The sequence below is a fragment of the Pseudopodoces humilis genome, chromosome 2, assembly GCF_049639895.1.
Source record: "Pseudopodoces humilis isolate 2021_Gansu_Grassland_sample_001 chromosome 2, ASM4963989v1, whole genome shotgun sequence".
NCBI classification, from domain to species: domain Eukaryota; kingdom Metazoa; phylum Chordata; class Aves; order Passeriformes; family Paridae; genus Pseudopodoces; species Pseudopodoces humilis.
The window spans coordinates 63,039,574-63,108,310 of NC_142201.1; the positions used below are offsets into that span (position 1 = coordinate 63,039,574).

At 41.4% G+C, this 68,737-nt stretch overlaps 1 protein-coding gene across 6 annotated transcripts; it reads right to left on the reverse strand.

The window, feature by feature from the left end:
* Window positions 1-23,799: 23,799 nt before the first annotated feature.
* ATP7B (ATPase copper transporting beta) lies at window positions 23,800-60,541 on the reverse strand. 6 transcript variants are annotated; one of them, XR_001331466.2, is made up of 22 exons: window positions 54,505-54,968; window positions 46,147-47,368; window positions 44,403-44,639; window positions 43,140-43,303; window positions 42,585-42,746; window positions 41,054-41,130; window positions 40,529-40,703; window positions 39,729-39,962; window positions 39,456-39,547; window positions 39,210-39,337; window positions 37,981-38,135; window positions 37,670-37,804; window positions 36,608-36,802; window positions 34,913-35,095; window positions 33,174-33,372; window positions 31,860-32,006; window positions 30,628-30,770; window positions 28,629-28,832; window positions 28,402-28,519; window positions 27,498-27,600; window positions 24,444-25,609; window positions 23,800-24,374 (listed from the first exon to the last, which is right to left on the reverse strand). XR_001331466.2 is itself a non-coding variant. In XM_088050999.1 (21 exons), exons 2-21 carry the CDS (start codon window positions 47,318-47,320, stop codon window positions 25,345-25,347), a joined length of 4,290 nt encoding a protein of 1,429 aa, XP_087907125.1. In that variant the 5' UTR covers window positions 47,321-47,368; window positions 60,383-60,541; the 3' UTR covers window positions 23,800-25,344. The 6 variants fall into 6 exon arrangements, 4 of the variants coding, with proteins under 4 accessions (XP_087907125.1, XP_087907127.1, XP_014107982.2 ...); XM_088050999.1 differs by lacking the exon at window positions 54,505-54,968 and adding an exon at window positions 60,383-60,541 and having other exon boundaries at window positions 23,800-25,609; XM_088051001.1 differs by lacking the exon at window positions 54,505-54,968 and adding an exon at window positions 57,522-57,635 and having other exon boundaries at window positions 23,800-25,609.
* Window positions 60,542-68,737: the final 8,196 nt, after the last annotated feature.

Here is a 68,737-nt window from a genome sequence, read left to right on the forward strand (position 1 = left end):
AGGGGTGATTGAGGGCACCTCAGACAGTTCTAGAACCCTGTATTTACCTGAACAGTTCCTGCACTGGCTCCATCTGCACTGTGATGTGGGGCTGCAGCGTGTGGAGATGCCCATACTGCTGACAGCCTCATTTAGTTATCTGCAGTACTGATTCTAAAGTCATCCCTGTGATCTGTGTGGGCAGGAAAGACAGGAATTGGTTACATTTGTGTTTCTTTCTTCTGTAGGGTTGTGTTGGGGGTGGGAGGTGGGGTGTGCTGTCCCTAACACAAGGGAGAAACAACCCGCCCCTCTATGCATCTGGACACGTGTATATTTAGGTAATGCATTAAAATCCCTACTTTGAAAGGTAAAATCCTGCTTTATGTAGCCTCTCCAGGTCCCATAAACTAGGAATTACCCCCTTGATTCCTGATCATCATTGCCTGCCCACAAGGCCTGGTGTCAGGCTGCAGCTGAGAGCCCAAGGTGGGTGTTTGTGCTCAGGGGATGCTTTGTGAGATAGATGTTTTGGTGGCTGCCAGGGCCATGGCTTCTCACAGCCGTGTGTTGCCATGCACAGAATGTCTCATGACTCGACCAGAGGGCTTCTGGAGCAGGCCCTAAACTTTGTAAAGAAGTCACATTATTCAAGAATGACATTTCCCTCCATGCCAGTTTCTATCTGGGCAAGAGCCAAAAGGGGTTCCCTGGGGACCCCAAAACCTTCCTCAGCAAGGGAATCCTTTGTGAGAGCAGTTCTCCAGGCAGCTGATACAGTGTTACAAATCCAATGGCATGTGAAATCCAATGTTTTGGGGTCCCTTTGGGTCTGTTCAAGGACTCTTCATATCCTGGGCTTCAGGTTCCAAAGGATTCAATTTCAGGCCTAGCTGCAGTGGATAAAGGCTGGATTAGGAGTCAGCTCAGTTTGGCACGACAGTGAATCCAGTCTCTGGCTGATACCTGAGCAAGAAGACTGGTACAAATGAGCTACTTCTAGTGAAATTCCAGGCCTATTGTTGCTTCTCCTGATGAAATTATGTCTCAGAGGTGTGCTGGCATTTAGGCTCAGGTTTAGGTTTCCCCATCCAAAGGGGCTTGTGAGTGAAGAGGTGAGGCTTGTTTGGGCTGCAGCCACATCTCACCAGATGGCATTGTGCTCACAGGCTCAGGACAGAACTGGGGTGGACAAGTGTCCAAGCAGGAGATATGGAGGTGCTCATGTGCTGTGTAGATACACCAGCAAGTTCCCAGACCAGGCTGGGGGGCTGCAGCTCCTGCTCCACAACCTTAGCATGCCTCAAACCAGGCTCCACCCAGAAGTGGGGACAACATTGGAACCAAGTTATGTTCTCTTGCTTGTTGGGTGGGCTCCGAGTGCCTCCAGCACAGCCCTTGGGGGAAACAGGGAAGCAACGTGTCCCATGCACTGAGCACACCAGATGGAAACACCATTCACAAGGTGTCTGTTGTTTTCATCCTTGGGGCAGCACTTCCCCAAGTCCTCTTTGACTGGAATGAGCGGTAAGAATCACAGAGGCAGCATGAGGAGCAGTGGATTAGTGCTGCCAGAGCAGAGCTTGCCACAGAGCTTTCCTCACAGCTGTGTCCCATGGACTGCTCTGTGCTCTCTTCAGAGTCTACTTGGCTCAAATCCCGCCTCTGTGTAACAGGTACCTGCTGTTATGCCTCAGCATAAAACACAGAATAAATTATGTTCATTTTTGGGTGTTTTTTTTGGTTTTTTTTGTTTTTTGTTTGTTTGTTTGTTTTTTTAATCTTACAATTCTGTGTGTTCGGTTTGAGGTGTTAAGAGCCAAACCACTGCTTTGGAACACTTCCACAGAAACAATCCCTTCTGATTGAATTTTTGATTGAATTTGATTCTGAATTTTACTGATCTCTTCCCTCTGTTCACTGATTGCTTCAGGTTACTTACAGCCTAAGACTTACTACTTAATTTACAGGAAAGCTTGCCCATGCTTTACCTGACCTGGCAGATCTACCATTCAAGCTATGTGTATATATATATATATATATATATATATATATATATATATATATATATACTATATCAGATCCACATGAATCATAATAAATATTCAGCTTTTCCTTAATGCACCTAAGGCTCTGCTGCTCAGTCTTGCATGAGCACATATTGGTCATTTGGTAGCTGTGAAAGGCACTTTTTATCTGATCTTTGGTTTTAAACTGTGAAACAAAGGTGATGATGCACTTTATCCCCTCTGTTGAATTTCTGTTTTGGCTAAATTCTCCAGCACGATCACTGTCCTTTTTTGTACAAACAGCATGAAGCCTTAGTGCCAAGGCTGGTGGGATCCCCTGTGGATTAATTTAATGAGTAATAACAAAAAGAAAAAATATGGTGAGTCATTTTAATTTACACCAATGACTTTAATGTAACTAGTATTAGGAAAATTCCAATATTTATATTTGCTAAAAATGTTAATGTGTTTTGAAGAAAGAAAGAAAGAATTATAAAAGAGAGGCATGGTGAATCTGTTTTTTCAGCTCAATGTACAATGTTCAGCTAGCTAGGCTACTAAGAGAAAGGCTAAGGGCATAAACCTAATCTACGTAACTATACCAAGGACAAATAATTGCTTATGCAAAATAATAATCAAAAAAAGACTTAGATCAAGTGAGTAGAAATGGGCCATTAAACAGAATCTGATTTCTAAACTCTCACAGCAGCAAGGGTAGGAAACAACTTCTCATGGCCTATAGAAAGTGTCTTTTGTTAGGCTGAGAAAACTACCAGGTGCCCAAATTCTTTATTTGAACAGGAACAAACTGGTCTGAAACTTCAGATCATCTACAGTTGCTCTAAGTTTAAATTCATCAAATGAACCAACTGAAGGTCTTACTTTGGGGCTTGTGTTTTTGCTTGTTTTGTTGTTTGTTTGTTGAGGGTTTTTTTGCTGGCATTAGATGATTTCTCATTAACTCTGGAGCTGTGAGGCCACACAGTGTGGAGAGGGTTGTGTGCAGGGGTCAGAAGGCTGCCATGGAAAGGCCTCTCTGCATTACATTACTGCTTTTGTAGGGTGATGATGTGATGGAGCAACTGTTAAAGAAGGACATGGAACCTGAGAACTGAATTTTTTTCCTAAAGCTGAGTCTTAAAAAAATGGAGTTGTAACCAAAACTTGGCTTGACTCACCACTGGAAGGTGCCTGAAGTTCCTTCTACAAAACATATGGCATATATGGCATATACAGAGCTTTGCCTAAAATCAGTGAAGGTATTTTGGGATTCTGTAACTCCTGCCATCTCTTTTTCTCTCTAAAAATACCTGCTTCCCAAATCCAAAGATACCTGAGCACTTGCAGCAACAGCAGATGGCCCCTCCTGTGCACAGTAACTTTTCCAAGAACACAGATGCTGCCTTGAACCATTTAACTCCACATGGGCAGAAATTAAAGCCTTTGGACAGGTGAGGAAAATTCTTTCAGACAGCTCCATATGTTGGTCAGAAAGTGATCACTGCTATTTTAGGGATGGATGAAGGACCACTGAGGCAGAGCAGTCACCTACCCACTTTGAGGTCGCTGTCCCTTGGTAGGCAGTGGAAGTGGCAGTGCCACACACTAGGTGTCATCTCATGCCCTCGGTACGACATGCATCTGTGTCCACTGCTACTGGCCTCCTGTCTGGGAATCAGATCCAAACTGCAGACACTGGAATGTTGCTGTTGGGATGTCCCAGCTGCCATTAAGGCCAGTGGAGAGCTGCTCTGTAGAGAGCCAGTGTGGTCTGCTGTGGGATTCAAGAGGTGAAAAGGGTCCTAGAAACACTCTATGCACAGAATCCATCCAAATATCCAAGTTCCAGTTATACTTTCCTCAAAAAAGGTGTTGAGAGCTTTCCACTCCTTATCCTTGAAAGGAAAAGAAGTTTTTTACTGATGTGCCAGAGAGCAAAGTTTTATCCATCTAGTCCCTCCCAGGAAGGATGTTATTGGTAGCAGTGATGTTGAAAGCACTTTGGAGTGAAATTCATCTCCATATATTACCAGGAAATTTGTGTTGAAATGGCAAAGGATGAGGAGTTGAAAGCTGAAAGAACCTCTTTGTCCTTTTTGGTAACAGAATTTACTTTGTGAGGAGAAAAGAAGAAAAACAGAAGAGAAAGAAATAATATATCCTGCTGCTGCAACTTCACAAATTTATGGCAGGAGCTCAAATGTCAAAACTTTGCACCCAAAGGTTTCATTTACCAGGTCACCCCTGCAGATGGTGTTTATTGTGCTGTTTGCTGCACTTGCACCACAAAACCTCTTGCCTAGAAAAACAGTATTTTGCATTTTTTTTAATTTAAAAATTCAGAAGGTATTTGACTAAATAATATTCTTTCCACCACCAGTCTTTCCCAGCTATAGCATCAAACAGGGAGCTGTAGTGGGTACACAAAAAAGTTCTGGAAAGAAGAAACAGCTCCTGGAGGCAGAGATAAGGCAAACTGAGAGAAGAAGGAAAAATCTTTCCATTAGCGTTTACAAAGAAGAAAATATCTCACCTGAGAAGATGACTGAGAGGGTGTCCCAGAGAGCAAGACTTCCTTAATGAACAGAATTGTGTCTATCTGAACTATTCCTATGTAACAAGCTGCTTTCTGACATTCAGACAAGGGAGTATTTTACTAGAAGCTGCTTCTAGCAGAAGTACTGAGATATTTGAAAAAAATCTTGAAACAGAAAAAGCTGGAACAGATTTCCAAGGGTTATCTCCTAGAAATCATGATGATTTTTAATCTTGGTTTCTCCTACAGTCCTCTTGAAACACCTCATTCTTCCTGCCTGTCTTCAGTTGCTGGCTGCATGGTTGATTTTGTCATCAAAGAATGATGACATTAGGTGAATTTGGCTCAAGGTGTCACAAAGTGGTCGCTGTGACTCGGTGAAACATTCTATAGCCAAACAGAATCTGAACACTCCTGTCGAAACTTGAAGACAATTTCAATAGGAAAATAGGGACAACTTCTGTCAGTGAAGTGTCTCTTTCATGTCCTGCAGGATCAGGGCCTGAGTTGCACTAAATGTATTTAAAATGTACATAATGAAAATATTGCATACTTTCACAGAGAAGGTGTTCATATGGCCAAAATTTCAAAAACTAGAAACATAAACCCAGGTTAAAATACCTACTCTAAAGACAGACCTGATTTTCTAATCCACTCATCCACCACTTCTTCCCAATGACTTTAGGGGAACCAACCCATTTAAAAGTCAGGTTACTCTCCTAAAGCAAGTTTTCAGGTAGATTTAGGATCACAGGTTTTCTTTTGAAGAACACCTGGTCTTGTCTGTATCCGTGCTCAGCTTTAGCTTGGTCACTTGTTTTAGTTCAAATAACACAAGATACAGTAGCACTTCCCTTGGCTGCCAAATTTAGTCATACAACCCTAGTGACACAATCTGAGAACGTGTCTGACATGCAGTGTGTGTGCTCTTTGTGTCTTCCAGACAGTTTTCCAAAGTAGGGGAGCTAGTGAATAAAACCCACAGATGGGTTTCACTATGCTCTTCAGAAGCAACCAGCATGAATATGGAGCAAAGTGCTTGTTTTGGCTCATAGCCTGCCAGGAGCCCAGAGACTCCTTCCAGCTCCACCCAGCATCACTGGACTTGAAGCCAATGGTTCCAAACTCTGAGAAATTCTGTCACTGTGGGTGAACAATGGGTCACAGACACCAGTGGGTATCAGAGACACAGCTGCTATTAGGACTGCACTTCTCTAAGTGCTGCGTGTCTCTGTTCTAGAGTTTTCAAAATGGTACTTTTTCCAGCAGCATGACACAATTCTTTGGGGCTTTATTTCTTTTGATGGTAAGAGATGATAACAGAGAGGAATAATAAGAGTTTCAACAAGTAAAGACATAATTTTTCTCAAATTAATTTTACATCTGTTCACATAAGGCCTCTCTCTAGTCAGAGAACAGATCTAAACTAGCATCAGACTAGTTAGCTGTTAGTTCTTAACTCTTAGATTTGTCCGCAGAAAATTATTTTGATAGCAACCAAAAGAGTATTTGCAGACTTGTGGAACAAAATTATATAATTTAGCCATATTCTGTGAGATAGTAATGATGTTTTAAATGAAAAATGTACTCTGATATAATTACCATACATCTTTATAAGCCTGCCTCAGGAGCACAGTAAAAGAACAAATGACAATATTTTTACTGTACCATGTGAGAAAAGGCTCTCAAAGTCTTATTTGTATAATTTCATGCATGTTCAGGTGATGGAAGTCTCATAAAAGCAAAATGATTTCCTGCTTTTCTCTGATCCAAAGCCACATGAATTAGAGGCAGACTCCAAGGTGGCACTCACTCATACACCTGGGTGCCCTGTGCCCAGTATGTGTTGGGATATCTCAGCTTCTACCTGTAGCTCCCAAAGGACATAGATCTCCTGTGTGTTATCTTCTATCAGACCACCTGTAAAGGGGTTCAGTATTAAAAATGTCACTGGATGCTTATGTTTAGACACGTGGATCGCTTCCTCCATGCCAGAGTTGAATTTGTTTCCCTAAGAAATTTTCCAGCTGAACCCTGAAGGGGCAGGAGGGAAGAAGAAACAATTTCTTGTTTCTCCCTGCCTTGGGTTGCTCCTCTGCCATTCTTTCAGGAGCAAGTCTTTTTTTGTGAAGAAAGCTGGCTGAAATTGCTACACAGGGCAGTTTTTTATTTATAATGCAGCCTACTGCCTCTGTGGAGCTGGAGGCACTGTGCAAAAAATCATAATAAATCTAATGAAACAGGATAAATAATTAAGCCCCTTGAATCCTAGCTGTAGAATTATGAGGTAGAATAGTGAACAGAAAATTAGATTTTTGTGGTCTTTTCATTGTTCAAAAGGATGCTGTAAATATCTTGGGGGAGTCTGTGAAGGGGCAGGAGACTGCCGAGGGTCAGAGGGACAAGAGTACCTCAAGTACCACAGGAAAAGGGCAGAGGTGTCTGTCCTTCAGATGGGGAACCTGCTGATCTGGAATGAGGGGAGCAAAAGGCTGGTGCACCCCTCTCCAAACCAGCAGCACCTGGAATCATGGTGGGAAATGACTTAGAGAAATCCCAGGATAAGAATTTCTGGAAAGATCATTGGGGAGTAATACAGAGACCATCTGGATGAGGACAGCATTCTATGGGAAGAAAAGGAAACTGTGGACAGATAAAACAACACTCCTGGAGAAGATAAGGAGACTTTTCTGGAGAAGATAAGGAGGCACTCCAGGAATATGAAATAGCCTTAAGGAGTATAAAATGTTGATCTGGGTGAAGGCCTTTGGTCCTGAGAGAGGGTATCTCCACAGGGAAAAAGCATGAATTCTTCTGCTAGGCTCAGAAACAGGTGGAAAGCTATGCATACTGAAACGGATACTTTATTTAAGCAGTGATGAATTTCAACCAGTTCTCTAAAATAACATCTGTCATCCTTGGTATAAATCAGAGGAGGGGTTTTAGTGTGGTTTTCTTTAAAGCCATTGCACTCAGGTTTTCAGGACATTATTCATTCTTTTGGGGTTTCGCAGCCTAAGGGATGGGGTACACCTCTGGTTTCCTAGCCTGTCAACAGGACATTTGTGGTGGGTAGGTAAAGCCACAAGAAGGTGGGAACTTTATAGCTGAGAGCATCTGGAACTCAGCACAGCTCACCTAACTCAGTGCAGTATATATCAACTAAATGAGACACTGATAAATGGTAGCAGTCAGATCCCCAGTATTTAAGGGTCACAGTTAACCCTTGAGTCTTAATGAGGCAGCTTGTGCTGTTCCACCAGGTTTGGTGGAACATTTAATTTCCCATTGCCCTTGGGAGCATGATGGGAACATTTACCCTCTTGGGTGAGCCATCCTCATCAGGCATCTGTCTGAGAGAAAGTTTTGGCATCAGCCTAGTTGCCATGGGCAGAGGGCAGGGAAGAAATGGGAAGGATGACAGGAATCAGCAGTATGTGGGAAAAGATGCAAGCTGGAGGGAAAGCTGGCAGCAAGACCCCCAGCAAGAGGGAAACAAATTTATCAGTTTGTGTATATTTGTGTGTGTGTGTAAGGGCAGGAGAGGCTGCACACAGCGATTATTATTCATCTGCTGGGCTCATATTGCCAGTGCAGATACAGGAGCCTCTGACAGAAAATCGTCAACAACTGCAACGCAACGTGTGGTCAATATATAGTGATATTTCATAGGATCATAGAATAGTTTGGGCTGGAAGGAACCTTTAAAGTTCACCTAGCCCAACCCTTCTGCAATGAGCAGATCTGTGCCCCACCTGACCTTGAATATTTTCAGAGTTGGGACAGCTACCACCCCTCTGGGCAGCCTGTTCCACTTCCCCACCACGGAGATTTAATGTGATGTGAGTACAGAACCAGAGCCTTCTGCCAAATTTTGGCACAGCAACTGCAGCATTTATTTCTTCTTGAGAAACCAAACTCAGATGTTTTATGTTTTCAAAAGTTGAGCTGTGAAGGCTGTTCTAGAGACAAGTCTCTATTTGACCTCTGTACATCCAGAAGGAGCATGGGGGACAAAAGCAACAGTGGAAAGTACCAGGTATTGAATTTTTCTCTGGAATGGTAGCATTAGTAGCTCATTCTCCTTCTATGCAGGATTTTAGCACTGAATAGACTCGAGGACACAATGTAAGAAGCCTTTACAATTGCTGTTAAAGAATCTGATACTTCTGTGACTGTCAGGCATTCTTAAGCTGTCACTCAAGGCTGTCACTCAAGTTCAGTCCTTTGTGATCTACTGGGGATAAGGCTGCCTGTCCTGTTTCATTTTGCTCAAGTTAAATTATGCACTATGTCTTTCCTGTCAAATCCATGAATATTTATTGTTCAATGAATAACCAGTCCATAAAAAAAGCCAGAGGATTCGGCTAGGGTAGGAATGTTTTGCAACCTTGGTTATTATTATTCTATTATTGCCATATAAGGCAGAGATGAAAATTACCTATTAGACCATTCAGTGCAACTTCCTACAAATTCAGGACTCTTACGTGTTAGAGCTTTATTATTAGGTGCTATAGAGAAAAAGAACCTTTCAGAAAATAACAGTATTCAAAAAGAGCTTGTCACTTAATAAATTTTAATGTCAAAAAGCCAAGAATTTATCTCAGTCATTCAAATGCACATGTCAAATTAACATCCATTTAAAGTAAAATTAGGCATGCTCTCCCTGGCAAAGAGCTTGAAGCACATGAAATGCTCTTAGGAGAGCTGCTGGTCGCTCCTGTCATGGCAGAGCAGAGCGAAGTTTCTCTGGCGCTGTTGGTGACGATACGGCTGGTGTGAAGTTTAAGGCACGACACAGTGCAGCACAGAAGAGCCAGAAGTTCAGCCAGAGAAAAGCATAAACCTCCATGGTTTAAGACTGCTGGTGGCTCCCCTCAAAATACTGCATTCACCTGAGTGGCCTTTGCTTGGGTGGCATTGCTGGAGAGAGACTGCATGCAAAAGGCTTTCCAGGGCTGGGTACTTGAAGTGGGAAGTTAGAGGGAACCTGCTCTCAGTCCAGCAGCTCTGGCTGAGGATGAATTTCCTGTCATGAAGGAGATCTCTGCTAACTCTCTGGAGTGGTGAAGTAATGAGAGGAACAAGTAAAATAACCCCCATATAAAAAAGAAAAGAAAAAAGCACTGTTACATTAATAACCTCTGCAATATGCACAGGGAGGCTGTCAAAATGTGACATTCAGAGTGAAAAAATACATCTCTCTTGGAAGAGCAAATCGGCTGATCTGGCACAGGTTGGCTAGAGGGACCAGGAAAAAATTGTAGATGTCTGAAAAACAGAAGATGATTGAAGGAAGAACTCACCTAGAGTGGAAGGATCTAAAGAAGCTGCCAAGCCCACCTGTGCCTTAAAAGCAGCTGTACCTGTAGTGCTCTGTGTAATAACTTTCTCTAAGCTGTTTTTCTTATTTCATTCCCAGCACTGGTGTTTCACAACCATCACTTTACCTCTAGGATTTTATTTACATTAATGTAATTTTGTTTTTCTTTCAAAGGTTCTGCTCAAGCAGTTCACAACAGGATATTTTCTGCTCCAGGCCACAACTAAAGTGGAAATTATGGACTGCAGCTTTGTTACTCTAAAACCACAGAACATCCCAAAGCCCAAAGTGTCTGACAGAGGGATGTCAACTCCTGCAGAAAGCAATAAAGAGATTGAGTCAGTAGTGACAGATCAGCTTAAATATTTGAATGAGAGGAAGAAATAGCTACTGAGCTCACCTGCACAATCTTGAAATGCAGCAGTGTCATCAGAAAGCATAACTCGTGGGAGAGACAGAACATGCAAAATGGCAAGAAGTCATTTAAGTCAACTGACACATCTAGATGTGTCACCAACCGGAATGGTAAGAGTGACAGAAGAAAATTAAATTTATTCTGTATATGTATGTGTATATTTAGCTGTAATTATCAACTCCATGTGTCAGTCATTGCATAGGAGGAATGTCAAAAACCAGTAAGGCAGTCCTGTGAATCATGGGAAATTTGGGCTATGGAGCCCATCCAGCCACATATAGAAACTCTGCTGCTGTTCTTCCAGTAAATCTGACTGAATTGTTAAAAGTGCAGAAAGTTTCCATGAAAATTAAAGGAAAAGAAAGAATACTGTGACTGAAAACACCAGATAAGAAAAAATAACCACACTTGAATCCTTCAGAAATTAACATCTAATGTGGGTTAAAGAAGAGAAGAACCATGAGGAAACTGTATTTTAAAAACAATTCTGTAATGCTGCTAATATCTCTATTTATCATTTTCTCTCTTTGTTTCTCCCCTTTTTTCTGCTTTTTAAAATATTTTGTTTATTGATTGAACTAAGAGCATGATCTTCAGAGAGAAAGGGAATTCCAGACTCTTGATGTCTGGGGATTTTTGGAAAGGGTTTTCGTCCTGATCCGGTGATTCACTCAATCTACACAGTCCCTCAGAGGATCCAAAATCCCATATAAATCCATATTCACAATTGAAACTGGGACTCTGCTATTGCTATTTCACAGGGGGTATGAGAATCAGGCAAGGGGAGCACTCAGAGGAAGTAGTGAATTCGAGCACCTCCCCTTGATGATGTGAGCTTTTTTTTTTAAAAAAAAAAAAAAAAGACAATACAGATTTGAACCCAGGAGCTTAAAAAAACCACCATGGCATCCCTAGAGTTGTACAGACAAGCAGAGGTTGTATCTTGGTTCTTCAGGTTTGCAATACGTGACAGAGAACCACCCAGCAAACAACCAGTTTCCCTGGGGTGCGAATTGTCCTCTTCTTCTTTGTGAGGGTGGTGTGTGCACCACTGAGTGTGTGTGCACAGCCACAAACACAAAGCAAGAGAGAAAAAGTGCCCAGGAACCGGTCAGTGTGTGCAGTGCAGGCAAAGTCACCTCCCTGCCATCAGAGGTGCTGTAAGGGTACCCTCTTAATGGGTAAGAGCAGGAGCTGCGCAGCCACGGATTTAGCAAATCTCAGCTTTAAGGCTGTGGAAGCAGGTAACCTCAGCATGTGACAACACACCTTCCCTGCTGTCACCACCTTCATCAGCATCCTGTGCCTCACCACACTTCGCAAGAACGGTGAAAAAATTAGTTAGGAATGGTAATTTTTTGGTGTGAATGGAAACACGACTGCTCACCCTCCACATTTTTAATGTGAGTTACAGCATCATGATTTTGCTACCCTGCAGTACAGCTCTCTGAGTGTTCTGGCGTGGGAGCTTTTCAAGAAGAATTACTGTTATTAGTCTTCATCTTCATGTGGATGTTACCTTTCCAGAGCTCTGCTAAGCTAGCCTGAGAACACCTAAATGGAAATTGGGTTGAAAAGCTGTTACTTAGCTGCTTGACCTGACAGTAAATTTTCAGTTCATGTATGGGTTTTCTTTCCTGTTCCTCAAGATTTGTAGCTTGACTGCTGTACTTCAGGAGGGAAGAAAAATTGTGAACCAAGGTGAAGTCTCTGGGAACCCAGTGAGTGCCTCTTTTGTGAACGTGCTCTCTCTCTGCTGACTTAACAAGAAAACCAGCTCTCCCTGCACACTACATTGCAATTTCAAGCTGCAGCCCAAACACACCAAATCTACTGAAGAAAGAGCTATAGATCCCCTAGTTGCTTCATATCTGAATATGCATATATACACCAAATGTGTGTATGAAGTGACCTACATTGGCTTTACATCACACCAAGATAAAAAGTATTTTCTTCTCTGTGGCACTCAGATTTGCATCTATGCAATTAACAGCAATGTTTAATTTAAAAAGCCAGCCAAGCAGCAGCCTGATGAAAAAGCTTTAGTGCTGTGAAATCGAGAGATCAAAGAATGGTGTGTGACATGAGTTTTTGCACTGCTCACTCAGGAGCAGCACTTCCCTGAGAGCAGAGGCAACCGAGGGCTGGTAGAGGTGGAACTGATTAACAGGGCACTTATCACTTGAAGCACCCACCCTTTCCGAAGATGGGGAGAGGAAATTTATGTTAGCTGATCTTCCTTCTAATGAAGGCATAAACAGCAAAGCCTGCAAGGATCCCCCCACAGGGAGCCATCAGCCCTGCTTCAGCCTGCTGGAAAGCAGCAGCAGCAGCACAGCAGGGTGTTTTCTGCCTATATGGTACTTACACAGTATACTTATCTAGAATCAGAGTTTGGAAGAGACCTCTAAGATCATTGAGTCCAACCATTAACCTAAAAATGCCCTTTTCACCACTAACCCCTGTCCCCAGGCATTGCATTCTGGTATGGCACATGGTATTTTCCATTCCCAGATCTCACAGGGTGACACATGTCAGTGCCAGTACCCTGTTGTTCTCTGGAGAGCTGTGCAGAGAACTCTGTTGCCATTTTAAAGAACAGAACACAAAAAAGGAGCTGAGAGGTTAAGGATAGAAAATGATTTTGTGGCAGATCTCTGCTCCATCCATGGCACCAGTACTTGCATTTTGGGTACAGATGCCGGTCTCCTCGGTTTAATGCTGGCATGTGAAATTATCAGTTTGCAGTCTCAAGCACAGAGACAATAACTGCTGCTGCACGCATTGCCACTGCTGTGTATTTTTAGACTCTTGTAGGCGTTTGTAGTCATTTAAAAGTGCCTTGATGATTTTTTTCACATGTTTTCCAGCAGGAATGAAGATGGTTGCCTGAGCTAGCTGGATTTAATGACCAGTGTAGAAAAAAAAAAGGACAAGTGATACTGTTTTTATTTCAAGTCCAGAGCAATTCTGAGGCTGCACAGGCATTTCCTTTTGCTCTCCATGTTAAAGACTTTGTGATGGCAGCTAGAAGAAATATTTTTCATGACTCTGCCCATTTTACCATGCCCCCTAGCAGGGACGTGCTGCTCAGGGGTTGCAGGATGATTTCACTCATAGGTACTTAGGATGGGGCTGGTTTTCTCCCTTGGGCTCCCTGAAGACATACTGTCCTTAGGACAGTGACAATTGCACCCAGTTGCCTTAATTTCATTATAAAAGAAAACCTGTGAAAATTAGATTTTAGAGGGTTCACAGTTCCTATGGGATCAGTGCTGAGTTGTTCAAGAAATAATGTCATTTTTCCACAATGAGAGCCTGGAAGGGCTGAGCTGAGCCCTGCAGGGAGCTTGGGCCAAGGAGCCACAGGAGAGAGCTGGAGGGCAGCACTTGGCTCCTTTCAAGTCACCCATTGCAAGGATGGATAAGTGGGGCCAGGAAGTGGGGGAAAGCCCCAGCCAGGACAAAGGGGAGTCACAGAAAAGGGGTGGGCAGAGCAGGAGTGATCAATCCAACCAGCCAGGGAACAGTAAATGTGGGACAGGTCCTGTACAGCTCAATCTGAAAAAGAGGTGAGCAGGGACACAATTAAAAAAGGTCTGAAAAGTCCTGAGGGGCACAGATGAAGCTGCTAGTCTCCACTACTACAAAATTCAGGAGGCATCAAAAGAAGCTAGCTGCATTCTCATGAACAGCATTCCCTCATTTCCAGAAATTTAGCTTTAAATGCTAGTCCTTTCCAAGTCTTCAGAGGTTTGGAGTACATTGCCCTAAACATAATGTTGAAATGTTTAAACCAGAGGAAATCTTAATTCCCTTTTAACCAAGGTCTTTTGCAGGGTTTTGTGCTGAATGTCAGTCAGCCAGCCATTTCCAAGGGACTAGAAGTATTTTAGTACCTGCAAATCCACCAAAGAAGTCCTGCACGATTTTTAGGTCAGGTCACATTTCCCTGAAAAATCCTCCCATGCTAAAGGATGATTTCTACAAGGGACACCAACAGCACAACCAGCTCCAAGGTATATCCACAAAAAGAAAAAGACGGGGCAAAGTAGGTGAGGAAGGGCACATCCATGCAGCCTCATGCTCCTGTTGTGCACTGCTGTGTCCCTGCTCCAAAGGGCTCTTTCTGACCTTTCCACACCAGTTCCAGGGCTGGAATGAAGCACAGCTGCACAGCGACAGTGAACACAAGAAATACAAGAAATTCTAAACAGCAGCCTGCTGGTGTTTGCCCCAGGGCCTTCCTGGGCAGCCTAGGTATGCAGCAGTCCCAGTTTCTCACTGCTACCCTGCTAGACGAGCTTTTATTAGAGTCTTGCAGGAGCCTCAGCAAAAGCATTCTCACTCTCAGCAATACCAAACCAAATTTATGGCTTCATATGGAAGAAACAGACTGACACCAGTAAATTCTCATCATTTGGTTTATTATATGTTCTAAACAACCTATACAGTGCCAGTATTTCTTGTGTTAGATGCCATCAGTAATTCTGTCCTCCTCGTTTATTAATTAATGTTTGTAATGAAAATGTGCCCAGCCAGTTTAACTCACTGAGCAACTCTGCTGTGGTCGTAATCATGCCCTCTTAATGCCCAGCACTGCAACTGCAATCAGTGGTAGAGATCAGAGGGGTAGAGGCTGTCCTCTCATTCTCCAGAAACAGCCAGAAGAAAACAGCAGTGAGAGACAAAATAACTCTCTTGTTGCTTTTAAACATCAGCTGCAGCCTACAAGGAGCTGGAGAAAAGGATCTCTCTTATTAAACTCTAATCAGCGTTGTCTCTTTTTTTAAATTATTATTATTAACTGAGTTTGACAAAATACCTGGAGAATCACAGCTAAGCTCCAGGACCACAAAGATTTCAGGAAGCAGTGTCTCTGCTAGAAGAGAGCCCTCAGAGTGTGCTGGAAAGACCTGGGATCACCAAGTCTGTGTCACCAACCTGACTCTGCAAAGGGTTAACCTGGGTGATGGGGCAGAGTGCACCTTCACGAGTTTGCTGATGACAATCAGGCAGAGGTGGCTGATACATCAGAGGGTTGTGCTGGCATCCAGAGAGAACACAACAGGCAGGGGAAATGGGCTGGAAGGCACACCATAAAGTTCAACGGAAAGTGCAATTTCCACACTTGGAGAAGAACAATCTGAGGCACCAGTTTGTGCTGAGGGCTATCCATCTGGGAAGGAGCTTGGCAGAAAAGCACCTGGGGGTCCTGGTGGACACCAAGTTGATCATGACCCAACAAAGTGCACTTAGGGCAAAGAAATTGAATGGTGTCCTGGGCTGCATTAGGAGATGTGTTGCCAACAAATTGAGGGAGGGGATCCTTCTCTCTGCTCAGCTCTGGTGAGGCCACTCCTGGAGTGCTGGGTCCAGTCCTGGACTCCCAAGTACAAGAGAGACTCCAACAACGGGCCATGAAAGTGATGAAGGTTGTGGAGCACCTCTCCTATAAGGAAATGCTCAGAGAGCTGTGACTGCTCAGCCTGAGGAAGAGAAGGCTCAGAGGGATCTCATCAATGTGTATAAATACCTGAAGGGAGGGTGAAAAGAGGACACAGCCAGGCTCTTTCCTCTGGTGCCCAGCGTGAGGACCAGGGGCCATGGGCACAAACACATCAGTTTTCCCCTGCACATCAGGAAGCTGCCACTGTGGGTGGGGGGTCACCAAGCACTGACATAGGTTGCCGGTTTTCCAAAGCTGTCTGGAAATGGTCCTGGGCAACTGGGTCTAGATGGCCCTGCTTGAGCATGGGAGGTTGGCCCAGATGAAATCCTGAGGTCCCTCTCAACCTCAACAATTCTGTAGCTCTGTGAAACCCACCAATGTGTGCTCTCAGCACATTGCTCTCTCACATCAAAATTTCCTTCACAATGAAGTGACATGGAGAAAAGGTGACCTCTTTCCAATTCTCAGCTTCTGGAGGCAGGGACACGCAGTGCCTTCCCATACAGTGACAGGAAATGAATACTCCTAACATGGTGCCATGTGGTCCTTGGAACAGGACCAGCGATGGTGGGAACAGCATATCCAATGTGGGCAGAAGGACAGGATGCCCAGGGTGGGCTTTTGTGGCTGAAATGCATCCCCCAGCTTTCTGAAGCCATGAGAAATTCTGATTCCTGGCTCTCCCTGTAGGCAAACCAGTCTGAGTGGAAAAGCCATCTCCCAGCTCCCTGGTAATTGCTTTTGTGGTAAGTAAAGTTGGAGATAAATAATGCTAAAAATAAAAGATATATTTTCTGCAATTAATTATTTTCAAAAGGAACCGGGATTCAGCCAAATTAAGCCAGGGGAAAATGGGAGCTGGGCCATTCCTGAAGCAATGAAAAAGCCTTACCAGCAGTTTAAGAGCTGTATCATTTTATTCAGAAAACCAGACAGATACTGCCCTTTGCAGTCACTCTTCACACGTGAATTTTCCATTCATTCTGCAAACAGTATCACTTAAATCCTTCACTAGTATTTTAATAGTAAGATTAAAGACTTCCATACAGAGGGAAAGTCCAAAATAGAACTTGAAAATATTAATGAAGTGAATGAAAAATGGGGTTTTTGAAAAAAAAGTTTTAAATAACTCGTTCAGTGTGGAAAATAGAATGGGAAGAAAAGCAAAATGAAGAGAAACTGCTGCAAGAGGGACTGACTAATATTTTTCAAGCCCAGGTAGAAAAAGAGATCTAAGTGCACAGGGGCATGCAGGCCTGTAAATTGTGCTGTCATGGCTGGTCACAGAATCAATAAATGAGAGGGTCTAATGGGTTTGGCACTACAACCACCTGCAAGAGCAGCAATAAACTAAGGCTGGGAGAACTGCTTGGCCACAGGGAGCTACCAGGGTACAGATGGCAGGTTGAGTGGTAGACAAAAGGTTTGGAGTCTAATGGCTTGCTCTGTGTTCCAGCATCTGTCTGAACAACTAACCAGATCAAAATAAAGTTTAAAAAGCCATTTCTTTCTCTGGCTCTTTTGGTTCTTGTGTGTTAAAAGTTCTTTTTTGCTGAAGCCGGTGCATGCATTGCAAAAACGCTGTGGCCATTCACAGCGCCGGATGTGTGTGTACAGCACAGTAAATTAAACAGGGACAGTGTTAACGCTGGTGTAGGTGCTGTCATCCTCATCACATCCACTGCCACTCCTAAATGTGTCATTTGATTGATAAAGAAGTAAGCAGAAGGAGAGCAGGCAGAGGAAGAACTGTCATCAGTACAGATGGGTAAACATCATGCATAAATACACTCACCTTGGCAGAAGCCTAAATCTCCTCATTTCATTACTCTTCAGGTCTCTTGTTACAGGGGTTTCCAACAGATTTCTTTTCTGACTTACTCATACAAGATGTTGAAAATGACGGAAGAGCTGATGAGAATGGGGAGAGTGAAGAAGATTTTGGGAAAACAGTCATGTCTGAATCAGAGACCAATCACCTGTCTGCTGGCAAGTTATGTTTCTGTTCATTTGTTATTGTGAAGCTAGAAAATAGTTTTTCCAAAAGAATTTTTTATTTTATTGGTGGTTTTGACTTGTTTTTTTTACAAACAAGTCAGGCAATCAGGAGAACAAAGCAAGGTAATGATGAAGAGAGAGCTGAAATGCAAAACACTCTTGATCTGCTGGGTCACTTCACCTGTGCCTTATCTCAGCTTTGTGTGAGATGTAATCAAAGCTTTCTTTGTGGAAGTGGCTTGATGTTTTATTGCTGTAAAGCAATTTTATCTCAGGGCTTACAGTTAATAACTGCACAGGGAGTTATTTAATAACATTAACAAGAACAATGACAGCGTCATCAAATCAGTGATGTGTTTTCCATAGAATTCAACACTTCTCAGAGGCAGAAAATAGTGAGGTTGCTTTGGGCTCAGCCTCGTTTCCCACCTCCCATCCCCTGCCCTCTCTGGCCTAAGATATTGGAACCAAACCTTCCAAGCAGAGTTGCTTTTCTTGTTACTTTAAAGACATCTTGAGAGCAAACCTCCTTTTCTGCTTGTTTTTGTCCAACCTGCTTGTTGTTTAAGCAAGAGGACCTTTTCCTACAGCTTAGTGTGTTCAGAAGGGAGAACTTTATGCCAAGTTCTCATTTCCTTCCTTCCATTTAAGCTTGTAAAGTTGTTGGTGTAACCATTAATAACTGATTAACAGTTTCGTTGGGAAAAGGAGTCCTCATCTGTCATTTCTTTCAGTGCAGACGTGCTGTGTGAAACCTACCTTGGCAAGTTTTGGAGTGCTCCTGTCTCCATCTGTAGGCTGTGGTGGGTGCTGGTCAGACTTTGGCATCCCTCTGAATGACTGAGGCTCTCCACTCACTGAGATCTTCCAGTGAAGTGCCCTGGTGGGCTGAAAATTCAGGTGCCCCCTCTGTATAAAAGCAACCTTCATGTCCTAGTATGTCTCAGCCCAGCACCTGGGTCACAACAACCCCAGGCAGTGCTACAGGCTGGGGGCAGAGTGGCTGGAAGATGGCCCAGCAGAAAAACACCTGGGGGTTCTGGCTGACAGCAGCTGAACGTGAGCCAGCTGTGCCCAAGTGGCCAAAAAGGCCAATGGTATCCTGGCCTGTGTCAGCACTAGTGTGGCCAGCAGGAGCAGGGCAGGGATTGTCCTCCTGTACTCAGCACTGGTGAGGCCACACCTCAAATCCTGTGTTCAGTTCTGGGCCCCTCACTAAAAGGACACTGAGGTGCAGGAGTGTGTCCAGAGAAGAGCTTACACCTCATCTTACACACACTGACTTTCTCAGCCCACCTGTGGGTACCTGCACCAGCAGAGGCAGGTGAGTACAGGCATCTTCCACCCAAACCACCCTTCCAGCAGCTTCTTATGAGCTACTGGTTTAAACTTTCCCTTTGTAACACAGCCTTGGCAAGAGTAGTATTGGCCAGGTCCTCTTTACAGCCCAAACTTGCCTCCCCCACGGACACGAAGAAAGCAGCGCACCACCCAAAGCCTTGCCTACCTTTTGTTCATCCCTAAGATGATGATATACTTAAAAAGCTCCGTGGTCTGTAAAGAGAATGATCAAACAAAAGCTTCTAAGTAAGTTAGTTGTGGCACAAATATATTGGCAGATGTATGGGTTTTTTAAATCCTCCTGCCGTAGTGAGAGGATAAAATTCCCAACACAAATGGCAACTCTGCAGCAAGATTCTGGCATGATTATATGTAATTATATTGTCTCTGCACTCTCTCATAAATCAGTGACAGTATATATTTAATGAGCCCTTTCCCGTTCAGCAGGTTGCTCCCAACCGCTCCGATTTGCAACTGCAATGCAGAGGTATCTTAAAATAAAATTAACCCTTGGAAGCGAGGCCCCTTTCTGCGAGGATGCAGGAGAGTCTCTCACAGACTGGCACTGCACACCCTTCCCTGCACGGCTGGAACACACAGGCAGGCTTCAGAGCAAGGGCTGGTTTGCCTTGGTGAGTAAAATTCTGCCAGAATACGTGATTTCTGCTGGCAGCCTGCTCCTGGCTCACACGGGGCTCAGCCCTCCGGGGCCGATGTTGCAGAGTCTGATGCGGTGCCCTGTGGGAAAGCCAAGGGCTGCTGTGACTTCCCCTAAGCTCTACTTAAAACACAACTCCACCAAACAAGCAGTCCTGAACCCTCAGCTCCCTGGGGAGTTTAAGCTCACACCACAAGGTGCAGGTTTGTCCTGAGGACGCAGGCACCTCGCTTTGACTTCCTGCAGTGCAGCTTTTCTTCCTGAATCTCGGCTTGTCAGAAGAAAAAGAAAGCAATTTCAGCAGACACACCTGTGCAATTTAGGATTTTCTTAAGTATCAAATAATAAGAAGTACCAATTCAGAATTCGAGGCAAACAGACACTAGCCCAAAATCTATTCTTGGGCTATATATTTTCAGACCAAAATTTTAGATATGAATTAAACTATCCCTTTACATTTTTCCCTTTGCTGGTAGCCGGCAGTGAATGTACTGGATCTTCAGATGCTTTACAGATTAAGGGGTTTCTGTGGCTTGGGCTGGACCTGCAGTGACATCTCGTGGTCCCCCACGAGGTGAGGTGCTGGCTGCTGAGTGGCACAGCCCCCCGACCCCAACCTCACCCCGATGCCCCCGGAGCACAGAACTGCTCTGCGCTGAGCAGCACAAACCTCCCTGGGAACTCACCTCCACCGGGGCTGGCTGAATGCCCCGGGGGAAAACAACACACGCCTCCCCCTGCCACATCCCCTCACCTGCAGCACCAGGGGACACTTCGGAAATCATCATTTGAAGCATGAAGGTAAATCAGTCATGAAAATCAGATCATTGCACAAGAGAGCCCGTGGGCGGGCTGTACTTGCCTGCAAAGCCTTGGTGCTTTTAACTCGAGAAAAAGAGAGGAGTTAATGTGTCTCCTCCTGTGCTTATGTCTGTCTGAGACTCACATGTGAGCAGGATGTTTTGTGCTTCACCACTTCTTTTGTTGTGACTCTCAAACAATTTCCCACTGGCTTGCTATTGGCATCTTAGTAGGGGAAATTAAATCCAGCATTTCGGTGTTATCTGATTTCACATCCCTGCACACCATTGTCTAATTTCACCACCTACTCATTCTTTTTCTTCACACATAAGTGCATTTAGAGAAAATACAATCCTTGAACAAATACTTAGTCAGAGAAAGGTTGTAATCAGCTCAGATAGAAATCAGACAGCTTATTTGCTTGGAAAAAAGGGGGAAAGGAGGAGGAAATGAAATGGAATAATTTCTCTCCTGTGAACTTAGGGCACCAAAATTTGTATGACAAAACTATAACAAGAGAAGAAAAATAGTTGAAAAACTTAACAGGCAACAGTGTTCCTGAGCTATTGCACTAAAATTAACATGAAAATCAAAGATCTGATTCATTAGATGTCTTCTGTGTTCATTAAAAAAGAATTGAAAAGTTACAACAAAAGACTCACAAACTTTTCCCAGAGCAAAATAACTGGATGTCCCCTATAAATCATCAGATATATCAACACTCACCATCAGATAGGCAGCAACTGAGTTGTGCTGGGACAACATGTACAAGGCAGACACCTAAGATCAAAACTGGGGTTTGAAAAGTTGCTCCGTACTGTCTAATGCATCAAAATACTCAGTCCTAGGAAAGAGGACAAGCGTGACACACTACTGAGCACCTCAGGCACCGAGCTTAGGGAGTTCAGGAGTCCATCCTCTCAGGCACCTTCCTCCAGCTCTTCTGCTGTAGGGGCAGGACAGGCAGCAGTCCCAGGGCAGTACCTCACTCTGCTGGGGGCTGCAGGCAGGTGGGGCCGGTGGGGACAAGGGCAGTTCATAATTGCATTATGCAGAAATGCAAACGCTGAGCTCCACATCATACACCCCTCCAGTGAGACTGGATGTGCATCAGGAGCTCCAGTTTAACAAGAGCAATTGATCACAAGTGTCAGGACTACCAACTGTATTTCTTTTTCTTGACAATGTATAACTAGTCTAACTTTCTCATAGACATTTTTGCCTTGGGGGCGTTGGTTGATGAGAAGTTTGAAGTGACCCAGCAATGTGCACTCACAGCTCAGGAAGCCAATCGTATCCTGGGCTGCCTCCAACACAGAGTGGCCATCAGGGTGAGGAGGGGAATTCTGCCACTCTGCTCCACTCTGAGACCCCACCTGGAGTGCTGCATCCAGCTCTGGGCCCCCAGCATAAGAAGGACATGGACCTGCTGGAACAGCTACAGAGGAGGGCCATAAAGCTGCTCAGAGGGCTGGAGAACCTCTCCCATGAAGACAGGCTGGGAGAGCTGGGGTTGTTCAGCCTGGAGACAAGAAGGCTCCAAGGAGACATTAGAGCACCTTCCAGTGCCTAAAGGGAGCTATGAGAGAGCCGGAGAGGGACTTTTGACAAGGGCATGTAGTGATTAGGCAAGGGGGAATGGATTTAAACTGAAAGAGGGTAGGTTTACATTAAATATTAGGGAGAAATTCTTTACTGTGAGGGTGGTGAGGCACAGGTACAGGTTGCCCAAAGAAGTTGTGGGTGCCCCTTCCCTGGCAGTGCTCAAAGACCAGGTTGGTGGAGCTCTGAGCAACCCAGTCTAGTGGGTGTCCCTGCCCATGGCAGGGGAGTTGGACTAGGTGAATTCTAAGGATCCTTTCAACCCAAGCCATTCTGTGATTCTAAGATTTATGCAAGTTTCACAGCCATTTGAAGCCTAAGACATTATGCAAATATAATGAGCAAACCTTTTCCAGTTAATTTCAAATATGAAATAAGTCAAGCTTACTTCTGGTTCTTCGGCACTGCTTGCGAGCAGGATAGTGTGGTCAGTTCTCTACTCCAGTAATTTTTTTGTTCATATTACTTTCACAGAAATAGGAGAAACCCCATCTGGGGTGAAGGTCAGGAGATGGTGTAGGGCAGCTGCCTGCCCCAAGTCAGGATTCACCTCTGGCTAACATTTTATCACCAAATATGTGCCTGATTGCCATGTACATCTAAAGAGCCCCCACCTGCAACCTCTTCCAGTGCTCCACAGTATTTCCTGTTACACAGGACTAGTGACTAATCTAAATATTCTTTGGCTCAATAAGCCTATTATTTTCTTGTTCTAGTCACTGTGAACATAAAAGACATTGAAAAGATGAAAGGAATAAATTGTTCTCTTTGTGTTTTGAGACTTGTATTTCCTTATGGTATTCTGTAGGCAAACCTACTCAAATTCCTTCAATCTTCTTATATTTCTCATTCTCATACACCTACCTTCTCACGTTTTCTAGATTTCTGTTAAATCTCATTGCTCTTCTCTGAACTGTTTTTTCCTAACAAGCATGACATATACAACCTGCTACTTCATAGACCTGCTACTTCAGCTGGTGCCTCTCCAGAGCAGAACAGAATGAGGTATTTTGTCATATGGGTGATACAGTCTTTATACCTCTCTATGTTTCTCTTCATTTTGCAGCATCACTGAGTTGTTAAACCAGGTCACAAAACGAATGCCAGACAACTACCTGACCTTTTTCAGCTGCACTGACCTTTAATTCCTCTGTGCTCTGTTTGCAAAGTTTCCTGGTTCTGTCCAATTTCCCAGGATGATTTTGAATCCTATTTCCACCCTTTAAAATGCTTGCAACCTCACCTATCTCAACATGAAGCAACACTGTCTTTTTTTCCCTCCTATACATCCTGCCTGAAACAGATCACAAAACAGACACCAAACCTTGTGCTATGCACCCTGCAATCCAACAATCTCTGTTTATGCTCTTTTTATTCTGAACCCCTCAATAAAAAAAGAAAAAGACACACAATTATTTGTTTGATTTTTTTTTTTTAAAAACAACATATTTTTACTGTAAGGACTGGTAAGAAAACACAGAATAGCAAAACTTCAGACCCTCTTTCCCACAGGGACATGCACCTATGGCATGCACCTTTGAAAAGTGTGTGGAAAGTGTGTGTGTGAACTGTGTGAAAAACTGTGAAAGTAATCTCTACTTATATAGAGTTTTAAAACTGATTTGTAATTCTATTTAAGACAGTGCTGAGAAAATAAGAGGACCCATCCAATTCTTTAAGAACAATTCTTTTCCTCTCCAACTTGTTTTTCATTTTTACATTAGGAGAAGCAGGATTTGAACCCATCTTAGAAACAGCTCTGTATTTCAGTCAATGAAAATAAGTAGTTATTTCATGTTGTTTAGCAATGTATTTCCTCTTCTTTCAGTTTCTAAACTAGACTATAAAACTCTGCTTACCTCAGAGTCCGCAGCTGGACAACACAGCACTCTGGGACTGGATCCAGTGCACCAAAGCAGTTGATTACTGCCATCCTGACTCTAAAAAGTGTTAAGGGGTGAATCTGACATCCACAGGGATGAAGTTAATGCAAGATTTGGTAAAGATGTTACAGAAAAAAAATGGTTATCCAGCACTTTGATTTCTCATTGAAATAAAGAGGGGAGATAAAAACAATACAAAACATAAATACAAATTTAAATTACAAATTTTCTTAGTTCAGGTCCTGTCATTTATTCATATTATGGCAAATAGAAGCCCACTTTAAGGCCATTTTTCCACCTTTTTAATTTAAACTTAGCTGCATTTTAAGCAACCAGCCAGCTGGGGTTAAGTTGTGCAATAAGCTCACTCTGTTCAGCTACGCTGGAGTCACACCAGTGCTAGTTCTGCTCAGTCATTCCAAGGTAAATACCACCTTTGCTCACACTGGCACAAATCCTTCACTCTGTCAGAGGAAAAAGACAGACAACTGGCCAACTCTAAGGAGCTTCCCCAGGGTCCAGCAAGGTATCTTGGATAACTGGGACCAGGAACCAGTTCTGCCTTTATGGACTTCAATAGGAATGGACCGGTTCCTGGTGACTTAAAGGAGTTTGTCCCAAACAGAAGTATCTGTAAACATAATGATAACTCATAGATCTCCTGTGCAAGAAAAAGGGGAAAAGGGCTTATATGGAGAAAAAGGGAAAATCAAAGAGAGTAAAGAAACGTGCATCAAAAGAATGCAATACTTCAAAGCAAGTGAAAATCTTTGAAAAAGACCTTTCAGAGAGTTATAGCAGGTGAAACAACAAAGCATTTTTGGCCCCAGGAGATGCCATGGATCCTAAATACAAAGTGATCTCACAGTGACATGACTAGTTAGGATTCTGTGTAAAAATTCAACTTCTGACCACAGAATTCCTTTTGCCATTGCTAACTTCATTTAGATACAAATCAATATTTGGCAGCTCTGAAAATACTTTTACTTCATGTGGTCTTGAAGTAATAAAGTTTTAAAGAGTGAAAAGTATGAAATTTGGTTCCTAGCAAAGAGTCAAAGAGAAACTCTTTTAGACTGAAAATTACAATTTTACATTATTTCACTAAATTCCGTGTGCAAACAAGCCAGTTCATTATAGTGCCACAGATTATTTCCATGACCAGAAATAACTGGTGACCTGAAAAAAATCCACAATCCATACAACCCAACACTGAGCTGAGTTGCAATCTTCTCGTGAGCTGAAGGAACACTTCACTTACAACACTGAAGCTGTTGATGAAATAAGTCAGACCCTCCCCTGACTGGGGAGGAGGAACATTTCCCTCTGTACCAAGAGTCCAGTGCTTCAGATGTACTGCTCTTCATCTGCTCCGTTTATGAGCAACGACCACTTGCCACCTTCCTCCTCAATGAAACCATTGCGTCTCGGCAGCCTGTTGGAAGCCAAGGAAGAGAGGGACACTTGGCTAGTCTGATCCCAAGAAGATGGTTTGGAAGAATCCCTCCTCCTGTCGTCCATTCCAATGTGAACACTGATTTGTGAAGGAGTGAGTGGCTTCATGCGGCCTTGAGCTTGTGCCTCGTAACTTTCTGTGTCTGGCTTTTTGTAACTAAGAAGAGAAAGAGAAAATATATTAACAACAAGAGGTCAACATGTAGAAGCATCTGGCACTAGAACAAATCAGAAACTTCTGCTACCTAAATGTATTGAAAGTGTTTATATGGAAAAAATAACTTTATAGATGAATTACACATGTTTAAATTAAGTTTCCTATCTAATAGCTCACAAACAATTAATTAGTGTGGTTTCAAGAGTATAAGGGTCTCAAAAAACAGTTACAAAACAATGATTTTTATTACTACTTGAATTTTGAGCCTGACAATTCTCTCAAAACAAAACAAGAACAGAAGGATAAGGGAAGATGATGGAGAAATGCAGAACACTCCTCAAGATGTTTCTGATCTGAGTTTTCAGTCATTCAAGACAACATACCACTGATTGAGGACTCTTCTGGTGCATTTAGGGACTTGGTTTAGTGGTGGACTTGGTGGTGCCAGGTTAATGGCTTGTTTCAATGATCTGAAAGATCTTTTCCAATCCAGATGGTTCCATGATTCTATGCACTTCAGGCACAGTGTCAAATAGCTAAGAGTACTTGTCATACAGCATTAAGACATTTCAATAGTAAAAGAGGGACTTTCAAAGTGAGGTTCTTTAATAAAAATTATGAGTTTGGTGGATTATTAGAAGGTTCATAGAAGACAATTGCTAGTTGAATGGACTCAATGACACAAAAAATTGCTTTCTGATTCAATGTATACTAAGTCAAATCCCAGCAATGGCAAGTGTGCGTGCTCCTCTTCACATATATATGCACTGTTGTGTTCTTTGGAACCTGAAGTTCTATTCACCTGATCTGAAGCTTCAAGAAAGATTATTATCCTAAAGTGTACACATTTAATACAGCTTCCATAAGTCTGAAGCCAAATATTTTTTAGGGGGTTCTCAGTATCTATCCAAAATGGCATGTGACACTTAATGCAATCAGCACAAGGTCAAAAGAAATGGAGGATTAAGGAATCCCTTTATAGAAATTTCTCATCTTTTGGATAACTATACACTGAAACCTTTTAGGATGAAAATCCTGTAGTGGTAGGGCTGATTTTGCAAACAGACATGTGTATGTATGTCTTTCGTATTTATTTATAAAGATTTATATGTATATCTCATTGAGCATTTGCAGGATTAGAAACATGATGTAGTAACAGATTTCCTATATTAGTTTATACTGTACTGTACTGTACTGGAACACACAGAAGACCCCAGCTACAGTAAAAATATGCGAAGGTTTGGACCAATTTCAGACCATAAAAAGTCTTATTCTTGAAAGGTGTTTGCTTTCTATGCTGTTAAGAATAGGTCCATTGTAACTGCCAAAAAGGGCACCCAAAAATGTAACATTAAAATGAATAGAACTCGAAAAATCTTGTTGTAGATCAGAAATTGGTTTGCTTCCAAAAGAATAAAGAAAGATGCTTTATCTGCAGCCAGGTGCAAAAGACTAAATACACTGCTTCCCTGTTTCTCTCTGGCTAATTTAGATAGACAAAAATAAAAACTAAACAAGTACAAATATTTTTTTCAAAAATCTACTGTTACATTATGGAGAATTATCTTTCAAACTAACTGCTCATTTGATGAACAGCAAAACCTCCTGATCATTACTTGGTATTAAACTAGATCTCCACCACATGGGCCCAGGTGACATCCAGTCACACTTTTAGCTGCTAGTTAAAGCATAATGCATACTGTCTTAGTCCAGGTAAATTCATAATAGTGACACATGTCTCTTTTGAAGCCAAGGATTAGACAGAACAACCCCAAGCTAATGGACTTTCAGGTACTTTTAGGTGTAGAAAGCCCAAAATAGTGGATCACTTGAGTCCCAGCCTCAGTACTGCCACAGCTCCCCAGTGGATAAACACAGGACAACTTGCCATTTCAGCTGCAGGGAAGACAGCAGGACAGACACAGAAGAAGCTGCCATTGCAGCTGATCCCATCCAAGGCTGAAGCACGAGGCCAACAGGCATGAACACACCTAGCAAAAAAAACACATATGGACATGAGCCAGAGCTGCACATCCCAGCGCTCCAGGGCATTTCCACCCCTGCATAACATAAAACAGATCAGCAGTTCTACAACACAACCTGCTGAGACCTCCATAAACACAACTAGATCAATATATGTATTTACTCACTTATTTCTAAACATGTCCCTTCCATTGCAAGGGATGACCTTTGCACCAATACAGATACAAGACTGCAGCCACAGGGTAAGGGACTATTTGTCCCTTCCAGATATTCTGCACATATGGAACACAGCAAAGGCAACAGAAAGACAAGGCAATAGTATGGGAAAAGGAGGGAGAAGTTACTCATAAACAAAACAAGGAACACTTGAAGTAAGTTTTAAGTAGGAATTTAGATCATGAGAAAATGTCTGACAAAGGCATAAAGAATACAAGCAGTAAGAGAGAAAATGTGTGATTCAGGGCAGATAAAAGAGGAAGTACTCAAAAGTAGGATGGTACATCTAATCAGAGCTGGGTTTGGATATACAGAAACTAATCCCCAAGTACTGCTATACAAAATAAGAGCATAGTTTTGATTTCATATAGAAGTATATATTCCTAAGCAAAGCAAAGAGAAGAGAAAAAAGCAAAGACAAAAAAAAAATATGCAGTAAAAAAAGGTATCTATTTTGCCCTCCTTCTACCATGTTTTAAATAATCTAGGAATCTGTCTTTGGTTCCTTCAGCAGGGAATCAGTCCTACAGGAGGCACCACAGAGATCAACTGTGCTGCTGTTTTTGACAAGCTGAGCTCTGGTAGTCACATACCTGCTGCTATGGGTATTCCAAGCATATTATAAATTAAGGCAAGAATCAGATTTATTCGTATTCTTCGAACTGTTCTCTTGGATAAGTGAATACTGGCAACTACATCCAGCAAATCATTCTGCAAGAGAGAAGAGCACGGAAAGTTTTCCACATGCAATCTTCAGAAAACTAAACCAAAATCAAGAGTGTCAGTGATAAAAGAGGACAGCCAAAACTGTAGTGCTCACTCGGATAAGGACAACATCTGCAGCTTCAATAGCAACATCGGTGCCTGTTCCAATTGCTATTCCAACATCGGCCTTGGCTAGTGCAGGGGAATCGTTGACTCCATCACCAACCATTGCAACCTTCTTCTTTCCATTTTGGAGTTCCTGGACCTTTGCAACCTTGTGAGAAGGAAGAACCTCCGCAAAAACTTTTTTGATCCCAACCTACATATACAAAGAAAGACACCCCATTGGTGACATGCTCCATGCTGGAAGGAAGAGCCATTTGCTGTTCTAGGTGAAGGGCAAACAGGAATATCAACCAAAGTGATTTCAAACAGAAAACTGAAGAGCAACAAGCCTTTGGCATAAGAACAGGATTGATAACAGCACCCTCCTACTAGAGATGCTGGCAAACCATACTCTGCCCTTAGCATGATGCCCTGCATGGCTTCTGGAGCTCCAGTGCCATAGCAATAAAGATTTGTCCTTTAAATACCTTCAAGGGTGGTGACTCCACCACTTCCCTACTTCTGCTGGCCACACCATTGCTGACACAGGCCAGGATACCATTGGCCTTCTTGGCCACCTGGGCACAGCTGGCTCATGTTCAGCTGCTGTCAAGCAGCACCCCTGGTCCTTTTCTGCTGAGCAGCTTTCCAGCCACTCTGCCCCCAGCCTGTAGCCCTGCCTGGGGTTGTCGTGGCCAAAGTGCAGGACCTGGCACTTCACTTTTTTGAACCTCACACAACTGGCCTCAGCCCATCAATCCAGCCTGTCCAGATCCCTCTGCAGAGCTTTCAAGCAGATAATGCAACACACAGACCATGTGTGATCAAGCAGTTACAGCAGGGGAACCACACAGACAACAAGTCTCAGGGAGATTATAAAAATAAAGCAGATGGCTAAATGCTTCTACCCATCCTCATCATAACTTATGTGGAGTTACTAACAATGGCTCTAGTGTTGTAGTTGAAGAACAGATGAGTGTATTAAATAGTGCTGGGATAACGCCCTTTGTTTGGCTGCCTCACCAGGCAGAAGCTTTTCACCACATAAGACAGAGCTCTCTTTTAACCTGTTAAGTAACATTTTATAACATTTTTAAAACTGCTTACCATTTCTTTCCATTGGAAAGTACGTTCCAAAAATTAAATGAAAATGTAGGTTGACACAAACTAAGCTTGTTTAAAACATTCATCTGTGTTCCTGGAACCATAAATTCAAGCTTGTTGCTGAAAGACTTTTTTCCCTCGACAAAGAAAGTTGAGTGGGAAAGCACTTTACCATAACAGAAAACAAAAGTGAAAGTATGAAACCCAATAGGAGGAGGATTAAAGCATCACACGGAGAAACAAAACAGACCTCACAGCACAGAAGAACGTGCATACCACAGTGCTGGCTGAGTCAGCTGTGTGGTGGGATACCTGAGGAAAGCAAAGTGGCACATGGTAAGATTAGAAGTAGACCAATGCAAAGGGAAAGAGGGAAGTGAAGACTGAGAGGATGGAAACATAGTAATGTAGAGTGAGAATCTGACTTTTCAGTTTGAGATGGGGGAAATCTCATATAAACTCAACCTTCTTTAGACTGCTATGCTTCTTAACAATAATTCAAATTTTGATGTTACCCTTTAAGATAAGGACAAATCCACACTGTGGATCCCCTAACTGTGACCAGGACTAGACCTTCAAGGAACTTTCCTTCATCACTAACCCAACAGGTCTGCCTTTCAGTGAAGGGAAACAGGAGGCATTCAGCAACCAATTACTGCAAGAAGCTCCATTACTCTGGAGAAGTATTAACTGCATGTCTTCAGCGGGATTTTAATGCAGCCACTGGCCTCTACTATGTCATATTGACCTGATTTTCAATGCAGTTCAAGAAAAATTTGGCTTCCTTTAATGTATCCAGGGAAACTGCAGTTCCAGGGAAACTGAAGCTCCTGTTTCAAATTCACTGGGGCAAACAGGAGTCTTAGAACCTCATCATGCAGCTTTTTGAAACACAGAGCGGATACCTGAGTAGCAATGGCTTTTGCAGTTTTCCTGTTGTCCCCTGTTATGAGCACCACGTCTATCCCCATGCTCTGCAGCGTGTGCACAGCAAGGGCTGCCTCCTGCTTGACAGTGTCTGCTATTGCGATCATTCCGCACAACACACCTGCATGAGTAAAAACCCCCTGTCAGAGAGAGCTGTGGGACCAGGCAAAGTGGCAGCAAGAGAACTGAGCTCCCCCTCCATCACACAGTGGCAGCTTGTGAAATAACACATTCCTAGCAACACTGACACTCATGTCTGCAGCTTTCTCACTTATGGTCTCTTCTTTTTATCATTTGGCTGTTTCAGATAAAACAATAAACACCTTTGATATTTAGGGATCAGGAAGATGAGGAGGAGAGTAGTTTTTAAACAAGCCTGACTTCTATGTTTTATGGTATGGACAAATATGATAGTGGGTCAGAGAAAGTGTTGGTATTTGTGCCCAGGTCAGATGTTGAAGTCACTCCTCCCAGAGGAAGCATATAGGGTTGGGTTTTATGTCCCCTAGTCTTTCAGGGTTGGATATCTAGTACAATTACTTTCATTGAGAAGTCTTGCATCTGCCTTCCAGTACATTGGCTCAAATGTGCATCAACACTTCCTTACCAAGCAAATTCTTTCCAAAATTGCTCTCTAGGAGCACCAAGAATATTTGCTCAGTAAATTAATCACTGGCATCATTTCAAGTTCACAGGTGCTCTGGCAATCTATCACCATTGAAATAATTTCTCATATCTAGGGATCTGGGATCTCTTTCTGCATGGCATGGAACAGAACCCTCCTGGCAAAATTCATTTAAGTCTAATCCATTATACTTGACTGATCTAATGAATCACCATGTTTATTCACTGCATTTTTTGAAACCAGTGATGTGATAGGTTGGTCCATGATCCTTAACTGATGTAAATTAAGGATTGAACATGGCACTGTATTGGCACTGTTTGTTTGAACAATGATCCTAGACAACAGGGGGTTCAGAAATTAATTCTTGAATTAAAAACTACACAACAAAACCTTATAAACACTGTTCTGTGGTGAAAGCTTCTTTTAAGAACACCTTGATACTTCACAGTTCAGAAGCAGTTCTGAACTAAAAGATTAGTAGTTTCTTGACACTAAGCCAGTGATCAATTGCTTCAGATTGTTTTCATTCGTTCTGCAGTAGGATTGACTCATATTTGTTAAGTCACTCTAAGGAAGAGCAGTTACCATCTATAGCCACTAGTATGGCAGTCTGTCCTTTCATTTCATGGTTTGTCATTGCATCATTTACATCACTTGTAATATTCAAGCCATTGCGTCGCATCCACTCACGATTTCCGATCAACACCGAGTATTTCTGAGAAGCTGACGGACCTTTGTGCACAGACAAAAAGAAAAATGAGCATCTCAAAAGCTGTGTACACAAGCAGAGATGTTTGAGGAAGACAAGTTAGCTGGAGGCACTGCCTGAAGACAGCCTCATAAAAGTTTTCTCTTTCAGGACTCAATTTGTGCCTGTTTACACAGAGAACTGCATCATGAACTTATTGGAAGTACTTGTTCATGTTTGTCTTTGTCAGCTGGCATTGTTTCTCTGAGTAAGTGCGGTATACGCATTTAGTAAATGACATCCTGCTTTGTTCTCACAACTAATGACTTTCAAATATAAAGGCTATTTCTGACAAGAAAAAAGTAGTGTAGTTCTAACAAACAATGCACCTCATTACGAATTCAATCCAACTTCACAAGAATCATATAAGCAGGTGAGAAAATATTACATTAGCACCATTCAAAAATGGCACAGTTCTGATGATTGAAGTTCTCCTTCTATTTAATTCTTCTAATAGCTTTCTCAGAAAGGTCAAGAGCACCACAGCCTTCTGAAGAGAACTGATGAGCTCCTTAAGGAAGGCTTTAAATACCTTTTCTTTCTCTCCTACACTACCAAATAGCAAAGTGGCTTCCAGAGAGTCTGAAACAAATCTGAATGTATTGCCTAATCAAAAAAAACAGGCACTAAAATCAGTTTGTAGATACAGGACACTTTGTTTTGCATCTGTTGAATAGTTTTGGGTTTGGGGTTTGTTTTTTTCTAATTAAGTGCCTTGAGAGATATATGAACAGGAAACAAAAGGTCCAAGTTAATATGGAACTAAAGGGTAGCATATGAAAAGTCGCAGTAAGATAATATGCGTTAAAGGTAACTGCTCTAAATAGGAAGATAAAGGCAAACTTTGCTGTCTGCTGGACCATCCTTCTGTCCAAAGGGAGCACCACTGGGTATGCCTTATTGTCTGTGTATTGTATGGAATTTTTAAGTACCCATCACTGTACCTAATTTAAGTTTCTGAGTTGCAGAGAGAGATCAAGAGTTGAGAAGAGAGCTTCAGTTTTTGTTAAGGCACATCTTTGTCCCTCCTGTTCTCTGCCTTCTTGTGCCCCATATCCACCTTTCTCTTGTACAGAGCCTGGTAGGTGGTTGGTGCTGTTGATTCATTCTCCCTCATGTTGCAGCTGGCACAGGAGCAGATAATCACTTACCTGGTGATTCCAAGAGTGTGATCACTGCATTATCTCCCCGAGGAGCACTGCTTTCCCCACTCCTGTTAGCATCCAGCTTGTTGGGACCTTCCTCAGCTGTGCCAAGGATGGCCTCAACTCCTCCGACCTTGCAGCTGATACCACAGCCTGGGACTGCCTGGAAGTCAATGCAGTATCCCAGGCTCTCAGTGCCAAGCTCCTGAAGATGTAACCAGAGGCCACCATCAATCTGTGCTGCCCGTGTGGGGTACAAATATTAGATAACTCTTACCAAAAAGAGCTCATTGCTCCTCTTGACTGACTAACCAACTGAAAACTAGCCTGGACTATCAGTAGCACTGAACTAAAAATAAGGATGCTCTGGGTGTGCTGTGGCTTAGACTTCTAGAAAGGGGCAGCCATAGAGATTACAGCCAGGTCTCATCCCTAGCACCAGCAAACCATAAGGAACAGCTTTTTCTAGTAATCTGAGGATAAAAAAATGAGATTGGTGGTTCATGACTTCAGCCAAAACTAGGAACAAAAGAGAAATATTTCAACATTAAGCCATTCAGCTTCTAAAAGATGCAATTTCTAATTAACCTCACAGACAATTGTCTGTGGCGTATCAGACCTTTTGTATATATGTAAGAGTACAGTGAAAAACTGTATCTAATTCCTGGAGGGATCTGTCTGGATGTTAGGGAAACTGGGTTTTTCTGTTGAGTTAGGGAGAGAAGTCAGTAAGTACCTTCAAGATGAGATAAAGGGATTATCAGGACCCTACAAGTTACAAAAAGAATGGAGAAAATATTAATTGGTAAACAAGTTATTCTGGGTTGTCTCTGGAAGTTGGAACTATATATAGCTTTCAGTGATCTTAAAACACAGGCATGACAAGGCAGGTGGTAAGAACATCAGCCAACAGGATAGCATGACAATTCATATAAGCCATGATCCAGTAATAGCTGCTGCATGGGATGACTACAGAACTGTCAGGACAAATTTTAAATAAAAAATGTAAAATACAAGAAAGGCAATTGGTTCATTGCTTATATTCTCTTTTTCCTTCTATATTTATGTTTTTACTTCTAAATTTTATCACTGAAAGATATAGCAAATTTGATACATATTTTTAAATTATTTTTCCTAAATCAATTAATGATTTTTCTTAGCAGACATATTTTTTTTATTTACATAGGCTTCCTATTTTTGCTATGACTTGTGTTTTACTTCTTCCTGAAGCTTGAGGAACACATGACTTATACAAATGACCTCTGAGGATATGTAAAACTTGCAAAGACTTAAGTCATCTATTAATTCATTTGTGAAACTCACAAATAATACAGTTTAATATTCAAGCTTTAGAGCCTTTTGCCTAGTTTATTCAAATGAGCAAGTGACTAATAGAAGTGACTATAGTCAGGTAATATGAAATGTCATCATATACATTTGCTTCATGATGTTATTTTAAGTATTTCTCCTGCATATATTCCTTATTTTCTCATTAGTTCAAGATAAATTTAGCAAGATAAATTTATATCTTTCTTCAGAACTCCATATTGTTACCAGAAAAGCACAGCTTAAGATACGCGGTCTGGTAATGTCCAGACCAAGATGCACAACCATGCAATCTCCTAACTTTCCAGCCTGTTACTGTTTAGGCAGGCCTTTTCCTGTGGGACCTGACCATTTTGTTCAACACTGCAGCATTTTCACAGATGCCTTCAGACCCTGGATGAAAGAGGAAGGCTAAGTACCTCTTTGCAGTACTTAGTGACGGCCATTCCTAAAGGATGCTCGCTGCTGGCTTCTGCTGTACCAACAACAGCCAGTACCTTCTTCAGGGGGAGCACAGCTGTGTCTCCCATCAAAAGCACCCTCGTGACTTTTGGAACTCCATAGGTGATGGTCCCTGTTTTATCAAACATCACAGTCTTGATCTGCAAGAAAAAAACACAGTTACTGCCTAAGCCCTGCAGGCCTGTATGCATATGGCACATAAATACAATCAAGGCTTTAATAAACAGCTGACTATATCCACACAAAGACAGAATAAATCCAGAGAAGCAGGGATTCCTGTAGGTACCTTGAACTATCTGTGCAGCAGGCCTCCTTATACTTTCTTATTCATTCCTTATAAAGCTACAAGATCATCCTGTGCCCATATCAGGATCTCAGACAGCAGTGTAATTGTAGGACTGAGATGCATACACAAAGGACAGTACATGCATTCACATGCAGGATTCATGTAATGGCACCTTAACCACTTTTACCACAAGGTATGTGATGCAAAGAAGGCTTTTTTGAAAGCAGTTCTGAACAGTTAACAATAACACTGAGGAAAGACGACTCAGGAATTGGTTCGATGATAGAGAAGATGTATAGAGTGCAAGAAGTTCAAGAAACAACAACCTAAGCAAAATCGATGTCATGCTATTCACCAAACTCAGCCATCACTTGTCAGCCAGGACAGCGGGTCTTGAGGAATCAGAAATGAACCAAGAACTACAGCACCACATATACTGGAACCCAAAGATAAAGTCAATTCTAACCCTGAAAATAAACCCAAACCCCCAAAACTTAGCAAAGTACTAAGTACTAAGTATGGCACTTCTTCTATATCCAGCTATTCCAACACACCAACCTTGCAGAATCCAACAGGTCACCTAATTTTCAAAGCCCTGACCATAGCCTTGCTTGGATCCAAAAGGCAGAAATTCCCAGCAATAATTAGCATTCTTTTTTATTTTTTTCCCAGAGCCTTGGAAAAACTTCTGGTCAAGTAAGAACAAGAATTATCAGTCTAATTAACTTGCTGTTACCATCCTTCTCCCTTAAAATGTTCTGCATGTGTCTAATACAGCCTAACACAGCATGGTTTTGATTCATTTTCTTTTCAGCAGCTCTGGACATGTCAAACCTCTTTCTCCTTCACCTCTTCCTCCTCTTTGCATAGTTTTGATGTCTTAGAAGATTTTTTTTCTGCCTCCCTTCTCTCTTTCTTGTCTCAAAACAACTCCACAAATACAACTCCAAATAATTTTCTTTTTTTCTTTCATTCTGCATTTTAAGCTACTGATCATGAACAATAAGCACTTCACAACAGGTCTCAGAGGAAAGGAAAAACCCAAGTGGATTATCGGGCTCTATTGCAGAAGAGGTAAACAAAGTAAAATCAGAAACCTCTGAGGCCATGAAGAGGATTAGCAACCTCACAATCATGAGATTGTAGAATATGTTGGCTCTCAACACTTTGCTGTGACTACTTTGAAGATCTGATTTCTCTTCTTAATCTTAACAAGCAGCAATCAATTAAAGAGAAAAAAATAATAATAAAAAAAAAAAGAACAACTTTCCACAGTCTTTCTTTGGACCTGCAGGATTTCCTGGGGAATTATATTTCATGTAGCAATAGCTGGGTAAGCTACAAAAGTACAGAATAAACTATTAACCTGATGTGCCATTTCCAGGGGTTTTCCACCTTTGATGAGAATACCATTCTGTGCAGCCACTCCAGTGCCCACCATTACAGCTGTGGGGGTAGCCAGGCCTAAAGAACAAGGGCATGCAATGCTCAGCACAGTGATTGAAGTTTGAAATGCAAACCTCAGTATTATTTCAGCTTTTGAAATGTTTTTGCTGTGATTCTGCAAGAAGAGGGAAGAGGGGGGAAAAAAAGTAAGAAAGATATGTAAGATTCCTGACAGCAGATAACATAGGTGTACAATCAATCAATCACAGTCATTTCAGAAAACACATTTATCTGGAAAACTTCAGTAAAGGAAATCAATCCATTATTCTTACTGTAATGCTAAAGAAAGGTCAATGTTATGAATTGTTTATGGCAGTATTTCCTGGATTTTTTGCTGCTCAAGTACGCTCTCTGCTCTGAGTCTCGCACGTGTCAACATAACTTGTTGTGATTTCCTTTAAACCTTAGTGAAGGAGAATGCTATTTCAAGATACACAGATCCCCCCAGTTCCTGAGCATAGCAAATACACATCCTAAAGGTAACAGAAGCTCAGCTTCTTTCTCAAGACAAAACCACTATCTGCCATCAGAAACAGGAATGCCCACAAAAATTTCAGACATAACAGGAATGGCTCAGCTCCTTGCAATGCAGCTATAGATCATGTTTAGTCCAGAAATGTTGTCAACAATTTCCATTTGTAAGAACCCCATGCAAAACTAAGAGGTAAATGAAAATATATATTTACACCTGCAGAGAGATTTTAAATAGTGTAATTATCTGCTCTGTGTAGAAAATACTGTTTTTTTACAGAAGTATTTACAGAATATTCTGAGTTGGAAGAGACTCACAAGGATCATCAAGTCCAACTCTTAAAGCAGAAGGCCCATGCAAGGATTGAACCCATAATCATGGTGTAATTATCTAACCAACTGAGCTCCTCTCAGAGTGATCATAACATCAACACCTATATAGAAAAAGTATGTTAATTACACTGGAAGATATCTTAACAAAAAATCCAGTTGTAATAATAAAACTACTTACCGGAAAATACTTTTTAATAATATCAAAATTCACAAAACCAATTGTGATCCATGCTATCAATGTCACAGTTGAAATGATGATGATAAATGGAACAAAGTATCCACTGAATTTATCTGCCAGTTGCTGGATGGGTGCCTATGAAAAATAAACCCAGTTATTTACATGGTTGTGGTCAAAACACATAAATATGCAGAATTCATGAAAATACAAAATAGCTCTGGAAAAACAGTTTGCTGAAGTGTGTAAGTATCAAAACATAGAATCCTTTTATTATTCAATCAGAATCTGTGAACAAGGTTTTCTTCTTTTACCTTTGACATTTGAGCTTCTTCCACCAATTTCACAATCTGTGCCAGAGTGGTATCACTACCAACATGAGTTGCATTAACAAGAAGTGAGCCATGTGCATTTATAGAACCAGCAATCACTGTGCTCCCAGGCTTTTTAATGACTGGCATAGGTTCCCCTGGAAAGAAAAGGTAAGATTAAATGAGCCAATACCCCTAACAGCATAATCCATCAGCACACAGCTCATTCTATGTTAGCAAAATCAGTATGCTAAGCAATAATGACCAGAAGTCACATGCTGTGTATCTCTCTCTGGTGAAGACATGGATAAGTAGTGTCATACTTTTATAAAACTTTTCATAGGATTAATTTCAAAGCAAATGCTCTTTCCTTGGTCGTAACTTTTCAGTATACCATCCCTCAAAAGGACAAGGAACAAATTGGTTGGAAAAGGTACTTGTCAGAATTTCTCCATTAACACCTTACATAGCAATGGGAGTTTAAGAAATCTGTCTTTAACTCCATGACCCTCAGTTTTCAAAGGCCAGAAAGTGGGTTTTTTGGTTTTTTTTTTTCCTGTGGAAAAGCTCCTGTTCTCCTGCTACCTCTGCAAGAATACTACAACATCTTTATCTTCTCTGTTTTTAGTGGTAGTGAAAACAACTGGTTCCCTGAAGCTAAAGGTGTCCCTGTTCCCAAGTAAAAACAGAACTAGAACAAGTAATTCAATGCCAATATAATTTTTTTATATCCTTTATTGATAAGAATCATTGAATCTTTACTACATGTACAAAATGAAATGAAAATTTCAGAAGATGTAAAGAAGTCCAGTGACCCTTAATAAACACATAAACATATCAAATTTTGAGGTTTTCTTTCCCCCTCCTTGCTCAGAGAGCCCTGTCATACAGAGTCCAGCATCTCATCAATATTTCCACATCATCCTTTAGAACTTATTTCTGAGAAGGTACCATCTCTACAAATACATTCCAGGGGAAACTCCCACCAGATTGCTGGAATAACAACAATTCCATCCCACCAGTAGCTTAGTAAGTGGCCAAACTGCGAGGAAAACCTTCAGTTTTTTGGGATGTGCACAGATGCAGGACTTGAATTCAAGCTCACAAAGCCACAGCATCAATTAAGGTGGGAGGCTATTCAGACTGCAGTGTTTGGATTGTGTCTGCTCTCTTTTCTTGTAATAAAGAGTTCCAGAAGATTTGACTTCTTTGTGTAAGATGAGGGAAGTTACCAGTAATGAGAGACTCATCTGCCATAGAACTGCCTTCAATGACCTTTCCATCCACTGGGAACTTTCCACCAGGAACAACTTTTATAATATCACCCCTTTGAACCAGTTCAACAGGTACTTGCTCCTCCCTGCAAAAGACACAAGCAGAACAGGCAGTTTACTTATGCCTTCAGCTTTCAGGTTAACTGGATAAAGCCTGGCCAGTGACCAGGCAGGCTGAAGGGATTTTGATTCATAAATACATACCTGACAATAGAGTGGCCAGGTCCTAGAGTCACCACAGTGGCTTCTGTGGCTTGAAGAGACATAAGCTTAGCAAGAGCTTCTGAGGTCTTACCCTAAGAAACAGAGATTAATGTTTAAGATACATTGAGATATATAAATCCTTATATGTACTTAACACAATGAACTCTAAACAACTTTTCATATTGTAGATTACACCAGAAACAGCTGACACAAAATTCCATGAATAGTTTACTCCTATCATAAATGCAGAGTATTTGTGTGAAGATGAGTTACCTTGGCTATGTGTTCCAGCCATCTGCCAAGCGCAATGAACACAAACAACATCGGAGGAGTGTCAAAGAACGTGACAGGGCTTTTCTCTGCCTTTTCAATGATTGCTACTATCAAGATCACACAGGAATACAGATAAGCAATCGTCGTGGCCAATACGATGAGCACATCCATATTGGCTGTCCTGTGCCTCAGTGACTTGTAAGCTTGTACGTAAAAATACCATCCACCAAGGAACTGTTGGTGCAAGCAGGGACAGACTTGTATGAAGATTAGTAACCACAGAGTACATAATACTGCCATAGCAGAATTAAAATCATGTAGTACATAAGGGAAGGCATTGCTGACCCAAGCGAATTTGATACTGATGTAACTTCAGGTCTGCTAGGAGACTGACCCCATTGACATCCTCTCATTTGCACTTCCTTGTTCTCAAAACCAGCAAATATCATCCTTTTCCTCAGCAATGCAAAGGAAACAAGGCATAGAAAATGAAAGGATTTACCTACAGCTACCCAATTAGTTTTCAGATGATCAGGGATCTCTTTATTTTATATTACCTTCTCCACTTGGAAACCATCTGATGCAACTTTGGTGGGAGTAAGACCTATGAGTAAATACAGAATGGACAACTTGCAGAAAAGTGCCACTTTGTTCTGCATAGGTGGTACAGACAAGAGGGCAGGCTTAATCCACTTAATCTTTCCATTAGCTTAGTCTTAGTCCATTAGTCTTTATCACATCAGATTACATAAATGGGAAATGAATAGAAGGCAAACCCCCAGGAAGTAGTATGGACATACCTGAACAAAAGTGCACAGGATAAAGAAGAGAAGATTCAAAATAGATAATCCAGGAATGAGATTCTGTTCCAGCACCTTTGATCCATGGTCTTCACCACTGGGTATTTGCATATAAACCATTATGACTACAACAGGGATACCAAACACTAGGCTGTACAAGAAAGATTTCCTCCACCTGAAAAAGAAAAACTGTAAATCCATGGGGTTTTTACACCCCAGCTGTGCTGGTAGTGCAGGGCTGGGGTTATTAGCACTGGACTAAGACACAGCTTTGGGATATTTGCAAAGATCCAGTATTTTGGAGCAGCTTCAGTGTCTGCAACATGTTTAACTGTATAGACTTCTGGCAGTTAAAAACTAAAACTAACAAAAGTAATAAAAGTACTTGAACCAAATGGCGAATGGTAAAATTAAATATGCTTTGCACAAGAGTAATCTAATTAACTGGGAAGTGTGCTGGAAGGAGCAGAGTTACAAGATATGATCTAGACATGTTCATTAATGAGACAGAAAAGAAATACTTACTGCTGTATTTCCTTTTTATGATCCAGGTTATGTGCATTTGGAGCTCTTTTAGCCACAGAAGCATGAAAGCCAATTTCCTTTTTATTGAAAGAGAAGGAAAGATAAGTTAGTTTTGATGAAGATAACCATATTACTTACAACACATTTAAATGACACTACTTTTAGAAGAAATGTCAAAAAAGGACACTGTTCCATGTTTAATAAATTCCAACCCCCAATTGAATAAACTAAATTATTTTTAGATTCTGCCAAAATGAGAGGATATTTCAGTCACTACTCAAAATTTGGACTGCAAAAGGCTTCTGGTACCTATACATGATCACAGTGTATAGATGCAGTAAGTGTCCAAGTTCTTAGGCATGGGGAGCTTCCACTGACAGGTGGAATTCTACTGCACTCCTTCTAAAGGAAAATATATACCCTTCCACCTCCACTGGAATAATCAGTAAACAGGGGACATAGCACAAAGGAAGTTAAAATGCACAAGCCACTGGGAGCTAAACAGCCTTGTGAGCAAGACCCTAACACTAGAGTTTAATAAACACACCTGAAGTTGAAAATTAGTGTCTAAAGTTAGTTTAAACCCATAGGACAACAAACTGCAGGGAAAAGCATTCTAGAAACAAATACAAGCAAAAATCCAGCTTTGAGTGATGCTTGGGTGAGTTACTGCAGTAGAACAGTGCCTCCTGCCCAAACCGCCCTAAAACTCAAAGCACACTTGCAAGAACAATACACTGAAACTTCCTACCTGCATCATGAAATGGTTCTGTGGCAAAGTATGCTTTAGAGAATTATTCTGCCAGTCTGAACAGTCTACTAGTTAACATGTTAATAACTGCTGGTGCATCAGTTCTGTGGTCTTTTCTGAGTAAATAACTCTATAGCACGGAAGGCAAACAGTCTCTGCTGTCCTCCTGACTACTGACTGCATGCACCTTAAACAGTATGATCTCTTCCCTTCTGGTGGGACAAAAAAAGAAAAAAGTTTTGTCCACAAAAACCCACTTTGAGCTGTGGTAACAGTAAATTTTATGATCTGTGTGATTACTGGTAAACCAGGATTTTTTCATTTAATATCAGGCTTTATCACAAGCTGTTTCCATTCAAAAAGATGTGGGAATAGATGCTGTATACAGAGATCTGTAATACTTGTGGCATGAGCTGTGGCAGAACTTCTTTTACAGCCTTTGTCACTGTCAAGAGAAAGAAGTACTTTTTTCTGAATTAGCAATACTTCATTTTAATGACTGTGATTCCACACACAGAATGGCAAGAAATGAATATATGACACTTTTGCTAGATGAAGATGAAAAAGGTTCATTTTGTAGTTTTTAGTGAGTTTTTAGAGTAACATCTGGGGAGCTTATTCATTCCTATGGAGCACAGCAGCCTCACCACAAGAGCATAAAAACATGGCAATAACTAGAGCATCTACAAAATCAGTGAAACCTCTCAAATATCAGCTGCTTTATTTCCTTCTAAATTTCACCATGTAATTGTCCATACATAAAAAATTTCCAAAGCCTACCTTGATTACTTTTATAATATCTCGAGGTCCAATAATTTCAGGATCGAACAGGATGTGAGCTTTGCTAGTCGCAAGTGAAACTGAGGCAGAGAATATGCCATTTGTTCTCATGAGTTTGGATTCAATATTGTGAACACAAGAAGCACAAGTCATCCCTGTAATCTAAAGAAAAGGCAATCTTGAGTAGTTAGAAATCCCCCACATTCACCCAATATTTGTAGCGTACTTGAGACAACATCATTAGCAATATGTATTTGTTGACACATTCTCAGTTTCTCAGTGTCTGTACTAAAGTGCCTCAATGGAAAACTTCTCTTTCATTTCTGCTCGCTAAGAAAAGTCTAATCTGTGCATAGACCTATCACTTTTTATTTCAGTGCTTTTGGATAGGTTCTTCTAAGACAAGTTGATTTTGTCTTTTCAGCAATTATGAAAAAAAGTGTCACCAGCCAGAATTGAGCTGCTGAAGCTCAGCAAAGCTATTTGCAAGAAAATGAGTCTTCCAGACCTGACTTTTCCAAAACAAACATATAATTTCAAATACATGTGACTTACAAGAAGCTCCACTTGTCCTTCTGTTTCTGCATTATTTTCCACGATGGTAGCTTCAAAACCCAAATTCTGGATCAGCTGTGCTATTTCAAGAGGCTGTATGAGTTCTGGCTTGTATTTTATCTCTGCTTTACCAGCCATCAGTGCTACCAACACTGAAACAATTCCTGCAGAGGCAATAAAAATATTAGATAATGTAGCTCCTTTGAGGAAAAGAAAAATAAAATATTACAAGTGACTGTCAGTAAGGACTCTAACAACTTAGAGATATTATAAGCCTCTGATATCTCTCTGCCTCCTTCTACTGTCGTTCCTTAGTCACAATAGCAAAGTTTTTACAGAGACACAGCTGCATTGAGTTTACTCTTTAGCAATGAGAGGAACTGCAAGATTTACACATAGAAGGAGATAATCTTTCCTATGATCTAATGAGGCAGAAAGGATGTTTGGAAGCAATCTTTACATCCACTGCTGCAAGGTCTACCCTAGACTCTTGTAGTTGGGAATGAGCCCTGCAGCACAATGCTAGACCTTTTTATTTTCTTGCTCCCCACCCTTCCTTATTTTTTTAATAAATAAAAAGCCCATAGAAATCTACATTTAGAATGGAAAATCAAAACATAGAGATCACAAGGAAAAAAAAAAATAAATATTTGAAGAGCTAATACTTTTTTTAGTTTCTAAATCAAGGCAGTGAGACCACCACAGGAAAACTGGGGAGAGAGTAACCAATAAGCAAAACCTCCCAAAGGCATGCTGATATAAATGGAATCAGACATTGCTAAGGCTCATCTGTTAATCTTCTGCAAGGCCAGAGGAAAGGCAGCTCCAGCCTGCAGACTTCTAGACCAGTAAACACCACTGTGCCTAAGCTTACCCTGGCAGTGGAGTCATTAATTTGTTTGCACTTGCTTGTGCAAATACACTCGAGCTTGCCCGAGTTCTCAACGGCTCTGGAGGAGATGGATTGCTTTGTAAACCAACAAGGCCCTGAAAACTAAATGACAACCATTTCTGTGTTCTTGTCTTCAGACTTACTTGAATTTTTTATCACCTTACAACCTGTTACAAGTATGTTCATCATGTTTGTCCATCGGCCCAATAGGATAGTTAAACAGTGGCATAGTTACGTTAGCACTAAGAGCATTAAGTGTATTTAACTTCCAGATGCTGTATGACAGCCTCTTCCATTAATCTCATAGAATATCTCTTCCATCCCATCATCCCTTATTATTAGACTCATTATAGGAATCTTAAATTTATTACCATCTTCTTTCTGTAACTTTCTTTCAATGGTAGACACGCACGATGCACAGGTCATGCCTGTGATTTGTAAAACACACTTTTCTTCTGTGGCTCCACTGAGCTGGTTTGACCCATCAGGGTGAGAACTGTCTGGAAGAGCATCTGAGGCATCGCCTTGGTGACGAGGCTCTGGTGCTTGAGGCTGCACAGCAGCTTTGCTGGCATCAGGCTGGCTCCTGTGTTCTCCAGTGGCAGTATCTTGAATAAATGCACAATACACTGAACTATTTACAGTGTGATTGGATGACACAAAAGTAAAAACAAGTCACATTTATCAACCACACAAACACTCATAGTTGTTTAGAAGGTGACATGATAGCCTTGGTCTCTATGTGGAAATAATATAGGTTGCAACCAAGCTTGTAAAAATACATATTCACCAGTACCACTTGACCATCTAACTCCACAGAACTAGCTTTCCACATTCAGATGGCAAATGATTCCCTCCAATTTCAGTGCCTATAGCTGTCAGCTATCTCCACTTGATAAAGATATATTGGTATCTAGACAGTGCTTATCCAGCACTGAGAATGTAGTCCAGTCATAACCATTCTGTCATTGTTGCCATCTATGCAGAACTCATATCACTTCATCTCAAACAAGGAAAACAACAAGTTTTTCAACAGGTTTCTCTTTACAGCACAGTATTCACACTGCAAGTACTGCAAAATGAGTATTGGAAGCACCCCAGAGACCTGAACACAGACTTCTTGCAAACATTTTTATTCTTTGCCAGGTATTGAACAGACACACAACAGCTCCAGCTGTGTTCACAAACTACCTCCCTTGGGCAGAGGTTTGTGTAAAGGAGCAGAAGCTGCTTCCAAACATGTTAAACACAGGGGATTCCCTCCTTTCCCAGATGGAGTAGAAGGTCTCCTACCTACAAATTATAAGCCAAACAAATTATAATTAAACATCACATACAGGCTCTTCCCCATTTGTAGTAGTATCACAGAATCAGAGGGATTGGACCCATGAGAGAAGTGAATGTGTTTTTCTGGGATCTAACTAATTAATTTCAGGTAAACTACATCAGTATTTCAAAGCAAATATGTTTAGTTGAAGCAGGTAAAAATTGCCACATTCAAAATTTGCAAAAGAGGAGACTGTGCATCAAAACAACTTTTTAAACATTGAACACATGTACAAAATGCATGCACTGCTATAGCTGGCATGTAAAAGCAGCTGTTCCCACCAAAGAGTACCTGAATTTTGCCACTTACATTGCTTAAAGCAAGGTTTAGTGAAGTAAGGCAGGTAAAAGTACTCAAGAAATAAATGTCAAAGGCTAAAGACACTAAAAAGTAGTTTTAGCTAGATAAAAAACCTTTTTAAATGAAAGATACCTCATTAAGTTTGTATGTTTTAGTATTCTGGAACATAAATGTAAACAATTGGTTTGATAGGTGGTTTGGTACTTACAGCAGCCTGTGGACATAGGAGGACACCTATTCAGGGGGTAAGGGAATGAGCTATATGAAAGGCTTTCTACCTCAGCACTGTAACTGCAGTCACTGAGGGCTGAAACAAGGTGCTTTACAGCTGGAACCTCTATCCCTTGCTAAGGGAGGTCAGATCAGGCCAGGCATTCGGAAGAGACAATGTCAATGTGATGCTTTAAGAGTTTCTCTCCAGAAAGGAATCTCAATGCCGACGTTGCGAGACCCACCTTGGCACGTGACCCGCGGAAGAAAAAAGTTACCTGTCAGCACAGAGGCATCAAATCCCATGTCTTCTATGGCAGCTCTTAACTCTTCTCCACTAGTGACAGCTGGATCATAGTGTATGGTCCCAGTACCACCAGCTAGAGAAACTGCTACATCCTGCGCTCCTTGCCTCTGTGCTATGGCCCCTTCTATGGCCTGTACACAGGAATTGCAGGTCATGCCATCAATCTTAATAACAGCCATCGTGCCTTGTGGTGGCTGTCTGATGACATTGTATGTGAAAGTACCTGAGGGAGGTGCTGCTTTATTTGCTTCTGAATCATTTAGGAGGCTTACTTTAAAGTTTCCAGGTGGAAGGGATTCAATAGCTTGCAGCAAAGCTGACAGGGTGATTAAATCTGGGCTATATTGTACCACAGCACATTTATGCTCCAAAGACACTTTAATACTTGTTATTCCAGGAAGATCTGATATATTTCCTTCGATGTTCCTGACACAGGACTTGCAGTGCATGCCCTCTATCTGTAGTGTCACTGTTGTTGTGCTACCCATCTCGGTGACCAGCGGATCCAGCCCATCACTCTCGAGACTTGCAGGTGTTTCCCTGGGGTTTGCATTCTGCAAGCGCTGGAGGTCAAGGGCACCCAGCTTCAAAGGAGCTGATTTACTTTTAACGGTGCAGTCATACCCCATGTCACTGATGTGGCTCTTGAGGCCATCAGGCTGAATGATGTAAGGATGGTAAGCAATAATTGCTTCTTGGTTATCAAGTGACAACTTGATTTTTGTTACACCGTGCAGTTTCCTAATCTTTCCTTCAATGGTGGTGACACAGGACTGGCATGTCATGCCTTCTACCCGAAGTTTAACTACTGCTTCTTTCAAGCTTGGCAAATTTACAGTGGCTGTTGTCAACTTCTCTTCTGCTATGTTGGCATCAAAGCCCATATCCAGAATTTCCTGGCAGATCTGTTCAGGACTTATTTCTGACTGCAGATACTTGATAGCAGCATTGTTCTGCTCAAGGGACACTTTAATTCTCAAAATGCCCTTCACCTTGGAAATTTGGCCTTCTATTGACTGCACACATGATTGGCAAGTCATTCCCACAATGTTGACTACCACAGTATTCTCTTGGGAAGGTGGGGAGGGCATGGTTTCAGAGCTCTCCTCATAGCCCATGTTGTCAAATGCAAAATTATGTTTCATTGTAGGCTTCAGCTCACAACCAGGAGGAGAATCAATGTTGGACAAAGCCTAAGGAGAAAGTGGAAAAGTAAAAATAAATGCTTGTATCTTCAGCCTTGTAAAAGCAACAACAATCTTCATATGCACATATGCTTCATATGTGCTTCACAAGCACATACTAGAAGTGCTCTCAAGTTAGTCAAGATGGCCAAACCCCTTTACAACGTTATTTTACGCTTTGAATATATATTATCAGTGAGTTATGCCCATGATGATGAATCAGGCTTGTGACAGTCTTTTGAGCAGCAATTTAGAAAATACTGACTAGGATATAAAAGCAGAATTGATTCAGTATTCCTACCCCAACCAAGTCATTTAAAACTTCAGTTCTCAGCAGCCACAGCACATGTCCATCACACAGCCTGAGCTGCTCTTTAGAGCACACTGTCACTGGCTCAGTGGGTCACAGTGTGCTGACTGCCTCTCCAAAAAGGTCATAAACTGGCCCAGTTTGGCCAGCCTGCTACTTCCCAGGAGGAGTTCAAACCAAACCAAAAAAAAAACCCAGAAAGCCCAAGAAAACAGAATCACTATGTTTCCAGAAGCCTGAAACAAGTTGATGCAGGGAGGGTCAGCTGCATGATATTTGAAGAGCTATATGCATGCACACAAAGGCCTGGGTTCTCTGCATTTAATATATAACCCTTTTAACTTGAAATCTGTATCTAACAAAGACCTTGAAAGACACAGAGGTGTAAGCAGATATTTTCACTATGGTTTAATTTTATTTACCTACTTGTGAGGCACCTAAGACTAAATTGTGCTACAGTAACTCATTTATTTGATCCAACACTGATTTTCAGGATGGCCTGTACTGAAACAGGCCAGCCAGAAGTGAACTGTTTCTCAGTCAGATCATGGGCTTTGCAATACTGGAACTCTGCAGATGAATGCACTCAATTTAACTGAAAATAAATATTTTTTTTAAAAAAAGTGTCAATGCTTCTCACAGAACAATTATTGAGGGCACAGACTCTATCTGAAATTGCTGGAGCCATGTGATAATCAAGATTGAAAAGGGCAGGGACAAGTCCTAGATTGTCAGATTTCATGGAAAGAACATGAAAATTCATGTCCATGATTTAAAGCAACTTTAAATGGATCTAGATGAAAACTACTAGGATTAATCTGTTCTCTTGCCTGCAAAGCCTTGGCCACTCTGACATTCAATAAAACACCTGATGCTGGGCATTACTGCAGGGAGAGCCTGGAGAAGGGCCCACTGGATCAGCTTCAGTACTGCAGATCCTGTAACCCATGAGAAAACTCCCTTCTCGATACCACAGCATGGATGAGAAGCATTTCGACTGCTTAATAACACTAGACTGCATCCAGTTCATTTGATGCAGTATTCAAAATTCATTAACTTGATTTTGTTTTACGCTTAGACAGCTTGGGAATAATGAGGTCAGGGGTCACAACCAAAACAGCAAAAATTTAAGACAAGAAATTTGCTTTCAGCCTTTTCTATACTGTATTTGTTAGAACAGGAAGAGGAATGAGCAATTTCAGCTCTTCAAGATTATGGTGCAGCCCCTCAATTATCCTCAGAGCAAACTCTCCCTCCTGCTCCCTCCCCTTCTGCTCGGCCTCATGGCTGCACTCCAGGGATGCTGGGGAAGAAGAATCAGAGGAATATTTTATCCTGGCATCCCCTTTTGCCTCCTCCTCCCACAGGCCTGGCAGCACCCAGGACACTGCTCTCCTTGCACTTCCCTTCCCTTAAGTTTGTGAAATCGCCAACATACATGGAAATGTGCCACAGGCACCTCCTCTCAGAACAAAACATTAACAGTTAGTCAGACTTCCCTGCCAATGTGGTGTCCTGTTTAAGCACCACACAAAGACAACCAAGACACCCCCATTCTTGTGTCCTCCTATTGTTATAACTTCCCACAATTTGAAATAATAACCTGTCCTTGCACATGGGGAAAAAAATCACATCTGAAAACAGTCTCCCAACCACCACATTTCAGATGCAGCCTAAACTCAATCTCACATTTATTGTAAATTCTGCCTCAAGAAGTGTTACGCGAGTATTGTCCACTCCCCCCTCTTCCCTGTCCCCACTTCTCCAAGGACACTGCTCACAGTGGCCTGCTCTTATCAAAATCCCAGTGAAATCTGTGTGACAATTACAGAAGCTCACCCTGTGCATGTACTTTGGCTCACAGGACAAAGGTATTTTGCCTTCTCTATCTTTTGGTGAAACAGAATGAGGAGATGAGCATCTTCCACTCTCTGCTTCACTGCCTGTCTGGCCACCTCTTGCAGATGGAACTCAGGAACCATCACAGGCCCTATGTCCTCCACTGTGTTCCCTCCACCCCCATGCTCACTAATTATCTCAGTTTTCCTAGGTACCCCGTGACATAAAAGCAATTCAAATTAATCGTGTAAAAAGATTAGAGAATATTTCTCGTTATCCAGTCTTTTGAAAAACATAAAAGCAAGGACTGATTCCACTATTTCAATGCATTGTAAGCCACAGAAACTTCAAAACTTGGCCACTGCTTTTTGTTTTGCATAAAAAGCTATCCCAGCATTCAGAAGAATCGGCAAAAAATAGTTTGTTTGATACTTTGATACCTGATGCTTATGCTCTGTAGGAGAAAAATCCTTTCACACAAATTTTTAAATAGCAAGGAAAAAATAGAGAGGGGATGTAGATATAAGAAAACTAAAAAGCTTCTTTCCCTTAAAAAAAAATAACCACACACAAGTGCCAAAACATTGAAGAATCTCCCCTCAAAACCAAGAAATGTGCACAGGTACAAATAAAGTATTTACAAAACCTTTAGTATTGTTTTTAACAGCTTCAAAAGAACCCCAAAAATGGAACAGGCAGAAATACATCTATGTGTGTATTTGCAAGAAGGGTGCTTCTATACCAGACAAGAGGAAAACAGCAGATTCATGTAAGGACACAAAGATGAGGCATACAGAAATGTGTCCATAGTTTTCCTTGGGCACATGCTGGGTCTCAGAAAAGGGTTTCTTGATACCAGCTAACACCCACTCATCAAATGGCATCTGTGAGGCTGTACAGTAATTCAGAAATACTATTGCAAGAGGACCAGAGAAGCAGTCACCACCAAAATGGCAAAAATGCCCAAAAAAGTGCTTGGGAGTCTCAGGCATTGAGACTGAGTGCCTTCTGCTTTTTTTCTGCCCAGAGAGAAATACGAACAAAATAATGGAAATGCATCTAACTCTACATCCAGAAGGAAAGGTGTGAAAGAACTGGCTATAATTACTCTTTTGTCTCTCGCACCAAAGGAGAATGGCTCACTTTTAAGAGCAGATTTCCACCAGATTTCTGTTTGCTCTACCAGTCTCATGCATATTTTTACAGTATCTATGTGAATAATATGCAAATAATTACACATGAAATGATGACAATTCTTTCCCTCCTTTGTTCTGCATGTAAAAATTGGAACTGAAAGCACACAGCACAGCAAGTCTCTACTCTGAAAGCTAAGAACCCTGACACAAAGAAGTTATGGAGCTCATATGAACAATACAAAAAAAACAAAACAAAAAAAAAGGAAGAAATTTGAGAAATCGTTGACACAGAATCAGAAGCAGATGGAGGGAGCTTTAAAGAAAGCATCAGAACTGGTTGGAAAACACTTGCATCTACAGGAGAAGCTCTGAACCAGACCCAAGATGAGTAGCAAATGTGCAGGAGTGTGGCATCTGAAGCCCTAGTCCCAGTATGAAGATTTCAAAGCAAGAAACAAGGCATGAAGAACAACCGTTGATGTCCCTGACAGGAGCTGTAGCACTCATGCCTGTCCTGGGGCAAAGCAGGGCTTTGGGAACAGCTGGAAGAGGCAGAGGCTCATGCTCCCCTTTCTGACTGCCTCCAGCCAGCAGGAAGATCATCCAACAGGAATATGCAGGGAGATGCTGCTGGATTGGAAGCACCAAGTCTTGAGCCCTGGTTTGGCACAGAGCTCTTGGCATCATAGCATCCATTTCATGGCTGGTCCATTTGGGAAAGGTAGTCCTTGCCCATGGTCTGTATGGCTGGTGGGGAAAACCCACCCCATTGAGGGCTGCCCTTAGAGGGCCAGCATCTTGCTGACCTATGGTCCCCCAAAACAGGCTCCTTCTTCTGGATATTCCCATTCAAATATGCAAAGGGATACATAATAAATCTGAGAAAAACAACTGAACTCAGAAAAAAACCCAAAGACAAGGAAACCACAGCACTGGGTAAGATCCTCACACATGATGAGCCATGTCTTAAGAATGGATGCAACACCATGGCTGTGAACTCCATAAGGTTTGTGCCTTCCTTGGCTTCACAGCCCAGCCACCAGCCACCCATGGCTGAGTCCCCATGCTGCCTCCATTGCTGTGTTTCATGGTCACTTGGTGGGGTGGCCTGTCACCAGGAAAGCCATCCTTCTACGTTTTTCCCTTCCCAAGAGATGCAGCCACCTCCAAAATGCCAGTATAACGCTCCTGGTCTCTGCAGCACAAGGCTGAGGTTGTGAGAGGTACACTCCACAGTTCCCTGAGCGTCACCCACACCAAGATCCAGCACAGAACTGCTCCTCTCTGCTCATCCAGCACAGCTCTCCTGCCTTGGCTTGTGGAGAGGGCTCACAGTGGGTGAAGCAAAAGAGTCGACAGAAAGAAGAAGCCAGCAGAATTCCTGTGTGTCAGTGAGAAGAAGAGAAAGAAGATAAAGGTAGAAGAAAACAAAGAACATCTGTGCTGCGAAAAACACCATGAAAAACAGGATCTATCTGTATTTTGGAATTTTTGGGGATGCTTTCTCAAAACAGTGCTTCCACCAATGGACTTGAGGGTGGTGTGATGATGGCAAACAGGATGGGGTGCACTATGGGGTCAGAAGGGTGTAAAAATGCTATGTATGAGCACAATAAAAAAACTTTGATAACTTTTCTTAAGGATCTGCTTTGTGTCATGTCTGCTCCGACAACAACACTGGCTGGCACAGCTCTCCTGCCCTCCTCTGCCTAGCCTGCAGGGATGGCAACTTTCACATCCTAAAACTCAAGCACCAGGCTCCTCAAAGTGATGCCAGGCAATCAGCTAGGGAGGAGATGGGGCCCGGCACACTCAGCACCTCCCCCCTCTGCCTCTCCCTGCCTGCTCATCCACAAACGCTGGAGGTCACTGAACCTCTCATCCACTATGTTCTGAAGTTTTGGGCTGCTCTTTTCCCTGTACCCCTGTGGGCTGAAATTGCCCTCTTACCTTTGAGCACACAACTGCCCGAAGAATTATCTTATCTGTGTTTTACATTCCCTACTTCCTTCTTTCACAACTGCCTGATTCATGGCTGTGGACTCAGGCGGCAGCAGCACACAACTGAAAAGCCACACACTAATAATTAAATGCTTGAGATGTTTCCCAGTTTATTATAGGCAGACAGTGAACAACAAAACGAGGTCAGAGCAGCCACAAAAACATCAAAGGTCACGAGTCTTCAATTTTGTGCCTGTAACAGCAGCACTCTGTCACACAGAGTAGCCAGAAACTCACTCCTCATCCTTCTCAACGTTTTTCAGTGTATCTCGTTAGAGCATGTTGTTTAAATGTATTAGATCATAACTGGTTGTTCTTTCTCCTCTCCTCTCCCAAAGATTAACAAATGTCAGTAGCTACTATATTCAGTAACTACTTACAACACAATTTGATATTTTTCAAACAGTTCCTGAGTCTTAAATGAGGGAAAGAACACCTTTTAAACCTCAATGTCAAGATTCAATGAGAATATTACTACAAAGCAGACTTTATAAGGTTTTTGTTTCCAAAATACTAAGTTAATTCTACTAATTCTTCTGCCAAGGGAGTGCTATTCCCCATCTGGGATTAGGCTTCTCTAACAGTACAGAGGATAGGGAAAGATTTAGGCAGTTGCAGCCAGTTTTACTAAAATGATGCCTAACCTCAGAGACCTTAACAGGCACTTTTAAATTAAAGGGAGCTGTGTAAACCAAGTTTGGTTTATGGGAAAGGGGAAAGGCTTGCTGTAAACGAAATGTTTCTAATTTAGAATTAAAACAAGGCAAACCTCTTTGTGATGTTCCTTACAGCACCAATACAAGTAACATATATATCCCTATGAACTGAATACAGAGAAGGGATCCTTTGGTAGAACGAAGTCATTTATGTCATGATTGTTTTCTAGCAAACATTTATAATTCAAGAAGTAACTCGAGGCAGAAAAAGCTTTCAGATATATTTGGTGTCTTCTGGCTGTTATTTAATTCCAGCCTGACACTATTTGAGCCATTCTAAGTACACATAGTTTCAAAGAACATGAAAACACAGAATCACGGAACATTCTGAGCTGGAAGGGACCCACAGGGATCATCAAGTCCAACTCTTCAGCAAATAACTCATGCAGGAATCAAACCTACAACTTTGGCATTATTAGTACCATGCTCCAAACCAACTGAGCTTTGTTCTGAGAGTTTATTTTCCTTATATATTCACAATATTCATGGATCCAAACTACATTACTGCAGTGTACATATATTTTAAACAGCAAAACTCTTTTAAAAATAATAAACCTCATCATGTTTCTATCAGCATTGATCTTTGTAAGTCTCTTTACCACAGCAGTTAATCTCCAAAAATATCAGTTATATACAACACTGAATTAAAAAAAAATTACACAGATGTATTTATCAACAACTTCACTAGCACCCACTTAGTAGATATAAATAAATTACTTACCTACAATAAGAACCTTTTAATGTTTCTGCAGCTTCTGTTATTCCAAACTAGTATGAGCTTCTGTTAAACTACTGGAGCAATTGCAGTTCAAGAGAAATACTATTATGTTTCCTTCCTAGGAATCACCACTCTGTGTTATTTGAGGTGGAGCTGAAACAATGCTCATTAGCTTCTATGGCATAAGTCATCATTAACATCTAGTTTCAATTATTTTCAGAGGATCCCCAGGGACTTTGCATGCTTGTTATGGGGCTGGCATCCATTCTGGGGATCGAGACAATTTAGATAAAGAAGGTTTAACCTCCTTTAATATACAACCCATGTCCAACATGCTTTGTTTTAAATCCACCAGTTCAGAAACACCACGTCCCTCCCAACATGCACGCACACAGACACACACACACACACCAGCGCTCACTGACCTGTTTTTCAACTGTATTGACTTCTGTCATTCCCATGGAGTAACTCTGCAAAAGTTTCTCTTCTTTCTGCAAGTTACTACTTGCTTTTACCAGAGATGCCGTCTTGGACTTTTCACCAATAATCAGTAGTTCGGGCACATCACAAGCTGCCTGCTGCTTACGAATAGACACCAGGGATATGTTTCTGTCGTTTAAAGTAGCTAAGTAAGACAGTTCCCTTTTCATTTTATTGTCCAGTTTTCTCTCCATTATTTTCCTGGACTTTAAATATTGCAATGCCAAAGGGAAGTTTTACAAGAGCAGTTATTTCGTGTCCCGCAAGCAGCTACATTTACAAAAGCTTGAAGAGTTCTGCCCGTCTAATCCATGTACTTATTAGGCATTCATCACAAAATCCCAGATGGAACCTGTGATCCTTATGTAGGCTGCTGGCTGCACTCAGTTACCTGCTCTCCCTGCCAGTTTAAATGTTTCCCACCAATTGGCATCCCTCGTGCTTTCCAAACTGCGTTCGGCACTGCTGATCTCTGCACACGGCGTTGCAGCAGGCTTGGCCAAGGCTGCCTTTCACAAGCTGCTCAAACATGACCTGTGTGCAGCAGCCAGAGCGTAACCAGCCCACACAGACAGGCATTAGCTCCTTGTGGCCATGTGCACAATCACAGCTCCTACACAGGGAAAACACTGCTCCATTTCCTCCTTCTGTGAAATTACAGGGGGTTTCTTGGATAAAATTAAGTCCCTTCTAACATTGAAAACATGCCCACGATTACCTAATTAGATAAGGCTCCTAGACCAAAGGTCTTTCACTCATTCAGGGCACAAGAACATTCATTCTTTGTTTCAAGAGGGAAAACAAAAGAGTGAGTACAATATTTACACTTTCTAAAATGTGCCTCTTTACCATCAGCAAGCTTTACTAAAAACCAATGAACCAAACAAAATTAAATGAGCAATTAGTGCCAGAAAGGCAAGACATAAAACATATTCTCCATAAATTCTCTGGGCAACAACAGGAACATCTAATTTAGACAGCCAGACACACAACAGGTACCACCACTAGAAGTGCTTTGAGCCAAGCCTGAATATATTTTTCTGGGATTGCCCACAGCAAATTCACAGCCCTATGCTAAGTTCTCAAGTCCACAGTAGTGCAGTGCACTTCTGAAGGCACCGCTGTACAGGGCCACACATTTATGTGCTTATAAAATTTATAAAATAAAACAGATGTTATTATTTATTTATTAGCAATTTCCACCCTCCCTCCCTGTGCAGTTACATCGCTGCACATGCAAGCCTTAAAATAATTGTTTTAAATTTAATCAGAATCTCTTGGACTTGTTGGAAAAACTAACAAATTTACTCCTGTGCAGAGGTTAGCACACAGGGTCAAAACCTCAATATATTACTAAATCACATTACTAAAACCTGTGAGACAAATGACAGACACTCCACTTGACAAAAGAATTAATATAATATTTATAACTTCTATAATGCCTTTTTACCATTAGCTAGCTTTACCAAAAGACAATGACAGAACAAATTCAGATTCGTCTGACTTCCAAAGGCAGAGGTACACCCCTCACACCCCTGCCACAAAGAGAGTGGTTCAGAAAGCCACCATGCAGGACATTAGCATCCTAGCTTGTCCCCCTGCCATAACTTCCCCACAGCTATGGATCCTCAGTTCTTGGAAAAAGAAGGTCTTCTGCCAAAGAAGTGAAACTCCAAGTATGGCTGCAGCATTATTCTGTATCATTGTCTTAATATAAAAAAATCAGTGATAATATTAAACTTTTATAAAGGGCTATTTTGAAAACATTTTGAGAAATGTCCCTTCTAAAGAGAATTACTACAAAGGCTAAAGTGTCTGTGTTTGTTCTGCATTTATCAAACCAATTAGAGTCACATCTCACTTCAGTTCAAACATTTTATTGAAAAAGAAAATTGTGCTAAAGGTGAAATAATTTCAGGAATTACGGATTTTAATTGGTTTTGAAATGAGAAATTGAAAATCATACAATTCTGTGAAAAATTTCAGTACAACATGTTTAAATACGAAAGCTAAGTCTACATACTAAATACATATAAAAAGTTAAAAACTAATATTCATAATTCTAAAACAAAACAGGCCTCTCATCCCAAATCAAAGATATTCAGAAATTCAGCTCTAAAGTTCTAATTCCAAATAATGGCAATTTCAAATTCTTGATTTTCTAAAGGAACAGGAATTCCAGTTTCTGGCCATCAATAAAGCACATATTTGATCCACTCATCTCTGACAGTATCTTTGCTATTAAAAATACCAAACCAAACTGAGCACGTTTCTGCAGGTAACTAATATTCAAAAATATACTGTGATGAAAAAGTCTGTAAAAACAGCTTAGGGTTGTTGTTTTTTTTTTTTTCTTCATTTCAGGTTTACCAGCATAACTCAGCTTAGATAGAATAACAGAAGACAGAATAACAAGATGTTGAATAAGAATCTTCTCTCCAATTCCCTTCAGTCACCCTTTTTCCCCCCCCAACTTCTGAAGAACCCTAAGACAAAATTCTGTTTGTTTCTAACAGCAATGGAAAAAAATTCTTGCTTAGTGACCCACAGTCCTTTGCTTTCAGCAGAGTCCTGAATATTGATTTGGAGATAGACAAGAAACACATGAAGTTGTGCTTTGAGCACATTCAGTTTACAAGATATTTATCCGCATTAAAAAGAAGGATTTGGCTGGAGAAAAAAAGCTTACTATAGCTTCTCAGACAAAAGGGACATAAGATATATTTTAACCACTTTAAATACCTGGTTTAGCTGTGGGCCGGAGCAGAGCAGTGGCAAAAGAAACCTGTGCAGCTGACAGAGTCTCAAGCAGCTCTTGGAGAAGAGGCACCAGGCACAAAGCAGAAACCACTGAGAATCTTTTAAAGCTAAGTAATTCCTACTTACATAAATACTTACATAAATAAATACATAAATACATAAATACATAAATGAGACTGAAAGATCAGAGGTTCTGCCCTACCTCAATCGCTGCACAACTCTCTTATGATTCAGGAGACACTTTCAGGAGGGGATCCAATATCGGCACCTCAAGGCTGGCAAAGTCTGCCAGGGAAGTGAGGCAGATGCTTGGAATTAACCTCTGCAATTGTCTGCTGCTGCTGCTGCACTCCAACAGACTGCTATTGGTTTCCAAGTTATTTTGTCCATTCTGTCTCAATTAATTTCCCCTTTAGAGTCTCAGCTAATTGTGTCAGCTGTAGACTGAGGGTGAGCGTTTTACTTAAGGCTGAAATAGGAAAGGCAATATTGCCCTTCTCATCTGATAACAGTACCATCTGGTTTAAGGCAGGATTTTGCAGAGCTTAGGATTTTCAACAGGAGGAGTCATTCTGCCTTGGTAGTAAGAAATTCAGAGAACAAATAGAAAAGATGCCTGCTGCCTTTGCATCTTTCTGCTAGTGTCCAGCAACTGTGTTTGCATTTTCATATCAGAAAACACAGGACATTAAAGAAAATTAAATCCCTTTGATTTCAAGGCTCAAAGCTGATCAAACATGGGTTTGGCCCTTTATATTTCCCTCATTATCAGACTACAATATAAACACATAAGAACAATGTGTTCTCATATAAATTTTGTTCCCAAGGTGCATTCACCCTTGGCTTTATAGGTCATTATGGCCTGTGTCTAATCCTTCTGCTTCCATGACCAAAGGAAGTCTCTTAAATAGTCTTAAAAATGCCTTGAAATGTGAGATGCTTGGGTTGAAAGAAAAAAATGGGGACTGGGAGGTTAGAGGGTCATATTTCTTTAATCTGTGTGGGGAAAAAGAATGAAAAACAAAGTTCAGTGGGAAGGAGTACATGTGTTGGCTACAGTTCACCAGGAACAAAGTGCTGCACATGTTCGGAGCAGAAACACTGAAGGAGCTTGATGTATCACTCTAAGAGAGGCATGAAACAAAGGGTGGAACAGCACAGAGGTGTTGTGGCCTTGCCCTGTTTAAGACAGTGAAGCTAACAGGAACTAAGCCACAGGATTGACCCAAATGGTGAGCAAAAACTGACCTTTGCTTAACTAACTCAAAATACATATTACTTTTCATGCCTCTGCCCATGCTAACAGACTAAAACCTGTATATGCTTTACATGAATGACTGCAGTCTCTCAAACTACACTCAAATGTGGAATGACATCACCTTTAACTTTTCACTTTTTCCCCTCTCTCAAAGAGAAAAGTATAGATACAGCTTAAGTGAGGCAGGAGGCTAAAGGAGACTCCATCTTTGTGAAAGACTAAGAAATAGAACTTGAACACTCAACTATACTGAGTGATTCTTTGGGAAATCTAGAAATTTGTGTATTTGTGATCATACTTTAGCCCTATAGAGCCATCTGGCAATTTAATGTCTTTGTCACCAGCTGTATAATTCATATTTTGTGTATTCACACATGCTTCTCAGGTGGTGTATTTTATCACCAGCAGTCCAGTAACAACCTGCATTTCTGTTGCTCAATAAATGGCACTGTTTTGTACTTGGCCCTAAGAGTTACTGTATGCCACCAGACTTCAGATCTGGCTGCAAAAGCTCTTTGGGCACAGCCAGACTTACAGTGAATTGCACTGTTTGTGCATCTGTAACTGTGATGTTTCTTACTGAGCAAACCTGGACTTGCAGAACTGAATTGGCTATCACTCAGCTGTCCCAAGTCCCTGTGATACCTGAGATCCAGCTGGACCAAAAGGAGGGTTATTTTGTGCCAAATCTCCTTCCTCTGAACGCAACAGAAAAGTTAGCCTTACTCTTAAGGCAACAATCCATCAGGTGGACAAGAGGAATCACTTCATTTATGTGCACTTCATGTCAGTGCAAAGAGGGATGTATTGGTATTAATACATCACCATAGAAATCCAGTCTGCCTTTGAATGTTAATAATTTTCCTACTCTCCTCTTCAGACATCATTTTAAACCACCAAAATACAATCATACAATCATCACAAAATACAATCATCGCCAAAATATGAGGCATACGAACAATGATACGAGGCTAAACCACAAGTCATTTCATATTTGAGAGTATTTTGAGTTATTCCTAATCTGTCTTCAGCATGCAGTCAGCTAAAATGTTTGAATTCCTCCTCCCTTTCCCAATCTTAGCAGAATTAGATTGTATTTGGTTTAAACACATATAACAGAACTGCAGGAGGGGAAGCATTTATTTTAAAAAAATAGAGAGGAGGGGGAAAGTAAAGTATTGCAAAACCCACAGTAATATCACAAACAACAGTGCTGGCAGCTCACAGGTATCAACAAATTGTTTAAACATTGCTTGAGAGTGAACCTGGGAAACACCCAGCCCTTGTGTGAAACAACTGTTTCTCCTCTGTCAGGGTCCTCTTTAAGCCAAAAGAGAAGCAGTTAGTAAAGGTATCCACCTTTTCTACAAACAAATCCCTGTGCTTGCCACAATCATTTTTCAGTCATACTAAGAAACTCCCATTTCCCCCATGAATCAATCAGTCACACCCGAAAGTTCAGTGGAAGCTCGGTCATGTTCATGGTACAGAACTATATCTTTTGTTCTCCCAACTGACATACTTCTTACTGAACACACACAAAAAAAGGCCATACCTCATTTTTATTGAAGAAGCAACAAAACTCTCTCTTTACCTACATTTGCATTTTTGAGCCACAAAATCAAAAGGAACTCTTTGGCCACAGTTGTAAGAAAACTGGCAGTAACCGGATACACAAGTGTTTCTATAGCATAAATGGTATAGCTATTTCTTTTAACAGATGAAGAAGTATGATCATTATTTCTTACATTACAAGGAAAAAAGGAAACTACAGAAATCTGAAATAAAAGAAAATAAATTCCTACCTGCTATGCTTAAAATTGCTTAAGAGTTGATGGCCTAATTTCAAATCAAATCAGCTCAGACTTTGGCTTCAGTTTTTCAGGAAGCAGACTCAATCCTCTCCAAATATTTAAAAAAGGTTTGTTTGCTCGAAACCAGCAAAACTCAACAAAGCACCTTGTTTGTAACAGGGCCCCAAAATGAGTACTGATCTTTTTCATTCCACAGCTTTTTGTATGATAGCAAATTGCATGGACTTGGTACTTTGTCTTCTTTTAGAAGTGTTGGTTTCATTATGATAATTTTTGTTATCTGTTTATACTGCAGAATTTTTTTTTCAAGACTTGGGAACCACGAGACTGATCTCATTATCACACAAAAAGGCACACCTTTTGGGTCAAGGTTTAAGTGCAAAGAACAATTGCAATCTGCATGAATTAACTGGAGTCAAGATTTCCAGTACTGCTTACGCACCAAGCAGTTTAAGAAGGCTGGCAGAACTTGTCAGGCAGTACCACAATAAACCCAGTATTTTTACTTCGGGGTTTCCAACTTAGTTTGCTGATCTTGCCCATGACTTGCTCTTGCTCAAAGCTGGTTTTGTTTTGTGAAGTCTCTGCAAAAGCTTTTTAGAATTCCATGCAGAGAAAAGGGACCAGCATTTTACCCATTTTAACTGCAATATTTAAGATACAACTTGACAATGAGTAATATCATCAAAGTAACTATTTTAAAAGGCTAATTTGAGAAAGCAGAAAGAGCTATTACTTGTGAACTAATATTTGCTGTCGACATTTAGAAATAAAAACTAATTAGTGTTGCTTCTGCTTAAAATTTGTAAATTTCTCAGTATTTGTTGTAGCATTTACTTTGATTATATAAAGTGATATGTCTCTGAATTGAGATTTAAGTTAATAAGAGAACTGATTTTAAAAATTATTATTTTTTTCCCAAAGTAAACAGCCATTTTCCCTACTGTAGCAGGCAAACTAATATGATGAGGCACCTGGGACTATGTAAACAGCATAAAGTACATCATATTTGTAAAGTATACAAAAAAACCCAAACCAAAACAAGCAAACAAACAAAAAAATAAAAGCAACATCCCAAAAAATAATGAAAAAACCAAACCAGAAACTGATAAGTCTGATTTAAGCCTGTATTTCAGTTTCTATGGCCAGTCAACTGCTCAGCCTCTGAAATCAAGAAAAAAAAGACAGAACAGCAGATTGTGTTTCCATTTAGATGCCACATCTAAAACACAAACATACTGTCTTTGTCAGGGCAGGCTAGATATGTAAAGGCAAGACCAAATTCAGTTTCTTTTAATAATGATTTGTCTATCTCAGATTGGCAGGAACCACCTACATACACACCAAGAGGAGTTTCCAGGAACTACCAAATCCCTAAGTAAGCTTGAAAGCTGCACTCCTCACCACAGCACCTGGGCTCCTCCAACACAGTGCCTTGCACAAAGTACTGTCTGCTTTCTCAGTGGTCCAAACTGACCACAAAAAAGTGGCAAACCGTCTGGGAAGAGGGGCTTCCACTTTCTGTTTTTAGTTCTTTTAGTTCCATTTTCCCTGCTCTCCCTGTGGACTGGTTGCAGTTACAGGGCAGAAAAAGGCAAGACAGTGTTAGAGCCCTGTCTGTGGTCTCATTCTTGCAGAGAGCACAATCTCTGAGGTGACTCTGTGTCACAGAGCTCAGGTACAGCCCTGCTAGGCTGGCATGAAGGCCCTTCTCACCTGCCTTCCACCTCCTGCCCTTTTGGACTGTGCCACGTGCTGCCAAGAGAAGGCTACTGTTCTTCCAGGAGTGAACAAACCACAGCGCTGCTCACACACCTCTGAGCTCAGCATCACTGCACTCATGGTGGGACAGAAGGGACACGAGAGGTGGCAGCCAGGGCCTCCCCAAATACAGTGCTGCTCTTAGGTGCATTTTTCTTCCCAAATTAGAGAGGGAAGAAGATGTGCCAGCTCTCTGGCTGACCTGTTCTGCCACAGCAGGTAAGAAGCGAGGAGGGGAACCTCTGCTGAGAACATGGAGTAGAGACTCTTCTGTTTCCAGTTGTCAGAGATCAAAACTGTAATGTATGTGAGCTGCTTTTTAGCTAACTTGCATTTCTACAAAAATACTGTCAATTATTTGCTATCCAGAGCTAAGAACTATACAACAGTGCCCTGTCTGAGTCTAGTATCTCACATAAACTTACAGTTAACTCTCAGGCAAGAGCCAAAGGCATGGAGCTGCCAGTTTCTATCAGTGGAAAAAAAAATACTTCAAGTGACCATGCAATTAAGTAGAACTTGCCTGGATAGAGACATACTGATTCACTGTAGAGCCTTACAGGAGCTAAGAAGAGAAATAAAAAATAAAAATGAAAATATATTTGCTGTCGTTGTTCTTTTGATTTTATGTTTGGTTTTTTCTGCTGGAATACCTAATAATAATTCCCTATTGAATAATGTAACACTGGCAGCCTACACTAATTTAATAATAATTCAGGTACAAATGTCAGAACTAAAGCAACAGTCAGGGATGAAACTATCAATACAGGAAACTGCTGCTAATTTTATGCAATCTCTTCCATACAAACAGTTGCTTTGAAAAGCATCTAAAGGAAATGGCAACACAGAGTAAACCTCTTTACTTTACTATTTAAAAAATACTTTACAAGTATTTTTATCTGAAATATTTAACACCTAAATTGAAATACACAGTTAAAATCCTGGTTTCAAATACAGACTTTGTCTCAGGCTGCTTCCTGTGACATACACACTGGCTTATCACAACTCAAACTCACAGTCAAAACAACATTCATTTATTGCATGAGGACACAGGGGAAACTGAGACATCTCACTCCTGAAGAAAGAGTTCCTTGGAGCCTGAAGCTGTGAGGAAAAGAAAACACAAAAAAGCTTTCTAATTCTGAAACTGAGTTTATTCAGCTCTGGGCAATACTCATTTCCAGAGGTCACATCAATCTGTTCTCTGGGCAAAGAATGTTTCTTCCAAGGACACATTTAGCCAAAACCAATGCATTCCGCAGCTCAGCATAAAAGAAGGTACCAACCCTGGGAGTTGCTGAGCAACCATCTGAGATTTATTAACTGCTCTCAATTCCTGGAAAGCATAGATGTTAGCCATGGAAATTCAGGCTTGATTCATCTACCATTCCCTCCTGGTACCTCTGCTTATTGAAAGAAAAGGTAGTGCACCAGGGAAGTACTTTTAAGCAGCCCTCGTTCGTCCCCTGAAAGAGCATCTTTGATTGAATCTACTTCATGGGAAAATCACCAACCTTTCAAGCTTTCTTCATCCTTGGAATAGAAATAAGTCAGAGGAGGTGATGAGGCACAGTATCCACAACTCTCATGCCTGGACTAGCCGAACAGTCTCCTATTCCCTTCTGTCCTGCTCTGCAGGCAGTTTCTGGCTCCTTTCTCTGTCCTAATCAGTGCCAAGGAGCCAGACACAAGCACAGAATGCAAATCCTGCTTCATCCTAGCTCCATGTGAAACAACTTGGATTTTCATCTGAATAGCACTCTTGCTTCCCGAAACAGGCAGAGAGGCATGCACAACCACATGTGGCAAAATGCATGTTGAATAAGCCAGTGCAGTGAACAAGTTCTGTGAACCTTTCAAAGTTTGAAAAGGGAAGCATCTGACTCAGTAAAAAAATCCACAGTGAAGCTTTACAGCTCCCTGAGGACTTTCATAGTTGATCTGAGCAGGTGTTATGGTAAGACAGTGAAAAAGGTGGTCCTTCAGGAGCCCCTTCATGTTCTAATTAGCTGCAGATTGCCACAGATATATTACTATCTATCTGCAGAAAGGAGAATGAAAAGCAAAAAGGGCTTGGGTATGTTATCACAGACCCTCAAAAATGGTCCCTCAAGAATCCCAAACTTCCACCTGAAAAAGCTGTGACTTAAGACGAGTTCAAATGTTCCTTTGCAAGCGCAGTGATGTTATCATTAGGGGTACATTATTTGCTGTCTCATTTCTGCCAGTGGTCTAAGTTGCTTGAAAACGTTTCCTTCAGCCACCCTAAAAAATGGCAGATGTTTAAAATCCACGGGAGTTGAAAACACTGTCACAGTCTACAGGAACTGATTTGTTTTCCTTCATGGTCCTTACCCAGGTGGACAATTTGTGTGAAAACAATCTTCTGTTAATCAAAATATATGGGTTCAATCTGTATAAATTGCCTGGTGATACAAATAAATGTGTTTTATGGGCTCTCCTGCAAATATAATTTGTAGATCCAAGCTGCTAAATTCTTCATTGCTTCTGCCAAAAAAAAACAGAGCAGCTTTTGCTTACAGATACATGGTGCCAACACCTATGCCCTAGAACATGTAACTCAGAATTAAGGATGACAGTGAAAAGGAAATTACTAGAATTGCTTATATTTAGCAACTTAAATATTGCAAGATATCAGTAAGAAAAAATTAAAATAGTGGTTTTTCTTAGGTATATCAATGCCACAATTTCTTACCAATGCTTGGGTTTTGCTTCACAAATATTTAGCATCGAACTGATGCAACTTTATTTCTGTTCCTGTTACTATGCAATGAAGAACAAATGTACTGCAATGTTTAACAGCCTATCACAAGACACATACAAAAGTGAAAAACTTACTCTGTATATGAATGATCTGAGATTCCATCTACTAAAAACAGTCCCAGGCATTTTCGTAGCTCAGACAGCAGCCCTGAACAAGAAACTTGTGAATATTTCTAAAAGAAAGTAACTAACTGGACAAGAAAGTATAACAGACCACATGACTGTCATATGAATATCCTTACACAATATTAATCCAGTTTCTTTCTCTTATTACTTGCCAGCGGTTTTATCTTACTAAGTTACTCATATGTGGATTACTCAGCAAGAATGAGAGTTACAAAAATATACTTTAAAACTGTCTCAAATGCCTTGCAGGCCTGGGGAGAACACACAGTGAGTGATTCTGCTATGCATTCTAAATACTCTTCACTTTAAAAAGCCAGTTTGCATGGGCTTTCTTTAGAGTAAGGAGTTTAATAAGGAAAGCAATTAAAACAGGACATAAAAAGCTTACAGAGGCAATAAAAAATTAAAAACCTGATACATCTCTGGGAAGGTGAAAACAAAACTGACATCATAACAAGGCTAGTTTACTTTTGCTGGCATGTCAGTCTTGTGGAATTTCTACAGACAAGGTTTTGAATACCATTCTCACTGATGGAGTAGGAGCACCACAGAGAGCTCATCACTGCTCCTGCTAAAGTTCTTGTCAGGAACTTTTCCTTACCTCTCAAAACCACCTTAAATGTAAAGCTACCCCATGACAAGGCCCTAAATGCATGCATGCAATATCCTCTGCTACATATGAATGAAGGTGGGGAAGTTGTGAAGTGTCGATGATTCGATTAATTAGCCTGTGTTGGACGTTCACACATTAAAGGTAAGCTTTGCAATCTGCAAGTCTGTCAGCAGCACAGGTTTCAAACTGCTCACATCAGCAGCTGAAAACTCTGTGATTAATGAAAAGCCAACAGAAGAACTTTGAAAGTATCAATACATCTGTTTTTAATTACAGCTAGAGGGACTAAGAAAAAAAAATAAAACAACTAAGATGATTAGTAGCATGGTGTCACGATCCACTAACACAAGCGGGAGTCATGAGAGGTTCCTTTGATCTCAGAGTGCAAAAAGGACACCAAGGGATTTCAGTTTAAATCATAACAGCAATAAAGCACCTTTATTTTAGTGCCAACAGGGGTTATGCGATAAAGGAGAGGGAGAAAGGAGAGAGAGAGAGAAGGAAGGGTGGGTTATAGCTACCAGTGGAAGAGATGGGGTCACCGGTGGTCTCTTCTGTGGGGAGATCTCTCAGAGAAAATAACTTAGAAAGTCACTTTTATAGTCTGTTTGAAAGCAAGGGGCAGTTGGCCAAGAGGTGGGGAAATTCCTAGGCTACTTTGATGAGACCCATTGCTTTGTGAAGCAGGTGTAAGGTACAGAACAGGCCGCTCTTCACAAGTCCCTGCTCACCAGCAGGAACGAAAGCAATGTACCATGGCAGCACAGCAAGCACCCCTGCAAACAATCACTTGGCAAGCATCCACCTCAACCAGGCCAGAACCCCTGTACAAAGTCCCTTGGGGTCTTCAGGGTCTTAGTCCCTGTTCTTGCAATGGTCGTGAGACAAATGAGGGAAGTTTTGGACCATCTCTTACACGTGGGACAATCTTTCTGTGAAGAAAGGCTGAGGGAACTGAGATTATTGAAGCCTTGACAAGGCCTTCAATGTGTGAAGGGAGGGTGAAAGGACAAGCTAGGCTCTCTTTTTCAGGGGTCCAGTGGCAGGACCAGAGGTGATGGGCACAAACTGAAACATGGAAAGTTCCCTCTGAACATCAGGAAACATTTCTTCACTGTGAAGGTGACGAAGCACCCGCACAGGTTACACAGGGAGGTTGTGTAGTGTCCATCCTTGGAAGTATTCAAAACTTGTCTGGAGTCAGGCCTGGGCAATCTGCTCTAGGTACTCACTTTAGATAGGGGGACTGGAGAACATGGCCTCCAGAGGCCACAGAATCATAGAAAGGTTTGGGTTGGAAGGGACATTAAAGACCTCTGCTGTGGTCAAGGATGCTACCCATTAGATGAGGTTGCTCAGGGCCCAACCTGGCCTTGAACACTTCCAGGGACAGGAAATCCAGAACTTCTCTGTGCAGCCTGTTGCACCCTCACAGTAAAGAATTTCTTCCTAATATGTAATCTGGATATTTCCTCTTTTAATTTAAAACTGTTTCCCCTTGCGCTATCACTATCTGTCCATGTAAAGTCACCCTCCCTCCTTATTATAAGCCGTCTTTAAGTGCTGGAAGGCTGCAATGAGGTCTCCCTGGAGCCTTCTCTTCTTCAGCCTGAACAGCCCCAACACTCTTAGCATGTCTTCATAGGAGACATGTTCAAGCCCTCTGACCATCTTCATGGCCCTCCATTGGACTTGCTTCAACAGGTAGGTCCCTGTCTTCTCTGTGTTGAAGACCTGAGAGCTGGATGAAGCACTCCAGGTGGGGCCTCACCAGGGTGGAACAGGGCAGCAGAATTCCCTTCCTTGCTCTGCTGGCCACACTGTTTTTCATGTTTCCCAGGGTGCTGTTGGCCCTCTGCACTGCAATTGCACATTGCCAGCTCTTCTCCAGCTTTTTGTCCACGAGAACCCCCAAGTCCTTCTCTGCAGGGCTTCTCCCAATGAGTTCTCCTACTCTATCCTCATGTCTGGGATTGCCCCAGTCCAGGTGCAGCACCTAGACATTGAGCTGTTGACCACAACTCTCTGGCTGCATCCATCCAACCAATTCCTCCCCATCACAGATATTCTGTGATTCCATGAACTATAAATTATTAGAGCTGAGAAAACTATTTGACACTCCCACCATCAGGCAGATTTCTCCCTAAACAAGCAAGTGAAACTCCAAAGCCAGGTATGTAGGTGTCTCCCTCATTAATTAGTCTTCTTGCTTCCAGGAGCTCTTCACCATTATTACTTAAGTCTCATCTTAATTAAGCCGTGACCTGTGGTCCTTCAGCTTCTCAAAGACTTGGTGTAAGATTCATACCTTCCAAGGGAATGACCATGGACTTCTTTCCAAGTTGGCGGGGAGAAATATAAATTTCATCATCTAAAATGGTCTGGACTTCCCGCTCCCTAGAATAACTTGCCTCTGAACTCTGAGCTCTGACAATAATCTTCAAATGTTGAAGAAAGAAAGGTGTTTTGAGTTCGGAGATGTTAAGTCCAGCAGAGATCTATTCTGTAAACATTCCACATGCTTTTAAGGCAACTGCTCCATCAGGGAAGAGAAAAAATATTAAGGAAGAGAAACCAATACCTGTAGCATCCTCCTTATGAGAGCTGTTGGTTCAGAAATGAAATGTTAGACCATGCTTACTGGACCTCCCACAGACCTCTTCCAATTCACCTGCTTACATAGAGATGTCCATGTAAAATCTACAGTAAGTGGTACTTAGGACTGTCAAAATATTTAAATAAAAACATCAGTAAAATAACCAATACACTTCTGAGTTTCCACAATTCCAGTCTCACACTCACAGCGTGAGTCATCCTAAATGGAAAACTCAATCCAGGCAGGTCCAAATAACCATTGTTTAAGCTGGACTTTTCTCACTAGAGCACAGCCTTTGTCTCTTTGCTTCTGGTTATAGCAGTGGCCACATAAATTAATGATTCATCGCTTTTCAACCTGTACTCTTCCCATGCAAAAGACACAGGATGACTTTCATAAACATCCCTAAGACCTACAAGATCTCAAAATGCACAGGTGGCTAGAACATGAATTAGATCACGCTGAC

Bases quoted from the DNA above. Each gene is read 5' to 3' on its own strand.
- ATP7B (XM_014252507.2), bottom strand. From the start codon at position 54,753: ATGGAGAGAAAACTGGACAATAAAATGAAAAGGGAACTGTCTTACTTA. The intron at 43,304-44,402 runs GTAATAAATTTA...TTGCCTCTGCAG, and splicing joins AAAGTTACAGAAAGAAGATG to GAATTGTTTCAGTGTTGGTA. The intron at 37,805-37,980 runs GTAAAAGAAGAA...TATTTTTCATAG, and splicing joins AAGAAGCTCAAATGTCAAAG to GCACCCATCCAGCAACTGGC.